The sequence below is a fragment of the Vicugna pacos genome, unplaced genomic scaffold, assembly GCF_048564905.1.
Source record: "Vicugna pacos unplaced genomic scaffold, VicPac4 scaffold_21, whole genome shotgun sequence".
Taxonomy (NCBI): Eukaryota; Metazoa; Chordata; class Mammalia; order Artiodactyla; family Camelidae; genus Vicugna; species Vicugna pacos.
The window spans coordinates 12,216,200-12,286,456 of record NW_027328742.1 but is presented as its reverse complement, the minus strand read 5'-3'; the positions used below and the strand labels follow the sequence as shown (position 1 = coordinate 12,286,456).

The 70,257-nt window shown below is 42.7% G+C and overlaps 1 protein-coding gene across 1 annotated transcript; it reads left to right on the top strand.

The window, feature by feature from the left end:
• Nucleotides 1-19,365: 19,365 nt before the first annotated feature.
• On the top strand, nt 19,366-68,282 carry LOC140694426 (RING finger protein 17-like). Its single transcript, XM_072957679.1, is given in 14 exon segments — nt 19,366-19,503; nt 21,847-21,941; nt 24,829-24,920; nt 27,832-27,943; nt 28,826-28,906; nt 30,226-30,326; nt 34,425-34,596; nt 35,808-35,884; nt 36,155-36,229; nt 39,527-39,834; nt 40,809-40,892; nt 42,092-42,250; nt 44,335-44,521; nt 68,041-68,282. Coding segments are annotated over 14 exon segments (1,791 nt in total). The 5' UTR covers nt 19,366-19,373; the 3' UTR covers nt 68,159-68,282.
• Nucleotides 68,283-70,257: the final 1,975 nt, after the last annotated feature.

Sequence of the window (70,257 nt, the reverse complement as noted above, 5' to 3'; positions counted from 1 at the left end):
GAGTGCTGGCCAAATTGTGTGAGCAAGGAATGATGTGATCTGGTAACAGTGCGGCAGGTATATTGTGGAGGGAGCATCTGGAGATGGCAGGGTGCATTCAGCTGCTACGAATAAAAGCCTGCATACAGTCTTCATTTTCTCTTTTCTGTATACTTTTTTTTTTGGAAATAGAAGTATTCTATGCAAAAGCTCACCCCTGATTAATATCCAAAATGTGCAAACAGCTCACACATTTCAATATTAAAAAACAAACCACCCTATCAAAAAATGGAAGAAGACCCGAACAGACATTTCTCCAAAGAAGATATACAGATGGCTGACAGACATATGAAAAGATGTCCAACATTGCTAATTATTAGAGAAATGCAAATCAAAACCACAATGAGGTATCACCTCCCACCAGTCAGAATGGCTATCATCAAAAAATCTACAAATAATAAATGCTGGAGAAGATATGGAGAAAAGGGAACCTCGTACACTGTTGATGGGAATGTAAATTGGTGCAGCCTCTATGGAAAACAGCAGGTAGTTTCCTTAAAAAACTACAAATGGTCTAAAACTACTATATGGTCCAGCAATTCATATATACCTGGAAAAAAATGAAAACTCTAGTTGGAAAAGATACATGTAGCCTGATGTTCATAGCAGTACTATTTACAATAGCTGAGACATGGAAGTAACTCGAAGTGCCCATAAACAGATGATTGGCTTAAGAAGATGTGGTACACATATACAATGGAATATTGCTCAGTCATAAAAAAGAATGAGATCTTGCCATTTGCAGCAACATGGATGGACCCAGGGAATATTACACTTAGTGAAATTAGTCAAAGAAATACAAATACTATATAATATCACATGTGGAATAAAAAAATACAAATGAATCTATATATGAAACAGAAACAGACTCACAGACAAAACAAATTTATGGCTACCAAGTGGGATGGGGTGGAAGGGGGGAGGGACAAATTAGGACTATGGGATTAACATATATGAACTACTATACATAAAATAGAAAAGCAACAAGGATTTATGGTACAACACAGGAAATTACGCCCAATAATCACCTATAATGGAATATAATTTGCAAAGAACAAAAACAAAAAGCAGAAGCTGAACCACTATGCTGTACACTTGAAACTAACACAATATTATAATTCAACTATAGTTCAATTTTAAAAAAGCTCACCCCTACTCAAAAATCTGTTTACTTTGTAGACCTCAGGAAAAAGTACTGATTCATTAATACATCTCCATGCTACCATCCAGTAGTTTCTACTACTAATCCATAATGGAATTCAGAGTACTAATCAAGCCAGTATTCCCATGTAACGTGCTAATATTTCTACAACATTTTTTTAGTGGTGTTGCCTGTTCCCCTCATCTGCAGTGCCCACTCCTTTCTCCATCAGTTCATGTTTTTTCCTCATCATTCATGGGTCAGCTTTAGAACCACCTGTGCCTCACAACCTTCAGATTTCTCCCTGCACTCAATACTGGAGCATGTAGCTGCAATCTCCTTTTCCATTAGGATATCTCTAATGTGATTTGAATAATGACAATCTTGTTGCATAGGGGTTCCTCTTGTGTCATAAGATGAACTGAATGTGGTTCAGTACAGAGGAGTCATGTCTGAATATCACCAGGCAGGCTGGAGAGAATTATGCCTTTGGTACAGTTGAATAAATCTTGGGTAAATCAGGGTCAGTGACAAATACAATGACATACATTTAGACCTCACATATTAGGTATTGGTACCTCCCAGATCTTTCCAACAGAGCAGATAGAATTACGTTTACATTTTAGATTGTTTAAATCCTTTGTGTGGAATTCTTTAATGGCTTCCCTTTGACTGTGACAAATCCTTAAAATGGCCTTCGATTTGGCCTCTTTGATTTGGTCTCTGCTGACCTCTGTAGCTTCATTTTGCCCCACTCCTCCTCACTGTGCTCCAGATACTCTGGCCTTTTTCAGTTCTGTAACTCGGTGAAGCTCTTTCCAACCTTAGGGCCTTTGCCTGGAGTTCTCTTCCCTGCATTATTAAAAAAAATCCAGTAGGCTATTTTAGCCCCACAATAAGGCATAAAGGATAAAATTATGAATGCCCATGTTCACTTCAACTGGCTTAAGAAATAATTTAATTTTATTTAAGTAATTCAGTTTTATAATGTCTGGCCAGTTACTCACATTTTAGCAAATTCTTTGTTCCTCCTGTGCTTCATACCTTCCTTCTAGGATCCTTTCCTTCAAGGACACCCTGAAGAAATGTCTTTAGTGAGAGTATCTTAATGGTGAATGCTCTCAGCTTTTATTTGAATGCAAATATTTTCATCTCATTTTCATACTTAAATGATTATTTAGTAACATACCATTCTAAATTGACAGTTTTTTTTCTCAGTGTTTGAAGATAACATCATATCGATTTCTGACTTTTACTGTTGCTATTGAGAAGTTTGCTATAAATCTGTCATTCTTTACAGGTAAGTTGTTTTTCTTTGGCATTCTATATATTCGTTGTAATGTCAAAGTGTAGCTATTTATTTTCCCTGCTTCAGACTGATTGTAGTTCCTCAGTCTGAGAAATTCATTCCTATCATACTGGTCTGGCAAATTCTCAGCCATTTGTCTTCTTTTAATATTACCTCTTCCTTATTATTTTCTTTTGGAACTCCCGTTAGACAGTAAATAGGACTTTTTTTATCCTTTATTTCTGTTAACCTCTCTTTCATATTTTCCATTCTTTATGTCTCTGTGCTGCGTTATGGGTGATTTTCTTCAGATGTATATCCCAATTAATCAGTTCTCTTTCCAGCTGGATCATTAGATCTGCTGTTTAATATGACCATTGAGTTTTAAATTTTCAATGACTGCTTAATCTAATTTTATATATTTTTTTAATTTCCAAATTTGCCTGACCTTTTGGATAATGCTGTATACCTTTCTCATGTCTTTGATTCCATTTTTTAAATTACTTTAATATGATACACTTACTTTATTATGCACCTGCAAATTCCTTTTTCTGCATTCTTGAGGGGTCTAATACTGCGATTTATTATTTTTATTGATTTTCATTCATGGTGATTTGTTTCCTCACGTGTTTTGTAATTTTGCATTTTAAACTCACATGGAAATGCTTATTTGTGGGAATCCTGTGAAGCCTGTAATAAGCATGCATTTCTCCAGATTATGTTTTTACTTCTCACAGGTGCCCCAAGAAACTATGAAACTTGGACTGCTTTAATTTAATTCCTTGGCTTGTGTTTTCCTAGATTACTCCAATAGCATATTCTGAATCTCAGGCCCACCGAGGGCAGGTGTGTATTCTAGATTACCTAGAGAGATACTTTCCCCACCCAAAGGTATACAAGATAGACAAATTTCTTTCCCTTTTAGCCAAATTGTTTACTCCCACCAGCAGTGTATGAACCTTCTATGCAAATGCTTGGATTAGCATTTGTTTTTTGTTTTTTTTTTTTTGACGTACTTTGCTGTACTCAGTGGCTGTACTTTGATATCTCCTTTTTGCTTTGATTTACATTTCTCTGAAGGCTAATAAGGCTGGCATCATTTCATATTTATTGGTCATTTAGGCTTTCATGTTTTGTTTAAGGGCAGGGGAGTTCTGTGTGTATTTCTTATTGATTTGCAGCAATTCTTTATTCTAGATTCCATTACAGATATCATTTTCCAGGCTGTGACTTATTTTTTCATTTTATGATATCTCTTGTTGTCCAAAAGTGTTTTATTTCACTATGATATTTTCATTGAGGTTTGCAATATTTGCCTATTGTTTAAGAAATCTCTCCCAAGCTAAACATTCATTTTATTCATTATCTTCCATAAGCTCTATTACCTTCCCTTACACTTTAAAATTCAGCTTTGTTGTTGTTGGTATTTGCGTTGGAGTGGGAAGAAGTGGGGTGCAATGGAAACATGGGAGCCCAGTGATTTGGATGGACAGGGTCATGAACCTTGATGTTCCGCTTTCATGTGTGCTTCTACATATCACATTGTTAGTGAAGTGCCATCTCAGAAGATAGATACAGAGATAGATTCCACAATGGCATTAAAAAAATCGGGGTGGGGGAGCTAATTAGGTTTATTTATTTATTCTAATTGTTTTTGATGGAGGTACTGGGAATTGAACCCAGGACTCATGCATGCTAAGCAGGTACTCTACCACTGAGCTATACCCTCCTGCCTCACAATGGCATTTTATTATGCTTTTCAAAAAAGGATCAAGTATATTTTAACTTCGATTCTGCTTTTGTTTCAATAAAACCTTGGGTTTACCATTTTTCCACTAGACTCACTAAAATTATCAGGTTGTCACTAAAATAATTTATTGTACAACATTCACAGAATGTGCACAGTGTGTACTCAGTAGAAGTATAGTCGTGAACATTCACTTGGTGTCAGAACATGAGAGTAAGGAGGGTACACCAACATGCCCCAGCCAGCACGACATGGTCTCCAAATGCACCAGATGGCGCCAGGCCCATGACAAACAGCATTTGCAGTTTGGTTCCTTTCTTACTTTTTGAAGGTAGTTTTCAGGTCCTCTGCTACTTTGCCTCGGACCTTTCTGTCCTAAATTACTGCTAGCAGAGGTGTGCAGTGAAGAGGTATAAACTGTCTTCCATATGTATTCCGGAGGAGGCGGAATACCCGACTCTTTCAGGAAGTGACTCTGGCTTTTTTCTTAGAGATTGATTACAGGGCAATGGGGCAGGAAGGACCTTTAGAAAGCACTGAACCCCACCTCCTCATTTAGGGTGGGGAAGCCAAAGCTCTGACCTCCATGGGTAGCATCCCAGTGTTTTGATTCCTGGACCGTGCTCCTGGATTTCACTACACCAATCTCCACATCCACTTCCAGAAAACTCTGCCTTGGGAATTACAAAAGAAATGGACTGCGTGGACATGAAATTTTATATGAATGGAGAGATGACCAGTGCTTCTTCAGGCCAGTTCTGGGGGACTTTCTGGGGATAAGCAAGCTTCAACCTTGCTGCTATGAAGAGTTAGGGGACAGGATGGGGGCTACAGGGTCCTTTCTTGAGAAAGAATCCCAAGGAGAGCTCCAGGGTCCTAAAAGTTGAGGAACGTACCCCTGTGAGCCTCCCTATAGGGCAGCAGCGTGTTAGTGTCCTGCACTGGGCCTCTCATGCTCTCGTCAGGGATTCCACTCATTAACTGCGGGCATCTCCATCTGTGTTTGTCACACTCAGGCCAAGTGACTGCCTTCCAGGCTGAGATGGGTGTGGGCCCTTGGTTGCAGAGCCCACGATACCTCTGGCTTGAACTTGGCCAGCAGAGGTTAACTCGTGGTTCCCAGACTTTGGTGTGCTTAAGAGTCCTTTGGAGAGGTTATGAGAGTACAGAAGCCCACGACCTAGAGGTTCTGACCCAGAAGGTCCGGGTGAAGCCCAGGCATGTGCCCTTTCATAGCCGTCCTGTGCTGGATGTCATTAGACTGGGTCCACGCTGAGAGCAGATTGCCTTACATTCTGGAGGTCTCTTCTGACTCCTCTGTGGTTCATGTACATTTCTCTAGTTCCTTCCATTCCAAGACATATATTCACTGCTATCAGATTTTCTTCTTTTGGAAACATAAAGCTGCAGACTCCAAGGGAGAAACAACACCCATGTTTTCATAGATTTTGTTTGTTTGCATTGAGGCAAGTTGTTATGACGAGGAACCGTCCAGGGGCAGAGTCAGGGCAAGACCAGGCCTGAGATCACTCTGAGGTGAGGCAGGCGATGGAAGTGCATTTGGGGTTGGCTCAACAGACAAATACAACCCACTGTTTCAGACGCTGATTTCAGTCCCTCGTTGTGTCTCAAACTTTGTTTCAGTCACTGACGATGTGGGCTACGCTGTGAGTGGCCCCTCATGAGACACCTGGCCAGATGAGGGACAGTCCTCCTTCTCTGGAAAAGCCATTTTGCCCTGTTCGCAGAAGCATCGGGCATTCCTCACCTCCAGCTAAACATGTGCGTCTTTGCGCCTTTGAACCAGTTCTAACAACTGCCTAGTTCCCGCATCTGGATACAAGCTAAATAAAATCATTAACACTTACTCATTGTTATATCTGGGTGAGAGCTGTGAGTTTACCTTTCCTTTGAAAATTGACATTTAACCCTGAAAAGAGAGGACAAAAGCCACCATCTACTCCCCTCGGGGGCACCTGGCCTCAGCTCAGCCAGCGCGGGCCTCCCCCGCCAGCACCTGGCCCCATCTTGCACTTTTACTTCACCGATGCTGTTCTTTCCGCTTCAGACCAGAACTCCAGGCGAGCTCCTTCTCCTCTGTCCCAGTCCTGGTTCTCAGCCCTCCCCTTCGACATACCAGAACCTAACTCAGGGGATTTTATCTTCTTGGTCCAGAGGTTCTAAGATAAAGTTTAATGTAGATTTAAGGCAAAAGCCTGATTCATTTTGAAGGATAGAAGCTCCCTTCTACAGAGTCGTTGTGAAGATAAATTGAGATATTGTGGAGAGAAGCATTTTGTAAGTGCATAGGTACTAGATTTATCAGTTGGTGGGGTTTTTCCCTACATTATGTGTTAACATTTGTATAACATGGGATTTCTTCCTCTTGGTTCCATTTTTCGACAAATTAAGCACTGCTAGGACACAGCAGGAACTAAATGATGGGAGAAGCGCTGAGACTGAGCAATGTGGTGCTGGCCTCAGAGGAGCAAGTGATACAACAGGAAAGACAGACTTTTAAATAAGCTGTCCAGCAAGGGCAGGATTGACAGAGGTGCAGAATGTCCTGGGTCTCCAGGGAAAACCCTGAGTGGGCCCAGCTCACATTTTAAGAGCTGAGATTTCGAAGGCAAAGATGAGAGAGAGTTTTGCAGGTACCAGGAAAAGAAGGGGAAAGGCCCAGGGATGTGTCCAGTGGGTCACGACGCGTCCTGGAAGCCAGCGCCCCCGGGGCAGACTGCGAGCTCCCTGGGCAAAGGGACAGGAGGGTGCAGACAGCTACTGGCCCTAAGGACCCCTATGAGCCTGGGTGCATTACAGCCCCTGTCATCCCGGGGGTACTACAATATCTGTGACCCCCTAAGAGACAGAAATGAGATTCCCTGTGGGAGTAAGACTAACTCACACATCCAGGTGAGATGATAGGATGCCCCGCAAACAAGGAGACTGATACTAAAGCATATTAGTCAGAAAGGCCTGAGGTGTCCACAGTGCCCTGCAGGCCCTCACAGGGCGACCCGTCCACGTGGCCTGCAAGTCCAGCTGGGGCCTTGTGAGGGCTGCTGCTCGGGAAGTGCCTTCTCCCAGATGTCTCAGGTCTGTGGACCAGCACCTTCTACCCTGACACCCCTCCCTTCCATGTTTTGCTTTTCTCCATGGCAAATCCCAGCCTCTGATGCACTGCACGTTTTACCTGCTCTGTTCCCTGAAGCATCAGCCCCAGGAGGGCAGGAACGGCTCAGAGAACAGCTCAGTAAGGGTGATGAAGGAATGGCTGGAGGAGCGAGAACAGATGGTCAACAAGGGGGTGAGCCTCGAACAGAGGCTCAGAAACAGGAACGTGGAGGGCCCCCACTCAGGAGGCAGGGGAAGGACTGTGACCAGCTGTTCACAGAGGAAAGTGTCTTGGGCCTTGGGGTCTGGTGGAGCTGTTTTGAATACTCTCTGCAGAGTATTCATGTTTCGAACCCGTTCCCCGCTGGCCGCAGAACAGGATGTCTGAGTCCCCTTTAGAATCTGAGAAAAGTGTTCACACTCAGCTGGGGATATCCTGATCTGGCTGTCACCTGCCAGGGCTGCTTCCTGACTTTCTCAGCTTGAGTGGATTGTCCTCCATTATCAGCAGAGAAGGCCAGTAAGGACAACTCTCTGTGCTTCAGATTCCTCAGATGCATTCACGGAAAACTCCTGTACCCACTCCACACTTCTCCAGTTCAGCCGTAACGTGTCAGTGACGACAGCTCTCTCCAGCTCAAAAGGGCGGCCTGGGGAGCAAAGAGGTGCCGCGTTCATCTGAGCTGAATCCCACCCAGTGTGAGACAACAAGCTTCTAAAGCTATTAAACATTTTCTACAGGGGTTCCGAGAACCCGGCCTCTTAATAAATTCCCCCCAAAAGATTTGTGTTCAGAACTAACAACCTCACCCTCCTCAGGTGCTGGGGTCAAATGCAGGCAGAGCTGCGGGGCTTTCTCGGGTGAAGGAGCCGCCCTCTGCAACCACGACTCTTCCAACAGCTCCCCTGGGCCCAGGCCACGAAGCTGCCCAGACCTTCAGATACTAAAGCCCCGTGTTCAGACTGTCTCCAGAACGGCTAGGTCTCCAAGCAGCAGTGATATTTACCACCTAACCGTGAAAGACTTGGGTCCACAAGGGCACGTTCGTACTGTCTTGTCCCGCTGCTTATCCAGATTCTTCAGAAGGAAGCAGCCATCCCACTTCTACAAAAACTCGGCCCTTTCTCAAGCAGTAGTCAGCCATTTCACACATTACATTATCAGAGAGGGGTGCTGCAGTCACTCTGCAGAAAGAGAAGACACCCCACCCCAAAGCTGGCTCAGACGTCAAGACGACCGAAGCCGTCCCCGTTCCACGTACCGGGGCACGGGAAGGCTTACTCCTCACATCATGAGATTTCCTAAGGCGAGCAGGGTGGTTCCCAAGCAAGTCCAAAAACAGCTTGAGAGATCAGAGAAAGGAAACTGGCTCAGACTTTGTATCACAGTGGGGGATGGGCTGAGGGCTCCGAAAGAGAGAACAGCCAGGCTTTCTTATTGTTGCCCAGACATGGGGCAGAAAGAAAGGGACAAGTGATGCTTAAAATCTATCAGCAGTCAAACACCAAAAAGATGGAGTCTGACTCCTTACTATGGGGGCATGTCTGATTTACGTCAGCTCAGCGGGACGAGGAGGGAGGCATAAAGAAACGGCGACACAGCTGATAGAGGACTGCGACTCAAAATATAAAAATTACTTTTAAAACTCAATAAGAAAAACCCAATCGAAAAATGAGTCAAAGACAGTAACAGACACCTCACCAAAGAAGTTATACTGATGGCGAATAAGCATCGGAAAAGACACTCCACATCACGTCATCAGGGAAATGCGGATTAATACATGACACTGCTACACATCTAATGAAATGGCTAAAACCCAGAATGCTGACAACACTAAGTGCTGACAAGGAAGTGGAGCAGCAGGAACTCTCATTCGCTGCTGGTGGGAGTGCAAAATGGTGCAGCCAGTGTGGAACCCACTCTCACCATTCGATCCAGAAGTCGTGCTCCTTGGTATTTACCCAAAGACGTTGAAAACTTATGTTCACACAAAAACATGCACATAGGTGTTTATAACAGCTTCATTCAGCATTGAGGACAACATGGTTCCAGAGGCCCTACACTGTGCCAAAAACTGTGCTGGGCGCTGACTGTAAGCCTTATTTAGTGCTTATTATTTGCCAGACACTGTTGTGAGCACTTTTGTATCTGTTAATTCATTTAATCTACCTCACAACAACCTTGAGAGGTAGATACTGTTTTATTATTTATTATTTATTTATTTTATTTATTATTTTATTATTTCTTTATTTATTATTACCCCCATTTTACAGATGGGAAAACTGAGGCAGAGCTACTCAATCTGTCAGACTCCAAAGTGTGAGCTCTCAGCCACTGCGTGATGCTGTCTCACATAAACGAGGCATCAGTCAACCCCTGTGAAATCCAAAGATATTTATTTCAGTCTCTTCTACTGGAAAAGCATGCATTCCAAAAATATTTTCCATAGTGATTTTTATGTATTAACATGAAAAATAAAACCTCAAAAGTATTTGAATGGTCCTACACAATTTTTAAAATTCCTTTTACTTTTATGGTGTCAGTGGGAAGGCAATGGCGGAAGCAGGCTTACCAGTACACTTCCATCTTGTAGGAAGGAAAACCAGGGCTCAGAGAAGTCAGGGCTCGATTACAAAACACTGTAGCCAGACATCTCTCCAGGACCAGCATTGCTTCAGCTGGGCCAACCTCTGAAAGGTAATTTCAGGTTCACCCAAAGAGCAGAGCTGATGAAACTGTGACTTGTTGGAGAATTCTTTTCCATCTCACTTATTACATGTCTGCTAATGCGATCTGGCCCCAGGATATTAGGAAACCAAGTCCAGTGATAAGGCTGTTGCAGCTTTCATTGCACAATTCAAGTGTATGCTCCAGAGTCTCTTCACTGAAGAGCATCTCCAGAGATGTGGGACACATCACCTGAAAACAGCAGTGATGTCTCTACCTGTTGACAGCGGACCATTCACAAAGCCCTCCACACTTGATCTTCATAACAAACCTGAGAAATGATCTGGGCACTTTACAGATGAGGAGATGGAATCTCAAAGACTCATTTGTCTAAAGTCACACAGGTAATCAGTGACAGAATTGGGTTTATTTGCCTCCTGGTACAGAGTATTTTTTATTTGTTTTGTTTTGTTTGAACCTTCTTGTACCTTCAACTACTTTCAACAATCATTTCCATTTTGCTGTGCTTTACTTAATTTATGGCCCCACTTTTTTTTTCCTTGCTGGAACATGACATCATCCCACATTACCCCTAAATTAGGGTTGCTAGACTTAGCCAATGGAAATACAGGTCATTCAGTTAAAACTGATAAAAATAAACAATTTTTAGTAAAAGCATGTCCTGTGCAACAGTGTATTTTATCTTGCAGCTCTACCCTAAATACTTCAGTTTGCAGTATTAAAAAGGCAGGTTTTACTACATAACGACTGACAACATCAACAATAATTCCCTGATAGCATCTAATATGTACAAATCCAAATTTCCGTAATTCTCTAAAAACACCTTTTTACTACAAGTTTGTTAAAATGGAGACATAGAGGGGGTCCATTATTATGTTTGGCTGTTACAGCTTTTAAAGTGACTTTTATTCTGAGACAGTCCCTTCCTCCTCTCCTGCCCCTTTTTTCTTTTTTTATGCTGTTTATTTGTTGAACTGGGTCGGCTGTCCTGTAGAGGGCTCCACACTCTGAATCTGGCTGATTGCTTCCTTTTGGTGTCATTGGCTTGTACCTCTAGCCCACGTAATTTCTGTAGACAATAAGTTTCCTTTAAAGGCTTCATTCAGGTTAAATCTTTTAGGCCAGAATAGAGGTGCTGTGATGCAGAGTATTTTTCATGATCCCAGTGACTATTTCATTCAAAGTTCTTTACAGGTGGAGAGGCTCAGTCAGAGTCTAAGCAGGTTGGGAGCCTTCCTCTTTGCTCGCCTGCACACTGGGCCCTCTGTGGCACACACCAGTGTTACCTCAGGACTATCATCCTGCCCACCCAGCAGGGGAGGGAGAGTCTCAGAAAGGTCACACAGGCAGTAAGTGTCCACAGAGCCTATGCCCTCCCACTGCCCACCTCTGTGGAGCACAGGCCCATCTCCTTCACCTCCTCGGAGAGCAACATGGGGTGGGGAGCCCCAGGCTGTGAGGGGTGTGTCTCCTGACTCTGGAGATGACAACAGTCGCACTGACAGCTCCTGAAGCTCTTCTGCCCAGTGCCACCACGTGCTCCCCGCAACATGAAGGAGCGAGAAGGACGCTGGATCCTGTCACTCCCCTGCCCCGTAAACTCCAAAGTCAGCACAGCCCACCGTGCTCAGCATGACCTGCCTTTGCCCACCACCCCACCTTCATTTTCTCCCACCGTCTTCCTCAGCCATCACTGACAGGAAAGGTGTCAACACTACATGGCAGGGGATCACGCGGTGGCCATTTTAGGAAAACGCAGTAGACTCAAAAAGCAAGACTCATCGTGGGAAACAGACAAATAAAGAAGAGAGTAATTGAATGCGAAATGGATGCACAACAAAGAGATCTGAAAGAGAGTGCCTGTTGCTGCTGGGACTCTACCACACGGGCTCAGCCCCGGTGGGAAGGTCTGTGCGTAAAAGGAAGCAGCTTTACGCACAAAAACAATGGTGAATATGACATTCACTACACTGTTTTCACTAAAATGAGAGGGACCAGTGCATATAGGGATGAGCGAGTTGGTTTCCAGGACAGTCCTGTCAATTCAGATGTGAGTTTTATTTGCCTTTAAGCTAAGAGGTGAAGAGGTGGGAAGGGGTAAGAGGAGACCCTCCTGGACGGAAAGGAAGGCTGAGAATTAATTTCCCTGCTGAGAAAAGGCCAGTAAACGTGATCATGCTGGACCTGGGCTGCCACCCCTCTAATTCTCCAACTCCCCTTTGCTACCGTGAGCTTGAACACGCCTTCCTACTTTCTTCATCTTCCATGAAGCCATCAGAAAAATCGATGCCATCCTGTTAGAATCACGACCAGGGTTTGAGAACCACATTTACGGGCACATCTGATGGAGTATGGGCAAAAGGACAGAGCCATAAATCCCACAACCAAACAATATCCCACCTGAGAAGTGACCGTGCTTCTAAGCTTTGCATGAAATGCCTTCATTCCTTTATGACTTCAGAGGAGGGATGGACAGCCTCCTGCCCATCAGAGTTTGCAAAGGTGGAGGGCAGAGGGCTGCCCACCCCTCTGGCCAGGTGTCTCATGAGGGGCCACTCACAGCGTAGCCCACATCGTCAGTGACTGAAACAAAGTTTGAGACACAACGAGGGACTGAAATCAGCGTCTGAAACAGTGGGTTGTATTTGTCTGTTGAGCCAACCCCAAATGCACTTCCATCGCCTGCCTCACCTCAGAGTGATCTCAGGCCTGGTCTTGCCCTGACTCTGCTCCTGGACGGTTCCTCGTCATAACAACTTGCCTCAATGCAAACAAACAAAATCTATGAAAACATGGGTGTTGTTTCTCCCTTGGAGTCTGCAGCTTTATGTTTCCAAAAGAAGAAAATCTGATAGCAGTGAATATATGTCTTGGAATGGAAGGAACTAGAGAAATGTACATGAACCACAGAGGAGTCAGAAGAGACCTCCAGAATGTAAGGCAATCTGCTCTCAGCGTGGACCCAGTCTAATGACATCCAGCACAGGACGGCTATGAAAGGGCACATGCCTGGGCTTCACCCGGACCTTCTGGGTCAGAACCTCTAGGTCGTGGGCTTCTGTACTCTCATAACCTCTCCAAAGGACTCTTAAGCACACCAAAGTCTGGGAACCACGAGTTAACCTCTGCTGGCCAAGTTCAAGCCAGAGGTATCGTGGGCTCTGCAACCAAGGGCCCACACCCATCTCAGCCTGGAAGGCAGTCACTTGGCCTGAGTGTGACAAACACAGATGGAGATGCCCGCAGTTAATGAGTGGAATCCCTGACGAGAGCATGAGAGGCCCAGTGCAGGACACTAACACGCTGCTGCCCTATAGGGAGGCTCACAGGGGTACGTTCCTCAACTTTTAGGACCCTGGAGCTCTCCTTGGGATTCTTTCTCAAGAAAGGACCCTGTAGCCCCCATCCTGTCCCCTAACTCTTCATAGCAGCAAGGTTGAAGCTTGCTTATCCCCAGAAAGTCCCCCAGAACTGGCCTGAAGCAGCACTGGTCATCTCTCCATTCATATAAAATTTCATGTCCACGCAGTCCATTTCTTTTGTAATTCCTAAGGCAGAGTTTTCTGGAAGTGGATGTGGAGATTGGTGTAGTGAAATCCAGGGGCACGGCCCAGGAATCAAAACACTGGGATGCTACCCATGGAGGTCAGAGCTTTGGCTTCCCCACCCTAAATGAGGAGGTGGGGTTCAGTGCTTTCTAAAGGTCCTTCCTGCCCCATTGCCCTGTAATCAATCTCTAAGAAAAAAGCCAGAGTCACTTCCTGAAAGAGTCGGGTATTCCGCCTCCTCCGGAATACATATGGAAGACAGTTTATACCTCTTCACTGCACACCTCTGCTAGCAGTAATTTAGGACAGAAAGGTCCGAGGCAAAGTAGCAGAGGACCTGAAAACTACCTTCAAAAAGTAAGAAAGGAACCAAACTGCAAATGCTGTTTGTCATGGGCCTGGCGCCATCTGGTGCATTTGGAGACCATGTCGTGCTGGCTGGGGCATGTTGGTGTACCCTCCTTACTCTCATGTTCTGACACCAAGTGAATGTTCACGACTATACTTCTACTGAGTACACACTGTGCACATTCTGTGAATGTTGTACAATAAATTATTTTAGTGACAACCTGATAATTTTAGTGAGTCTAGTGGAAAAATGGTAAACCCAAGGTTTTATTGAAACAAAAGCAGAATCGAAGTTAAAATATACTTGATCCTTTTTTGAAAAGCATAATAAAATGCCATTGTGAGGCAGGAGGGTATAGCTCAGTGGTAGAGTACCTGCTTAGCATGCATGAGTCCTGGGTTCAATTCCCAGTACCTCCATCAAAAACAATTAGAATAAATAAATAAACCTAATTAGCTCCCCCACCCCGATTTTTTTAATGCCATTGTGGAATCTATCTCTGTATCTATCTTCTGAGATGGCACTTCACTAACAATGTGATATGTAGAAGCACACATGAAAGCGGAACATCAAGGTTCATGACCCTGTCCATCCAAATCACTGGGCTCCCATGTTTCCATTGCACCCCACTTCTTCCCACTCCAACGCAAATACCAACAACAACAAAGCTGAATTTTAAAGTGTAAGGGAAGGTAATAGAGCTTATGGAAGATAATGAATAAAATGAATGTTTAGCTTGGGAGAGATTTCTTAAACAATAGGCAAATATTGCAAACCTCAATGAAAATATCATAGTGAAATAAAACACTTTTGGACAACAAGAGATATCATAAAATGAAAAAATAAGTCACAGCCTGGAAAATGATATCTGTAATGGAATCTAGAATAAAGAATTGCTGCAAATCAATAAGAAATACACACAGAACTCCCCTGCCCTTAAACAAAACATGAAAGCCTAAATGACCAATAAATATGAAATGATGCCAGCCTTATTAGCCTTCAGAGAAATGTAAATCAAAGCAAAAAGGAGATATCAAAGTACAGCCACTGAGTACAGCAAAGTACGTCAAAAAAAAAAAAACAAAAAACAAATGCTAATCCAAGCATTTGCATAGAAGGTTCATACACTGCTGGTGGGAGTAAACAATTTGGCTAAAAGGGAAAGAAATTTGTCTATCTTGTATACCTTTGGGTGGGGAAAGTATCTCTCTAGGTAATCTAGAATACACACCTGCCCTCGGTGGGCCTGAGATTCAGAATATGCTATTGGAGTAATCTAGGAAAACACAAGCCAAGGAATTAAATTAAAGCAGTCCAAGTTTCATAGTTTCTTGGGGCACCTGTGAGAAGTAAAAACATAATCTGGAGAAATGCATGCTTATTACAGGCTTCACAGGATTCCCACAAATAAGCATTTCCATGTGAGTTTAAAATGCAAAATTACAAAACACGTGAGGAAACAAATCACCATGAATGAAAATCAATAAAAATAATAAATCGCAGTATTAGACCCCTCAAGAATGCAGAAAAAGGAATTTGCAGGTGCATAATAAAGTAAGTGTATCATATTAAAGTAATTTAAAAAATGGAATCAAAGACATGAGAAAGGTATACAGCATTATCCAAAAGGTCAGGCAAATTTGGAAATTAAAAAAATATATAAAATTAGATTAAGCAGTCATTGAAAATTTAAAACTCAATGGTCATATTAAACAGCAGATCTAATGATCCAGCTGGAAAGAGAACTGATTAATTGGGATATACATCTGAAGAAAATCACCCATAACGCAGCACAGAGACATAAAGAATGGAAAATATGAAAGAGAGGTTAACAGAAATAAAGGATAAAAAAAGTCCTATTTACTGTCTAACGGGAGTTCCAAAAGAAAATAATAAGGAAGAGGTAATATTAAAAGAAGACAAATGGCTGAGAATTTGCCAGACCAGTATGATAGGAATGAATTTCTCAGACTGAGGAACTACAATCAGTCTGAAGCAGGGAAAATAAATAGCTACACTTTGACATTACAACGAATATATAGAATGCCAAAGAAAAACAACTTACCTGTAAAGAATGACAGATTTATAGCAAACTTCTCAATAGCAACAGTAAAAGTCAGAAATCGATATGATGTTATCTTCAAACACTGAGAAAAAAAACTGTCAATTTAGAATGGTATGTTACTAAATAATCATTTAAGTATGAAAATGAGATGAAAATATTTGCATTCAAATAAAAGCTGAGAGCATTCACCATTAAGATACTCTCACTAAAGACATTTCTTCAGGGTGTCCTTGAAGGAAAGGATCCTAGAAGGAAGGTATGAAGCACAGGAGGAACAAAGAATTTGCTAAAATGTGAGTAACTGGCCAGACATTATAAAACTGAATTACTTAAATAAAATTAAATTATTTCTTAAGCCAGTTGAAGTGAACATGGGCATTCATAATTTTATCCTTTATGCCTTATTGTGGGGCTAAAATAGCCTACTGGATTTTTTTTAATAATGCAGGGAAGAGAACTCCAGGCAAAGGCCCTAAGGTTGGAAAGAGCTTCACCGAGTTACAGAACTGAAAAAGGCCAGAGTATCTGGAGCACAGTGAGGAGGAGTGGGGCAAAATGAAGCTACAGAGGTCAGCAGAGACCAAATCAAAGAGGCCAAATCGAAGGCCATTTTAAGGATTTGTCACAGTCAAAGGGAAGCCATTAAAGAATTCCACACAAAGGATTTAAACAATCTAAAATGTAAACGTAATTCTATCTGCTCTGTTGGAAAGATCTGGGAGGTACCAATACCTAATATGTGAGGTCTAAATGTATGTCATTGTATTTGTCACTGACCCTGATTTACCCAAGATTTATTCAACTGTACCAAAGGCATAATTCTCTCCAGCCTGCCTGGTGATATTCAGACATGACTCCTCTGTACTGAACCACATTCAGTTCATCTTATGACACAAGAGGAACCCCTATGCAACAAGATTGTCATTATTCAAATCACATTAGAGATATCCTAATGGAAAAGGAGATTGCAGCTACATGCTCCAGTATTGAGTGCAGGGAGAAATCTGAAGGTTGTGAGGCACAGGTGGTTCTAAAGCTGACCCATGAATGATGAGGAAAAAACATGAACTGATGGAGAAAGGAGTGGGCACTGCAGATGAGGGGAACAGGCAACACCACTAAAAAAATGTTGTAGAAATATTAGCACGTTACATGGGAATACTGGCTTGATTAGTACTCTGAATTCCATTATGGATTAGTAGTAGAAACTACTGGATGGTAGCATGGAGATGTATTAATGAATCAGTACTTTTTCCTGAGGTCTACAAAGTAAACAGATTTTTGAGTAGGGGTGAGCTTTTTTAAAATTGAACTATAGTTGAATTATAATATTGTGTTAGTTTCAAGTGTACAGCATAGTGGTTCAGCTTCTGCTTTTTGTTTTTGTTCTTTGCAAATTATATTCCATTATAGGTGATTATTGGGCGTAATTTCCTGTGTTGTACCATAAATCCTTGTTGCTTTTCTATTTTATGTATAGTAGTTCATATATGTTAATCCCATAGTCCTAATTTGTCCCTCCCCCCTTCCACCCCATCCCACTTGGTAGCCATAAATTTGTTTTGTCTGTGAGTCTGTTTCTGTTTCATATATAGATTCATTTGTATTTTTTTATTCCACATGTGATATTATATAGTATTTGTATTTCTTTGACTAATTTCACTAAGTGTAATATTCCCTGGGTCCATCCATGTTGCTGCAAATGGCAAGATCTCATTCTTTTTTATGACTGAGCAATATTCCATTGTATATGTGTACCACATCTTCTTAAGCCAATCATCTGTTTATGGGCACTTCGAGTTACTTCCATGTCTCAGCTATTGTAAATAGTACTGCTATGAACATCAGGCTACATGTATCTTTTCCAACTAGAGTTTTCATTTTTTTCCAGGTATATATGAATTGCTGGACCATATAGTAGTTTTAGACCATTTGTAGTTTTTTAAGGAAACTACCTGCTGTTTTCCATAGAGGCTGCACCAATTTACATTCCCATCAACAGTGTACGAGGTTCCCTTTTCTCCATATCTTCTCCAGCATTTATTATTTGTAGATTTTTTGATGATAGCCATTCTGACTGGTGGGAGGTGATACCTCATTGTGGTTTTGATTTGCATTTCTCTAATAATTAGCAATGTTGGACATCTTTTCATATGTCTGTCAGCCATCTGTATATCTTCTTTGGAGAAATGTCTGTTCGGGTCTTCTTCCATTTTTTGATAGGGTGGTTTGTTTTTTAATATTGAAATGTGTGAGCTGTTTGCACATTTTGGATATTAATCAGGGGTGAGCTTTTGCATAGAATACTTCTATTTCCAAAAAAAAAAAGTATACAGAAAAGAGAAAATGAAGACTGTATGCAGGCTTTTATTCGTAGCAGCTGAATGCACCCTGCCATCTCCAGATGCTCCCTCCACAATATACCTGCCGCACTGTTACCAGATCACATCATTCCTTGCTCACACAATTTGGCCAGCACTCTACTGCTTAAATGGTGAAGTCCAAACTCCTTAGTCCGGCATTCATGACCCTGTAAGGCTCAACTACGATATACCTCTCCAAAAAGCTCACTGTAAGTTAAGTTAATACTCTGGCCAAATGATCTATAAGTTAAATTCTGAATAGACCACAGCATCTCCCACCTAGTTTCTCTTGCTTATGCTGTTCTTTCTCCCTGGAATGCCTCATTTACCCTGTTTACTTCCGCAAGACCCACCCAGGTATTAAGGTCTAGTGGAAACCCTCTATCCTCTAGGAAGGCTTTTCATACAACGCAGATAATTCTTTTCTCTCACTCTCCTCCGGCATTTAACACAAGCTACCGTACTAGAAGTTACCCTTTAGGTAGAGGCCTCCATACCTCTCAAGCGGGAACCTGTTAGTTTGTAAATTTTTAGCACCCTCAACTGTTCCCGACCCAGTGCCTTGTACACCGAGAGTTTGACAGCTGTTGGCAATCATGACCACCTTAGTCTGAAGTAGCTAACCCATCCCCCTACCGGTAGGCACCTGGGCCGGCTTCCTCACCGAAGCCCCTATGATGCACGAGGGAAGGGGGACGACTTCAACGCGAAGGATGGTTCACCCCCTGTGAGGTCAACAGCAGTGGAAGGAATGCTGTGTGAAGTCTGATTTAAATGCAGTAAGAGTGCCAAGGCGGTGACGCTCAGACTAAGATCGGACGGGGAAACGGTTTTTGATCACCTCGCGCACCGTTTCTCCGACGGCTGCAAAACAGAAACAGCCCGCGTGCCCCGCTGGCCGGGGGAGGGGGGCTTCAATTTCCTTGCCCCTGATTGGCTCTCTGGAGCCGCCGCCTCCGGTGATTGGCCACTGCCGCGAGGGACGTCGGCCCGCACGCGGCGGGCGCCCTCCGAGCCTGAGGAGGCGGCGATGGCGGCTGAGGCGTTGAGGGCTCGGCGCGGCCCGACTTCCTGCGGGCAGGTGGAGAGGCAAGCCCGAGCCCAGGCCACGAGGGAGGCCCTGTGCGCCCGGTGTGGAGGAAGGGCGCCCGGAGCTTCGGGTGAGGGCCTGAGGGTCAGCCCGCGGCCCGCGCGGGGGCGGGGCGGGGCGGGGTGGCCGCGGCGGCGAGGCGTGCGCGGGTCGAGGCCGGGCCCGCAGCCCGCGGGCCGCGAGGCGAGCGAGGCTGGGACGCGCTGAGACGGGCGAGGGCGGCTCTCCTCACCCCCAGCCTCCCCGTGCGCCGCCCCTTCCTCACCGGCCGGTTCGCAGGTCGGTGAGAGGGGAGCTGTGAGGCCCTAGCCGTCATCCTGTGGTGAAGCAACGGAACATGGCTTCCTTGGGTAGTTTTTGTTGTAGTAACGAATAGACCACTGTGAAATTTTTCTAAAATTACACAACGGACGTTGGGGATGGGCCGGGGCACGCGGCTCGGTTTGGCAGACAGCACCTCACTTCTGTGCGTCTTGCGTTCTGACCTTGTGCGGCAAGGGAACGAGCGCCCTTGATTCGCTCCCTCAAGACTCCCTTCAGGTGGAACAGGTTCAAGTTACTTAATGTAACCGGAAAGGCGGTACGGCGCTGTGTCTCTGCCAGGGGCGAGTTGTTGAATTTCAACTCCTGGAGCTGCTGAAAGCCTTATTACGCTGTGTACCTGTTAAATCTTTGCACTTTCGAAGGGAAAGTCAGTTTTCTCAGTCCCTCCAAGACGGACTCCATTTGGGAGACATGAGCGAGTGGGAAAAGTTGGTTAGCTGTGTTTTCGGTGGGGAGCCAAATTTCCCCTACCCCAAATTTCGATCACTGCTGTTGCATAGAAAATCGCCATTATTCGAATGAGATAGTATTACAAAGAAAAGTTTTAGAACATGGCATTTTAAAATCACTGCTTCTTCCATACATTTTTATTATAATGCTGAGAAGTTCTCAATTGGAAAGATAGTGCCTGTGCATACAAAGTTGTGAAACTGCTGTAAGCTGTAATGCAGCACAAGTTATTTTGCTTTGTACAATGCCAGAAACCTTATAAAAGAAAACAATTGAAATAGTTTTGATTTCTTTAGTAACATTATCTCTGGAATTTAAACGAGCTTTAAAATTTAGCTTGATTGTGAGCTAGCTTCAGATGTTTCAGTTGGCTTTAAAACTAAAGCTTTTTTTAATCAAAAGAATGCAATTATTATAACATAAATTAGCAAGAACACTAATTTTATAGTGAATGGTGACTAATTTTATCTAGTTTCTTTTTCCCTTTTTTTCTTGCAAAGTCTTTTAAAACGACAACCTGTGAAAGTGACATAGCTATAATGAATGCTTATTATGATAAACTCCAAATTCTACTTAGATTATTAACATCTTGATACTAGGTTTTTCAATCAAAATTACGGTATCATACAGAGGAGAGGCAAGACTCAAGACCACCTTGCTGGTGTGAACATGGCACAGGGGTTAGGGTTCTGGAATTGGCCGCAACATCATTTGCAACATCCTGATTGTGGCACGGGCAATAGAGCCATTGGCATTCCAGTTCTCAGTGTGGTCGGGGAGTCCCTCTCTGGTTTCTTTTTTATTGTGGTTTTAAAAAAAAATACCATTAAATGTACCATCTGAACCATTTTTAAAAGAACAGTTCAGTAGTGTTAAGTATATTCACATTGTTGTATAATAGATCTCTAGAACTTTTTCATCTTGCAAAACTGAAATGCTACCCATTAAACACTAATTCCCTCCCTACTCCAAAGATAAGATTATGGTATTTCCCTTCATAAATGCTAAGTTTGTGAAGATGATCTTTATATGAGTCATGTGTGTGTGACATTAGTGGCATCTGACTTCTGTCCTTGCCAGTGTCTTAGATCATGAAGAGAATGGTCTTGGCAGTGTCTCAAATTGGCCCTCTCTGTCCCATCACAGGTTGGGAAATACAAATTAGCAGAGGGCAGTATGATCAAGTAGAAAGAACATTAGACTTGGAAACAGAACTAGATTGGAGTCTAGATTATACCATTTACCCCAGATCACTAAAATGTTTACCCATCCCTAGGTTGAATAAAATATTCCCAGCCTTCTTAGCCATGCAATTTACAATGATCAAATGAAGTATGTGAGAGCACTTTATATGATTATAAGAGATGTCAAATTTGAAGAAGTATAGGTGCTAAATAACCATCTAAATGAATGCAAACAATATTACATAGCTCTGCCTGGTTTTTCTTCTCATTTTTCTCCCTCCTTCTGACCTGTTTTGTTTCTCCTGAATTTCGTTTAATAAGTCATCCATTTCCAACTAAACTACATATCTTTTCCTATACAAGAGAATCCCCTTTAACTTTCCGTCTGATTATACTGAACATTCAACATTAACAAATTGTGCAAAGTTTAATTCACAATAAAATTTCATCTGTAGGTCACCATCATGAACTTCAGTGTGGACATGCTTTTTGTGAACGGTGCTTGTTAGTAACTGAAGAATACAGCACAATTATATGCCCTGATTGTGAGGTAAGTTTTAGTCTTTCATATTGAATGCATTACAACCTAATGTTAAAGGTGAAAATATTGGAGAAATAAGACATACTTTTAGTTAGGAACTAAAAACTTGCATTTTTGCTCCTGAGTCTAAGGAACCTAGCAAAAGATAAGCTGTTCATATCCACTTTATGATTGTTCAAAGTGATCAAAGGGAATGCAAGGTTAAGTTTATACACTTAGCCTATATATTTTGACTTTTTTGGACATTTTTGTGGAATATTGCCTCTATTTATTTTTATCTTAATGAAGTAATATTCCTTTCAGATTTGTACCTGCATTTTCCACACCAATACCATGCAAGCAAATTTTGAACTTTGCCCTGCCCCTCAACCTTTGTGTGTCATCAAATTTACATTCGTAGAGATGCTAGAGTGAAAAAAAAAATGTTAGAAGTTAAGAATCTTTACACAGTTTTAACTGAAATATTTTAAATCAGTTGTATTTAATAATTTCTTAAATTTTCTGGAAGAAATGTCCTGTATCAAATCTGTTGATAGTAACATTAAGCTCTTACTATGAAATGCCAGGCCAAAAGGGCATAAATGAAGAGGCAGATAGAAATATAAGTTTTAGTCCTCAGTTCTGAGGGGACACTCTTAAAAATAACAATTGCTCCATTGTGATTTTCCTAAAGTAACACTTTTACCCTGATAACCTAATAATACATAACTATCTTTGGTACCTTATACTTAAAACCTTCCCAGAACATCCTCTTTCCCACCAGAGGTATATATTTAAATGAGAGACTATCGCATTTAGTAGTCTGCTTTATTTTTCTTAGCAGCATTAACCTATTCTCATGAGAGTCTCCTACATTACTTTTTTTTAATTGAAGTATAATCAGTTTACAATGTTGTGTCAATCTCTCCATAATAGTTCAGTCATACATATACATACATTTATTCATTTTCATACTTTTTCATTATAGGTTACTACAAGATATTGAATGTAGTTCCCTGTGCTATGCAGTAGAACCTTGTTGTTTATCTGTTTTGTATATAGTAGTTAGTATCTGCAAATTTCAAACTCCCAATTTATCCCTTCCCCCCACCCCCTTTCCCCTCTGGTAACAATAAGTTTGTTTTCTATGTCTGTGAGTCTGTTTCTGTTTTGTTATTAAGTTCATTTGTCTTTTTTTTAGTTTCCACATATAAGTGATATCATATGGTATTTTTCTTTCTCTTTCTGGCTTACTTCACTTAGAATGACAATCTCCAGGTCCATCCATGTTGCTGCAGTACTTTCAAAGACTATATAATAAACTATGGTACATAAGAGCTGTAATTCTTAACTAATCTCTTTATGATAAAACATTTAGGTGGTTTTCAAAATTTTTCACCATATCTTTGCACAATTCTTGAAACCCACTCCCACCAAAAAAATCTTATCTGCAGATTCTGTTAGTTTCCAGGTCTAAAAAATATCCGTGTTTGAGTTTGTCCATTTTTTTTAATGTTTGACCATTTAATGGACAAAAAGTGGGTATCTCCTTGTTTTAAATTGAAATTCCCTGACTACTAGTGAAATTGAGCAATTTTTCATATGTTGACTTCTTAGCTCCTCTTCTGGGAGGATTTTTAACGGATCCTTTTTGGTCCTTTCCATACTTTTCTTTTGAATTGTCTTTTTCTAGCTTGTCAGACTATTTCATGTGATAGAGATATTAACACTTTGTCCTGTGTATTTTAAATGTTTTCTCCCAATTTTTCACTTTTAATTTTGTTTATTACATTTTACCATTCAGAAATGTTTCCTTCTTGAATTGTTTTTCCTCCTCCTTAGTGGCTTCTAGGTTTTCTTTGATTAGGCAGATTTTCCATCTCAGAGTTACAGTACTTTTTTTTCAATACTTTTTTTTTTTAAAGTAAGTATTAAATCCCTTTATATTTTATATGATGTGAGTATGTGACTTTCTTCTTCAGAATAATTAGCTGACTTTCCCACATGATTTATTGAATAATCAATCTTTCCTCTATTTAATTGAAATGCCCCTTATAGTCTATATGAAGTTCCCATATATTTGTGGATCTGTTTCAGGGCTCTGTTCTATTCATTTACAGTTGTCCCTTGGTCAGTGCAGGTTTGAGCTGTGTAAGTCCGCTTATGTAGATAAATACTACAGTACTACATGGTTTGCTGTTGGTTGAATCCGTGGATGCAGAAGCACCGCACATGTAGAGGGCCAGCTGTAAATTACATGCACATTAAGCCCTGCGTTGTTCAAGGGTTGACTTGTATTGTGCCACTACCTTAGTGTTTTAATTACAGTAGCTTTATTTTCTGGTGGGATAAATCTCCACTGAATGTTATATTAAAAATTTTATATTCTTGCTCATTATGTTTTCATACGAACTTCAGAATTGTATTAATTTTATATCAGTTGTGTTTTAGGGTTTTAAATCTTTGTCTTCAAGACCCTAACCTAATTCTCCATTTATTCAGTTCTTGTTTATGACTGCCAATAAAGTTTTTTGTTTTCTTTTCTTAGAGCTTGTATTTTTCTTACTATAGTTATTCCCAAGTATTTTAGAGTTTTGTACGTACCTTAAAATAGCATTGTAAAAATTTTACAGTGAATTTTAAAAGTATTGTTCCAAGTATTTCCTTTAGAAATGTAGCAGAGTGAAGTATAGTTAATGTTCTGCTTAATTAATTGCCAATTAAATGATTTTTTTAAAAAAATAAAGTAGGATAAAAACATGTAAATGTTGCTTTTTCTTTGATTTAAAGAGGATTTCAGGATCTTTAGAGCTATTTTCAACTTTATCTATGGATGACACACTAGTTTTTTGAATTCTGGATAAACAGAATTTATTGAGTGACTTTCTGGTTTCTTACTTTCATCTTTTATCCTAAGGTTGCTACAACTATAAATACAAAACAAGGATACTGCCCAATAGATGGATATATTAAAGAAGAGTCTTTTATGGAAAAACTGCAGCCAAAAAAGTATGTTCTGTGTGCACTTATTTTAGTGTTTGAAGTTTAACATATTTCTCGAAGAGTTATTTTAGAATTATTGATAAAATGTCATTCTTAGATTAGTGTTTGTAACCCATTGTTTATACATTGCTCTTTAGGTTTGTAATTTATCTTAGCTGTAAATGAAATGGAGACTCCAACTCCTAAAGAAGCAGCATTAGTTTGTTCTTATTTAAAGTAGGGAAAGAAAAGAATGCAAGATTGCCACATCAGAGTAAGAGAAGCTGAGAATAGACTTCAGCAAAAACTAGTGTGCTGAGTGAGAAGATAATGGAGGAAAAAAATAAGAACGTACATTTCTATTGATTCCCAACAGTAGTATGAGTACAATACAATGCAGGATTTTGAAAAGAAGTGGTTTGAGAGGTGATTTATAGAAAGTGATAACTTTGAGATTATTTTATTCATTTTTCCATTCTTGTGTAAGATTTTACATGTATATGTATTAATAAATTCTCTTCTTGAAATAGTATGCAAAGTTTTTTTTTAACATATTCCAGCTGGAGATGAGCACCTGTGTTTTTTTTAATTGCACTTATTTATATTTGTCATCTTCTTCTAGTCTACAAGCCCCTTTAATGGCAAGGGCCATATTTTATTGTTTTCTACATCCCTGGTGCTGGACACAGAGTAAACATTTTATAAATGTTAGACGAAGAACCGTGATATTTTGACATTTGCTGTAGTTTTTCTGAAAATCATTTTTTGATCCTAGGCGAATGTACATTTAGGGTTGACTGTGGAATGAATCATGATTTAAAAAATGGTGAAGTTTGACTTTGCAACTTTTTAAGGGTCAAAGAATCTTCTTATTAATTTACCAAGACGCTACTCAGATGGTAATTATATTTTTGTATAACTTTTAACTTCTTAAATCATATTTAATATGGAAGTAAGTTATATGAGAAATAAAATAAATATAGGGTTCCCTCAAGGAACAGTCTCATTGGAAACTTTTCAATTTTGTTATTGGCCCAAACATCTATAGATCACCCAGTTCCTCATATCTCATCCATCTTACCTCCTGAAGATTCTATTTCCACAATATCACCCATATTTATAATTTATCTTCCATTTCTACACCCTGTTTGATTCTTTTAGTCTCTTTTGGCTACCTCCTTAGGACTTCAGACCCTTTCCTGCTCTATGGTTTTCATTACCTATCCAGGTAAAATCCAAAATCCTTTAGACTAACTGTCATGACTTTTCATGTTATTGCTGTAGCTTCTCTGTCCAGATTTATATGCATGCATAGAAACCAACAGAACAGTTTTTCCTTTGGGTAGCATAACCACTTAGCTAAAGTCCAGCAGTTGGTTATTGACAGAACCAGAGGTGAAACTCAGGCTCATGGAATACCAGTACTGCTCCCAACTGCTGTATTTGCATTCCACCGGTCACTTCCTCCATAGGCTCTGAGTGAATAGAGTAATCACTTCAGGAATCTTTTTGGCTTCCTGTGAGTCAGTGGCCATAACAAATTTGAACACCTACAGGAATCTAGCAGATGACTTACTGGGTGAGACAGACTGACATTAAATGAGCGTTAAGGATTGTAGCAGACAGAAGGTTTACCCACTCCAAAGGAGGTAGCCTGTACTCAGCTCCAGCCAATTACTGCTTTGTGTTAAGACCATCCCAGTGTTGCGAGATTATCCTTTTTTTTTCCCAAGAGAAAATATAAATGTGGGCTTCTGTATGAATCTTTCTTGTTATACATCGTCCAAATCAAATTTGATTGTACTTTTGTCTAGATCTATATAATATTGAATATGGTTGCAAAGTGAAATTTCATTTTCAGAAGTAGATGAATCTGTTTTAGGTACCCCAGTTTTTTTCTGAATTACCATTTTAAAATTAGTTCTCCATGTCAAATATACTTATGTTAGAAACTCCTCTATTTCCTAATTTCAGTAGAATTTGGTTTAAATGGTTATATATTTTAAAATAGAAGTATCTTTTGATACATGATGTGTTTCCTTCCTGATTTGTCTTTTAATATTTTGAAACAGGAATTGAATAATGGACTCCTTATGGCCAAAGCATTCACATATGTTTTTAAGAACATGAATGTTCACTTTTTAAGTAATAGAATGTTTAAAAATTATCTAGTCTATTATTTCTCTCTATGAGAGTAACATATTTAATAATAGTTTCTTCCATGAAGTGTCATAGGCTCCTGATTTACTTATTCAACAAACACTGAGTGCTTATTGTGTGCTAGCTAACATAGGGATATAAAGATAAAAATAGGCAAAAACTCTAGCATCTGTACTCAAGAAATGTAGCTTACTTTTTCTTTGAAACTAACTTATCTGGTAAATTCATTACCTTTATATACATTATCTAGGCCTATAAGTACATTTTTTAATAGCTGGCATTTGTGTATATAAATAATTGAGCTTGAGACAGTTAAAGGATTATCAACATGTCTACCAAAAAATATCAGAGAAGGAGAGATGGTTAGGAAATTCAAGCACAATTTATACTGTAAGCTATTATTTTTAGGAATTTGTTAAGAAATTGAATTCTTGCTTAAAATTAAGTTTTATATGAAAGCATATTTAGTCATGGTTTCCCTGTCTTTACTTACCATAGATAATTGAGAGCCCACTGTTAAGTGTTCTTAGAAGTCATGGTATGATTTATTTTTTTAGTTTTTTTGAGTGGGGAGGTAGTTAGGTTTATTTATTTATTTATGTTTAATGGAGGTACTGGGGATTGAACCCAGGATCTCGTACATGCTAAGCACACAGTCTACCACTGAGCTATAACCTCCCCCTGAATTATTTTTGAGAGAGAGTAAAAATCAGACTAGAGGATTGAAACCATTGTATTAATGTTGGTATTTAAAATAAATGTACTTGACATTTTCCAGAATAAAGAACTGTTCTCAGGACTTTAAAAAGACTGCTGACCGGCTAACTGTTGGTTTAGAACATTCAGCCTTCACACGTGGGACTGTTCTGAACCCATCAGCTGTAATGGAGGTATGAAGAATGTTATTCATCAAGTGACACGTGGCCAGACGTTTTTACTTTGTCTCTGGTAGCTTCACTTTCCTCTTCTCTCAAGGTTCCTATAACTGTAGATTCTTTTGAAAACATGAAGGTAACAGAGGTAAACCTATACTCCCTTGCTTGAATCTCTTGATTTGTTCTGAACTGTTTTCAGCAATTCTCTTTTCCTCCCAAGTTAGCCCATTCTGCCTTTGACCAGCTCTGTCAGTGCTCTTGATATTTACCTGCACGTAGCTTCCTCCTTTTGAACCTAGTTATTGAATTCACATTCTATGAGATTGTATAAAGTGCAAGTTTCTAAATTCTAAGGGTGATTTACCAGGTATTTTAACGGTGACTGAAAGGATGGTGTAATTGTTGTTGGAAGATTGAGTTTTACCTGTTACTACTCCATATCACTTTAAATAATGTATTCTTCTAATTTAAGGCTAGAAACAGGACAAACTCCAAAATACTGCTGAATGAAGTTAAGGGGATCATTAGTGGGCTGGGAGAGAAGACAGAGCGCTGTCTTCACCTTCATTGTTTAAATCTTAACATAGCCAAATTATAATCTTTTTGTCTTAAGAACTGTTACTTTTTATGTATATATATTTATTGCCATGATATATTTTTCAGGTAGTTTTAAGATGCAAAATGGTTGTAGGACATAATTCCATTTTTTCCAAAAAGGTACCTAAAAGAAATTTGGGATGCTATCACCAAAACTAAAATGTTAATTGTTGCTTCTTTTCTGATTTCTGTAGTGGGTCTGTAACCGCAATGGTAGCTTGATGCTTTTGCAGCTGCTATGTTGTATCTAAGCATCTATGTTTATACTTTGTGTTTGTATATTCCCCTTCCCTTTCTTAGGAGACTAAAACTGTGGAAGAAATTGATGAAGCATTGAAGATAGCAGGCCAGAATTTTGAAGAATTAAGTATTGCTGTAAAAGTAAGCATTTTGAATGATTAAATTCTATCATAAATTAAGGCATGTTCTCTTTAACTGTGTAATTTGGATGTAATATCACTGAAATTGGAGCTTAGCATTCAGTTATTAAGTATGATTATCAAATGATAAGAGAAATATACAAAAGAATGGACACCTCTCATGGCCTGCTAGCAGTAATCTCATAGCATTGTTGTGCTAGCAGCATGCTGAAATTGGAGCTCTGTTAAGGAGCTGTGATTTCCGCTTGCTGTGAGCTGAGTTTTGTCTTGGAAGCATTGCAGATCACCTTTCTAGCATTGCGTGTTACCTGGCTGTAGATCGTTACACAGAGTCTTATGCTCTTTTCTCCTTAACCCTGTCACCCGAGAGAGAGAGAGAGAGAGAGAGAGAGAGAGAGAGAGAGAGAGACAGACAGACAGACAGACAGACAGACAGAGAGACTTCTTTATTGAGAAGGAACAAATTCCTTACACCCAGCAGCAGCAAATTCACAGCCAAGGCACTCAAAGGGTTATAGCTGATACGGGAGTTAAGACTTCAACAGGTGAATCTGAAAGGGGAGTGGGGTACAGAATTCAACCCATAGCAGTCTGCCCTTTGGCCCTCCCAGATTCATATCCTTCTCACATGCAAAATACATTCATCCCATCTCACATACCCCAAATTCTTAACCTATTTCAGCGTCAACTCTAGCTCCAAAATCTCATCCAAGTATCTTCTAAATCAGGTATAGGTGAGACTCAGAGAATGACTCATGCTGGGGCAAAATTCCTCTCCAACTGTGAATGTGTGAAACTAATAAATTATCTCCTAAAATACACTGGTTGGATAGGCATAGGTAGATATTCCCATTCCAAAAAGAAATTGGAAGAAGAAAAGGTCACAGATACCAAGCAGTGATTCTTTGAAAATATGAAGAAGTATGTGAAATAGTTAACACTTTATTTCAAATATTTTTAATACTACATTTTAAGTTTTATAAATTTAAGGAATCCTACCAGAGAGAAATTCAGCTATCCAAAACGATTCATTTTCTGTACTGATTGAAATGATAAGAAGTTTAGAAAACTTAGTGGGTTTTCTAGGCCTTTTTGCCAGTTTATCAGTACAAAGTGCCAAAAAAGATGTGATCTTGCTAACAAGTACCAGGATTTAAAGTTTAACCTTGTGAATTAGTCCATTTTTATCATCTAATCTCCTCTTGTGTTATTATTTTGAAAAGTCCAAAAAGTATCTTTTACTTTCAAAATTATGTTAAAGAGTACAGTTCCTCCAAAATAGAAATACCAAATTATATCTTTGTATTATGTTCTTCCCAGATGCTCGAACCCATACACAGTCAAACAAAAGAGGAAACAGTCAGTCTTATAGAAGTTCTGGAGAAACAGTTTGATCAGCTTTTTACTTCTCTTGATTCCAGGTAATAAGTTAAAAATATAGACTCAATGAAACTGAAGCTTTTAACATTAACTTGTCATTTTATTCCTTTGCATAGATTAAAGTAATGAGTAACTTTTAAACTAGTTTGGAAGGTTATGGGTGGTCCCTATAGGCTGATGTTTACAGCTTCAAAATGAAGAGCAGCGTTTTTTTTGTTTTTGTTTTTTTTTGGCTATTTGCCTTCTGATCCAAAGCTGTTCAGATAATTTCTTTCTTAAACCAGTTAGCATAGATAAATGATTTCAAATTCTGAATCCCGTTGTAGAATTCAGCATACTCGGGAAAATGCAAACATACTCTTTCTGGTACGTAATCTCATCATTTTTTCTTGTGTTTATTTGCATCACAGAAAATAATAACATACTTTCTAATACTCATTTCTAAACAAATACCACCATACTGTTATATAGCCATCCTTTTTTAAAACTTTGATATATAAGAGCTTAAATAATCTTTAATCACATTTTTGTATTTCAAGAGGCAGGCTCATAAAAGTAAGAAATATATTTGGTAATGGTACTTGCCCCTTTGGATCTGGGTTCTTTTTATTTTTTTTTAGTCTAATTAGGATATCTAGAACATAGGCTCAATACACAATGAATGAATCATATTCTTTATTCCTCAATGTTGTTGGTATCTCATGTTTAATATTCAGTTATAAAATTTTAAGTGATAGGTCATGTGCATACATTTTTATTACATTTTTTAACAGTGGTATATATGCATAATGAAGTTTACTTTTGTAACCATTTAAAAATGTACAGTTTAGTGGCACAGGGTACTTTTATGTTTATCTTGTTAAGAACTACCAAACTGTTTTCTAAGTTGGCTACACAGGTTACATTCCCACTAGCAGTGCATAAGAGTTCCAGTTTCTCCACATCCTTACCAACACTTGTTAATTCTCTTTTTTAAAATACAGCCATTTTGAGGATGTGAAGTGGTATCTGATTTTGTATTTGACTTGCATTTCCATAATAGCTAGTGGTATTGTGGACCATATCCTTTCAGTTGACCATTTGCTTATTTTTTTCTGGAAAAATATCTATTCCAGTCCTCTGCCCATTTTTGAATTGGATTATTTGTTTTGTTGTTGCTGGGTTGTAGGAGTTCTGTATCCATTATGGATATTAATCCTTTATCAAATATATCATTTTCAGATAATTTCTCTTGTTCTGTGGCTTGTTTTTTTTTTGACTTTTTTAATTGAAGTGTATTTGATTTACAATGTTGTGTTAATTTCAGCCGTACAGCAAAATGATTCAGTTATATATATATTCTTTTTCAGATTATTACAAGTTAGTGAATATAGTTTCCTGTGCTTTACAGTTAGTCCTTGTTGTTTATACGTTTTATATATAGTAGTGTGTATCTGTTGATCTCAAACTCCTAATTTATCCCTCCACCTTTTCCCTTTTGGTAACCATAGTTTGTTTTCTGTGTCTGTGAGTCTGTTTCTGTTTTGTAACTAAGTTCATTTGTATCACTTTTTTAGATTGCACAGATAAGTGATATCATATGATATTTATCTTTGACTTACTTCACTTAGTATGATAATCTCTAGGTCCATCCATATTGCTGCAAAGGACATTATTTCATTCTTTTTTGTGGCTGAGTAATATCCATATATATATATATACGTGTATATATATATATATATATATACGTGTGTATATATATATATATATGTTTATGTATGTATGTGTGTCACATTGTCTTTATCCATTTATCTGTTGATGGACATTTAGGTGCTTCCATGTCTTAGATACTATAAATAGTGCTGCTATTAACATTGGGTGCATGTATATTTTCAAATTAGAGTTTTTGCCTTTTCCAGATATGTGCCCAGGAGTGGGATTGCTGGATCATGTGGTAACTCTATTTTTAGTTTTTTTAGGAATTGCCATGCTGTTTTCCATTGTGGCTGCATCAGTTTACATTCACACCAACAGTTGTAGAAGGGTTCCGTTTTCTCCACAGTCTCTCCAGCATTTATTATATTTGTATAATTACAGACTTTTAAAATATTTATTTATTTATTTATTTGGGGAGTAATTAGGTTTACCTATTTATGTTTCAAAGAGGTACTGGGAATTGAACCCAAGATCTTCTGCATGCTAAGCATGCACTTACCACTTGAGCTGTACCCTCCCCCTATTTGTAGACTTTTTGATGATGGCCATTCTCACTGGTGTGAAGTGATATACTTCATTGTGATTTTGATTTGCATTTCTCCAGTAATTTGTGATGTTGAGCACCTTTTCATGTGCCTGTTGGCCGTTTGTATGTCTTCTTTGGAGAAATGTATGTTTAGGTCTTCCACCCATTTTTCTATTGCATTGTTGGTTTGGGGTTTTGGGTTTTTTGATTTTTTTTGATGTTGAGCTGTAAGAGCTGTTTGTATATTTTGGAAATTAAACACCCTGTCAGTTCCACCATTTGCAAATATTTTCTCCCAGTCCATAGGTTGTCTTTTTGTTTTGTTTATAATTTCCTTTGCTGTGCGAAAGCTCGTATGTTTGATTAGGTCCCATCTGTTTATTTTTGCTTTTATTTCTTTTGCCTTGGCAGACTGACCTAAGAAAACATTGCTTCTGTGGCTTGCCTTTTCACTCTCTTGATAGCATTCTTTGATCTAAATAAGTTTTTAATTGATAAAGTCTGTTTTATCTATTTTTTCTTTGTTGCCATGTTTTGGTGTCATATCCAAGAAATCATTGCCAAATCTAATACTGAAGCTTCCTCTCTGTGTTTTCTTCTAACAGTCTTATGGTTTTAGCTCTAACATTTAGGTCTTTGAGTCATTTGGGGCTGATTTTTGTATATAGTGTAAGGAAAGGGCCTAACGTCATTCATTCCCAGTACCATTTGTTGAAAAGATGGTCTTTTCTCCATTGAATGGTCTTGGCACTTTTGTCGAAACTCAGTTGACCATATATGTGAAGATTTAATTCTGGGCTCTCTGTCTGTGTGTCTGTCCTTGTGGCAGCAGAGCAATGTTTTCATTACTGTGGCTTTGTAGCGAGTTTTGAAATCAGGATGTGTGAGCTCTCCGACTTTGTTGTTCTTTTTCAGGATTGTTTTGGAAGGTTGGGGTCCCTTGAGATTCCATGTCACTTTTAGGATGGGTTTTTCTGTTCTGATTTTGATAAGGATGGCTTTGAATTGTAGATTGCTCTGGGTAGTATTGACATCTTAACAGTGTTGTCTTCTAATTCATGAACATGAGAGATCTTTGCATTTAGTTTACCTTCTTTAATTTCAGCAGTGTTGGGTAGTGTACACGTCTGTTGCCTCCTTGGTTATGTTTATTCCTAAATACATTCTTTTTTTTTTTATTCTATTGTAAATGGTTTTCTTAATTTCCTTTTCAGACTGTTCAGTGTAGCCGAGTCTTTTTGGAGGCCAGATTTGATTTTGAGGAAATCATTTTACTCATTTGTTTGATGAATAAAATGAGCAATTAGACACTATAATTTTTGGTGCAAAATATCTTTATTTCCATAATAAAGTAATTGCAACATAGGCACAGAAAATTTCTTGAGTAAAATGAGGTAAGTAATGAAGGAGTAATACTATAAGCTTCCTGAGTGATTACTTTGAAGATAATAGTTAATTAAGTTCTGGTTTGGTGAAGTATTTATAAATATCATTTTAAGTTCATGTAATATGTATCTACTTATAGAAATATTTTAATGTACAGATAGATTCTTGTGAGAAATGAGCACAGAATGTGTTTGATGTAATGGCACAAATGACAGCAAGATGGCCAGGGTTCCTCCTACTTTTAAAAGTGGTGGTGGAATCATCCAGGGTTTATCTTACTATGCAGCTCTGACAGCTGTCTCTGTGACATGATAACTGTGTCCTCCTACAGAGGCTGATTTTTCTCTAGTTACATGCACACAGCTTCCACTCTAATACATTTTAGTTCAACTGAATGCCCCTTTTAATAATCTTACTTTATTTACGTTCACAAAATAGTGAAATTATCTTTTCAATACTGTTGAGTTACTGTAAACTTACTGTCATAAAAATGTTTATGAAATACTGAAAAATAACTTTATCGTAAATGAAGGAAAAAGAACCTGTGTGAAGAAGTAGTAAGAAATACAGGTGATTATTTATCAAATGTAATGATGGCTAAGAGCTACATTGAGGAGAAAAAAAATGATTTGGATGCAGCTATGAAGATAGCAAGAGAATTAAAATCGGCACCTTCTCTAAGGACATACTGTGACCTGAATCAGGTAGTTTTAATATTTCATGTGAATTATTTCTGTGGTAGCTTATTTTACCTACTTTGGAATATGATATTTAAAACCTAAGAAAAATTTGTTTTTCAGATTATCCTAACTTGTAATGGCATCAGTTTAGAATTCTTAGGTGTTTGAATTCTAAGACAAACATTAATAAATGTGTTTGGACTTTTGTTATATTATTTATCACTCAGGGAAATGATGTAACACGATTCAAGAACAAGTAGGGTGACCCTCAATCTAGAGTTGTTTCTAGGTCACTAGAATAGAAAATGAGGACAAGTAAGAGTAGCAAATTAAATAGGACTCGTATTTTCCTTTTATAAGCAGTTAGGTATGATTGTCAGCTCTTGGCTTAAAAACTTACCAAGATCCCATTCAGGTTTTTCTCTCAGCCTGCCACCCCAAGATGTGCAGGTCAAGAGACAGGATGCTTCACTCTATCCTGTCCTCTAGTGATGTGCCTGGAGTTGTGCAGAGAGAGAAATATGTTTCTTATGCGCTCGTTGGCAGGACAAGGTTAACCATCAGTCCTCTTTGCTAATTTCTGTCTTGCTCCCTTGGGGTATAGATCCTACTCTATTGTCTTTGAATCCTCAGGGCCTCATTACCCATAGATAATGAGATGTTTGGACTGAACTGAGGTACAAAATAGAAGCCATTGGTTTACCTGCCTCTAAAGTCTTGAACTGCAAATTAAAGGAGAAGAGTTTACCACCATCTCACTTGGCCAGGCCTCCCTCCAGCTATAGTTCTAAAAACAGTAATCGTCAATTCCTGTGTATTACATGTGAGGCATTAGGAAGTTAAAAAAGTAGTAAAATTTGGTCTTTATCCTAGTTAGTCTAGTTAAGAAGATGGGGGGAAAAAAGAAAAACATGAGGATAGCAATGCAGATGCAAAATAAATCTGATCAGAAATGCCTCTGGAACTGTGTAGCTATATTCCATTTATTAACTAGTGTCCTGTGTTGTTGCTGTCTGTTAATACGTATCTCCAAGAGATTTTAAATTTTGGAGTTGGGGGAGTCACAGACACTTACATGCATCCCTCATTTTACTTGCCTAAGATCAAACTGTAAGCATGTTACTTAGTGAAATACCTAAAGGGTATAGTTTTGCTTCTCAAATCTCATTCTGTTTCAACAGTATTTATAACAAAATAAAATGCACACATAAGTGATACTTCTCTTTTGATTCTAGATTATTCAGACTTTGAAGCTAACATTTGAGAGTGAATTGTCACAGGTTAGCTCTCTAAAAGTAAGGAACTCTCCCAAGTAAGTTATAATTCAGGAGAACATCATAATTAAGTATAAAGATGTATTAGAGCCTAAATTTATTAAAATAGCAAGCAATTATTGATTGATAATTCAGTTCAAAAATGTTTCCCAAGTTAGCAACTAAATTAAAATAAGTAATTTATGATAAATTACAAAGTTATTAAATGTTCTGTATTTTGGAGTTTTTAATGTCAGCAACTAATTTTTATTAGAGAAAGTAGTAAACTTATATTAGAACATTTTTTTATGTGAAGTATTTAATTGTAGGTTGAACATGAATTGCGGTGAGATCATCTGTATGTTCAACACTATGGGAAAGATTGAATTTGAAGACTCAACAAAGTAAGTATTTAAAAGAATAGCAACATGCCATTAGTGTCTGACATGGCCTAAGGGACAGAAATATTATCTAAGGGACAGAAAAATTGATGTTTAGTGTCGTACTTGTGAGTCAAAAGCTGAAAAACAATGTAAAGGGCAGCGTGGTTTCTATCATTTAAATTCTGTGTAAGATATTTAAGAATTAAAAGACGTAGAAGGAATCAGCACTCATTGATACGTGTCTGAATCATCTTTGAGAGCCGTTCATTCAGCCAGCATTGAACACTGATTTTATGCTAGGTACTGAGATTTATGCAGAGAAGTTGCACTATAGAGAATGAGCCTTGTAACGAAGTGCGTAATTGCTGTGAAAGTTGCACATGCAGAATCTAATGGAGCTGCAAAGGAAGGACATGAGCAGCTCTTGGGGCAGGGGGTAGGTAACAGGGGACTTGGAAAGAGGAGATTTTATGTTTCTTCGTCCATGAGAAATGAGTAGCAGTTGGAGAGGGAGGCAGGTATCTTAACAGGAAGATAACATACTACATTCAAGGAACTGCATGTATAATACCACATGGCAGAAGGTACATGGAGGCTAAATCCTAGACTTTGTATGCTGTGCGGGGGCGTCTGCACTTAGTTTCCTAGACCTGTGCTATCCAATATGGTGGCCACTAACCACACGTGGCCATTTAAATTTAAGCATAAATTAATTAAAACGGAATGAAATGAAGAGTTCAGTTCTTTGGTTGCACTAGCCCCATTTCAGGTGCTCAGCCATGTGTGGTTAGTGGCTGCTGTATTGGGTAGCACTGCACCATTTCATTATCGCAGAAGGCTCTGTTGGACAGCTCAGCTGTGAATAATAGAAAACCACTGAAAGATTTGCAGCATGAAAGCAAATAGAATTAGGTTACATTTCTTAAAGATAACTCTAGTGACCATTGAGAGGATTCTTTGGAAGAATATGAGGTTGGAAGCTGAAGGATGGTTTAGGCTGTTATATAGATAGTGTCAGCAAATGATGAGAAACCAAACATAGGTAGAGCACTGGAGAGGAATAGATAATGACAAATGTTAAGTTGGGAAAAGTGATGAAACTTAGTAGTTTGTTGGGTGTGAGGAATGAAGAAAAGGGAGGCGTCCTCGATGAGTTATAGGTCTGTCTTTGGTGACTAAGTTGGTGGACTGTGGTATTATCCACCAAGGCTGGGACACAGGAAAGAAAGAAGTTGGGAGGGGGAGATAGTGGGGTATGTGGTTGCTGTGGTTTACTGTGTCTCTAGGGCAAAATGTCCAGAGGGAAGTAGGCCGTATGTGCTGAAACTTAAGAAGAGGTTCTGGACTTGACTCTTTGCTCAGGAGTAGTCCAAATATAAATACTTTAGAAACCACCCCCTGCAGAAGAAAGTAAGTTCATCCAGCTGTAGGTGGTATGTCTCCTGGGGAAATCATCCCCTTAGAAGCACCACATTCATCACCTTGGGAAACTAATGAGGGTCCCACCCACAGCCTCATCAGCTCAGAAACAGGCATGAGCAGATCTAGTCTAAGCCAAGTAAACTCTTGTAAGAGTGCCAGTTTATTAAATTGAGTGCAGTTTATTAAATTAAGGGGCAAATAGAATTGCCACGGGAACTAGAACAGTCACGTTGGCATTCTCTTCCAACATCCAGACAGACACAAGAAGCCAAATCATCAGAGGTTGCTTTGTTTGCAGCGTTTTGGGAATACAGAGAGTAAGATTTATCAAATAACTGAACTGCATCAGTCCTAGACAGCATGCTGCAGCCCTTGCCCCACAGGGAGGATGTTACGAGAGGACTTTGTCTCAAGTCATCATCCCCCGTACATGGAGCCCTGGCCCCCGTTTTCCTCTGTGACTTGACGTTTTACACTTCCATGGATAATCATCCTTTCCAGTCATTACATGCATCTAGATATTTTCATGACTAGAATATGGTGACTGTCAGTTATTTTTAATCCTAGATGCTATTCTGTCTCTGTAAGAGTTTGTATTGATTCAAATTTAACTCTGAGTAATCTTAAAGTTCTTCCTAGTTTTTAGGGAAAGTATCATTGTGACCTGCCTCTACCGTTTACAGGTGGTAATAAAGGAATCGGTTTGCCCAGTGAGAGCAAATATTGAAGTAGATCAAGTACAGTGCCCTCGAAAAATAATAAATTTTAAATTAGGGACAGGGTAACCTGCAAAAAACAAAACAAAACTGAGAAGGAACAGGAGAGAGTGGTGTTCTAGAAGTCAGAGGAGAGGTTTATGAGACTGGAGTTGGTTGATGGTGTTAAATGTCTCAGAAAGTTCAGATGAGAGTTGGTTGTGAAAAGAAATGTTTCAGTTACAAAGTTGTGTACATATGTGTGTTGTCAGGAGGTGTTTGGACCTTTATTCAGTGTGTGTTAAGAGACAGATAAGATAGGTCAGTGCTGATTCCAGTTGGCTTTGTTAGTTCTTATTTCTGAAATCGCTCTTAAATGGTGATCTGTGAAGAAACTAAATCTATCATGAGTTAACTAAAACTTTTGCGACTCAACCTCATTTCTTTGATAGAATTTCTATACTTGAGAGCCCAAATCTGTGTGGATTTGTAAAGAAGACAGAAAAATAATGGAGCAAAGTGAATAATCAGCTGTAGGTTGGTGACTGTTGAACAGTCATTCCCAAAGTATTCAAACGAATGGTGACTTTTAGCCTAGGTGGAGGTTTCTAGTAATTTGCTTAGGATTGTACCCCTCACTGCTTCCTATACTTTATTTTTACTTCAGTGAATTAAAAGAAATAATCTTAACATAATTTAAAATTAAATACCTAAGCCAAATAAAAATTTGAAGCTGGTTTTTTTTAGAGTTCTTAACAGTTTTTTTTATTCAAGTACAGTCAGTTACAATGTGTCAGTTTTGAAAATGGATTGAAATTAAAAACTACATCCAGTGTTCTTTTAGGATCAAATCATTGTGATGTGACTATGTCAGGTTCTTTCTTCAGCTTCTCATTGATTTTTACCTCTTGACCTTTTAAAACCCTTGGGCTTGCTTGAGAATGGGCAAAAGTTTCTTTTAGGGTAATGGAAATATTCGAAATTAGATTGCAATGGTTACACAAGTAAATTTAGTAAAAATTACTGGATCTGATAGTGTGTAAATTATACATTAATAAAGCTGTTAAAAACCCGTGAGACACCTGTGTGACTAACTCTGCACATGTCACAGTATTAACTGTCAGGTGTAAAGGAAACGGTTTGAAGGTGGATATAAAAAATTTATCAAATGACTTAAAGTAGCCTTTATATTTTTAAACAGATGTGATCCTCAAGAAAATGAAATTGGACAGAATGTTCTAAAGAACAATAATCATAAAAAGGAATTTGCTTGTAGTCGTACACAACCATCACTAAAAAAGAAAAAGTTTGACATTTCTGTCCTAACTAATGAAGCCCCACCAACTACTTTGCGATGGGAAACCAATAATGTGCATTTAGAAGCAAAAAACTTCCAGCCACAGAAAGAGATTGTTGCAACAACATCCCCTAAAACCACTGCTGCTTTACCTCAGATGGGATCCAGCCCTGATGTGATCATTGAAGAAATTATTGAAGAAAACCTGGAAAGTGAGTAAAAATACAAAAGCAAAGAAATAATGTATCATGTCTGGAATTAGAGGCAAAATTAGTTCTTCTTTGTCCCTGTACTTAAACATGTTTTTGTTACTTACACCTCACTGTGAGTTAACACCTATTGATTCCATGCCTCTACTGTCACATTCCTAAAGTTCAGATTATTTTTATTTTTAATTCAAGAATATTAGCTAAACTCTGAGATGTAATTTTAAGATTAGAGTATTTGACTTTTTAGTGTTCCACCCATATAAAAGATGAGAATAGTGGGAAGGCTATAGCTCAAGCGGTAGAGTGCATGCTTACCCTGCACAAGGTCCTGGGTTCAACCCCCAGTACCTCCTCCTAAATAAACCCAATTACCTCCCCCTCATAAAACAAAACAAAACAAAAAAGGCCAAAAAAAAGATGAAAATATTATAAATAAATGAGAGATTGTAACTTTGTCCTTAAATTTAAGAAGACCATGTCTTAAATCTTTGTTCTGAGATAACTCCTGTTATAAAATGAACTATCATGAGTACAATAGCATCTGAGTGGTCACATTTTAAATGTATCACAGCTGTTTGATTGGGTTTCCAGTGGTGTCTCCCATCAGCACCAGAGTGAGATCACGCTGTGTGCAATTATCCCGTCAGTCTTCTTCAGGACCATTTTCAAGATCCACTTTGGTTTTTTCCTTCCCCCACCCCACCCTCCCCCAGTCTGTTTCATTGGTTGACTTTCCAGAATATTTTGGATACATAAAAAAGGACACGCTATTTTCTCTCATTTCCACTGGATGATTATTGTCACTGATTAACTCAGTGAGTTAAGAAAACTATCAGTATTTTGCCTACTGATACAGGGGGTCCTGCCACTCCAGTGTTTTACCAATTCAAGTACAGCTTTTTAAACAGTATGTTAAGTGTGCCATTGCCAACATAATAAAATTAATACAGTTGTCTTTCTTCCCTATTTTGATGAAGCATGCTGCACAGATTATCTTACGGAGACACCTAAATATCAAAAATAGCCTCTTCAGAAGAAATCTCCTTTTGGATCAAAAGCAGGTACTTTATGTATAGTAACTCTTAAGAAGAGTGAGGCCATGAGTAACATGAATTTTACTGATATGTAAAACGTCTTCCTTTTTAATGGTTAAAGTTCTGGCTGTTATTGGCAAAAATATTTCTGAAATTTATAGCACTTCTCTCAGCGATCTCCCCAGTTACACGTGCTTATCTCTTTACCTCATTCTCAGTATGCATATTTTTCTTTGCAGTCTGTTTTGGATAGGTAAAATGATCTGTTTGTTCTGTTTTTATCATCTATCCTTCAATTCCTTCAAGTCTTTGTTTTTTAAACATTTTTACTAGATTTACTAGAACATCTACATTGTTCAAAAATTAAATGTATACATATTAAAACACCCCATGAAACTTTTCCCCTAACCTGTTCTCTTTCCATCTAGTCTCCTCTTCCCTTCCAGAGTTTCTTTATGCATATTCGAACAAATACACAGATATTATTTTTCTAGTTCTCGTTTTTTGTTTTTGTGCACAAAACGTAGCATGCCATACACACTGTTCTGTTAATTCCTTTCTTAACATTGTACTCTGAGATCTTTTCATATCAGTAAAAACACTTGGCTTAATTATTACTATATACAAAATATTTCTCACTGTCTTATTCTACCCAACCCTTGCTTCCACCAAAACATGCACATCTTCCCCTCAATTGCTGCTCAATATGTTGGCTTTCCCAGGCATTTTTTTCATACCTCTCCAGCCTGACAAGATTTAGGAGTCAGAGTGGCTATGAGCTAATTATTGGTTCTTTTGATTTAGTACAGTTTAAAGGAGATTTGGAGCTATACTGGAAACCTAATCATTATCAAGGGGGTTCCAAGTTCCAATTATATTTATAAATAAACGTTGGTGTTTTGTTGTAAAACAGTAGAGTTATAGCACATACTCTGACTTTAGAACCTAACTACCACAGGAACTACAGCTCATTTATTTAACGCATTTTACAACTAAAATAAAATGTTCATGGTTCGGGTTGCAAAAGAAATCTGTGAAAGTGGGCTCTATTTGTTTTATCAGTCTAGTTACTGTTTTATCGTTTGGACTCTTGTGGGGCCTAGGTCTTCTAGAGTTTGCAGTGCTACAAGACACTTATTATTCTTTTAGAGGATATTGCATTCTGTTTTTAGTGAATTTTTTCCTAACTTTTGGTTTCTTAATATGGTTTAAATATTCTTATCCAGGTTCTCCAGAGCTAGTTTTTGTAAGCCATGTAATACATCCTTGCCACTTCTATATTCGGAAGTATTCACAAATAAAAGATGCAACAGTATTGGAAAAGAAGGTGAATCAGTTTTGCAATAAGAGTTTACACCTTGATCCTTCAGACATTTTGGAGCTAGGTAATGAAATATTACCCCAAGTTAAAATCTGAAGTTTATTTAAATATTGTAATACTTGGCCAACCCATATAGACTTTTTTTGTGATACAGATTTGTACAAGCGTAAAAGGCTTTGAAATTGTTTAACATAAGTTTAATTTTATTTAACTTATTTAGATAACTTAACTAAATATTAAAATTGACTGTCAAATGAGGTACACAAAAACTCCACTATGGAGTAAGGTGAGATATTTTTTAAATATCTTCCTGGGCCACACAGCATGGTAGGTAAACTTAATCAGCCCATTTTAATTCTAAGGCTGTATGTGATTTGCTGTAATTTAAACTTTCATTACAAATACTTCCCTTATAACATGGATTAAATATGGTGTATCTATAATAAGATGAGGCTATGATTTGACTTATTATAGCATTTTTCTCATTCTGCTAACATTGGTCAACACCTGCATATAACTGATACCAGAAAGTACTGTATGATCTGTTTAGCTTTATATAGTAGTTCTTTAAAAGTGTGATTAATTCCCAGCTTGTCTGTGTCTTTTTTCAGAATATCAGAAGACTAGAACCATCATATACTAACAAAAATGAATAATAATTTTAAAAGTTAAAAAACAGGGTTTAAATTATGAGCATCTAAAGCGGGAAGTGTAGTGTTAAACTTATTTTTTATGGCTGGAAATAATTCTTTAAATTTAATATATGCCCAAAAGCTCAGTTTAGTTTCAGAAAATATGCTAAGAAAGCCAGAAATTCATCCTTTGCTTTAAATTGTCAAGGATAATTACTATTTCAAGGCAAATATACATGATTTAAATACTCATTTATCTTTTGAGAAGTGGTTGGTAAGGGAAGAAATGTGATATGATGCTTTAGCAGAGTATCCCCTGTTCCCTTTTCCTACCTATGTTCTTCATTATAAGGACTAACAAGTAGCTCCAGTAGACTTGTATCTCACCTACTGCAAGAAAGAATGTTTTAATAGCATGTAGTTTAAAACTAAAAATATAGGTCATGTGGTATATAGCAACATAAGAAAAGGGTTGATGACAATCTCAAGGCCAAACTAATGTTTTGGTAGAAGTTAAAATTGCCTCTCAGCTATCCTGTGTTTATTAGCATATACAGAGGGGATTATAGAGCATCTTTGTATATAATCTGTGACCAGGTCATACCAAATTTCTCTCTAATGCTGAATTAGTTAAAAGGATGGCCTCCAACACCACCTGCTACCTCTCCTTAGTAGCTACGAGGCTCTGTCTGCCTACTTTCCTCACACATTTGGGTGGAAGACCACTTTCATGGGGTTGTTGTGGGGAGGAGGTGAACTCACACACAAAATATTGAGAATGTTGCTGAGCCCATTGTAAACGTAAAAATTCGGGCCTCTTTCTGGCTTGATCTTTTTTTTCCTGGTTATTTATTTGTAATTCATCTGATGCCTCCATGAGGCCCTCCTCTGCTGCTACGTCCTTGGTTCATCTTCCCCTTTTCTGAAGTCCACTGTGTGTACATTTCTTAATTTTGGCCTTTCCCACTCTGCCTTTCTTGGTTCCTTTACTCTCACTCCACTTTTAATTGAGGGAAGGTAATTGCTTCTTCCTTTATGCTTCCAAAGAAGTATGTTACAAATTTCAGCATGCATGTATCTGTGCACATGTGTGTGTACATGCAAAAGGCTAGAAGTTCTTTTTTCTTTTAATGTTTTGCATAGTGTATTATAGTAACTTAATTTGCCTGTCTCTTTTCCTTTCTTGAGCTTCTTGAGGCAGCATGGTCTCATTCATCTTTGTTACAGTTCATAAAACACAGGTCCTCAGTAAAGGACTGCTGACTTTGTATTCTTTGTTTTTACCTCCCTGTCTAGCTCATGAGTTTCTGTATTACAGAAACTGTCAGAATATACTAGCTTTATTTATCCCTCTCATAGCATTTGACAAGGGGCTGTGTATTCACTGTATGTCGTCAGTAAATACATGAATTAAGACTTCTTAGTGGTGAAACTAATGTACATGTTTGTAACTTAGAGGTTATTGGGTGTTTTTCTCCATAAACATTGATAATGATTCATCTCCCTCATTGTTTAGGTGCAAGAATATTTGTCAACAGTATTGAAAATGGAATGTGGTGTCGAGGAACTATTACTGAATTAATTCCAATAGGAAGTGAAAATATCAGAAGACGTAGTCCAACCAAATACTTAGTCCATGAAGTTGCACTGATACAAATATTCATGATAGATTTTGGAAATTCTGAAGTCCTGGTTGTCCCAGGGTATGTTATTTTATGATTATTATGTGTTCTTGGCCTGCTTAGACACACTCGTATGTGGAGGAGGGAGATACTAAAGAAAAAACTGGACAGGTAGGGAGGAGTCATTTATCCTTTTTCACTTCCAAGGTATAGACTTTTTATTTTGCTCTGTAATTTGTCTTATTAATTACTAAATTGGTAAAGTGGTATGATTTGTCTGTGTTATTAAGATGGGGAGCTTGCAAAAGGAACTTTCCAATATATCAAACTTAAATACTCTTCTCTGTTGCTTCAAAGCAGGGCATGAGGCACAAAAATAGTCCTACTAAAAAAGTGTTACAGTTAGTTACCAGATGATTGAGTACAGTTTTTAATGAGATTTCCAAAATTTAATTGACGTTAGAATTCAATCTATGTGTTCAAAAATGTTTCCTCAATCTCCTAGGAAAATAAACTGATATTGTTCTTGTGGTAAGGACTAGTATTAATTATAGCATGGTCACTTCATTTAATGGTCATAGCTTTATAAATAAATATATTTCTGTGTGGGACTGTCATTATGCCTTTCAAGTTTAAACTGAATGGGTATATGAAGGACAATCCAGATGAAGGCAGTTGAGATTTATTTCTATGGATAGAAATAATGTCTGTGTTTATAAAAGCTAGATTGAATCTATGTAGTGAGATAGCATCAATTAAAATACAACTTTCTAGAAGATTTAATTTAAGGAGAGTATTCTTAGAAAGGTATACCTTTTGTGAGGGAAGGCAAGTTTGGGTTAAAAGCATCCTTTTTTTTAAATTTTTTAAAATATGTGTTTTTATTGAAATACAGTCAGTTTACAATGTCATTGTCAATTTCTGGTGTACATCATAATGCTTCAGTCATACATGAACATACATATGTTTGTTTTCCTATTCTTTTCCACCATAAGTTACTATAAGGTATTGAATGTAGTCTCCTATTCTATAGAGTATGAACTTGCCATTTATGTATTTTATATATATTAGTATCTGCAGATCTTGAACTCCCAATTTATTCTTTTCTACTCCCTTCCCCCTCCCAGTCACCACAAGTTTGTTTTTTGTCTGCTTCTGTTTTGTAAGTAAGATCATTTGTCTTTTTTTTTTAAGATTCTGCATATAAGTGATATCATACAGTATTTTTCTTTCCTTTTTGACTTACTTCACTTAGAATGACAGCCTCCAAGTCCATCCATCTTGCTGCAAATGGCATTAATTTATTTATGATGGCTGAGTAGTTTTCCATTGTATAAATATGCCACAACTTCTTTATCCAGTCATCTGTGGATGGACATTTAGGTTGTTCCCATGTCTTGGCTACTGTAAATAGTGCTGCTATGAGCAGTGGGTGTCCTCGCGTGTCCCCCTCAGCCTGCTCTGGGGGCGGTCTCTGCTGCCCCAGGGTCCCTGGAGGCTTGTCCTCAGGTGATCCTGCTCCTGAGAGGTGGGCCTGGTGCAGTCAATGTGCAGGGGCGGGAGCAGCGACAGGGACAGAGACAGCGACAGCGACAGAGACAGCGGGCAATGGGAGCAAGTACCTGGCTAGTAGTATGGGTCAGCCCCAATCCTGCCATCTCCAGCTCTGCTGCTGCCACTGCCGCCGCCCCGCCCCCCTGGCCATAGCCGGCCTGCCTCCCAGGGGCAGGCTGACAGGGGGAAACTCCTTCCAGGAAGCTCTGGCAGCAGAGGCCAGGCGGCGGGGGAAGTGGGAGCAAGTGGACTTGCTCTCCCAGGACAGCCGCCCTGTCCCGCCTCCGCCGCCGGCGCCGCCACCCCCACTACCACTGCCACTGCCACTGCTGCCCGCTGTCCATCCCGGGGGCTGAGGGCCGGGCTAAGGCTGCACCCTCCCTCCCCGCACCAGCATCAAGCAGCCAAGGCCCACTGGCGAGCGGTGTGCAGCTCGGGACCACCTATCCCATGGGCTCTGAGGAGGCATTGGGCTTCGGGGTGGGATGGGGGCGTGGGGGTGGGGCTGGGAATTGGAATGGCCTCAAGCCCCGCCCACCCGGCCGCCGGGGCCGCGCCCCTGGGAGCCAGGACTGCATGCCTGCCATGGGCCTGGGGCATCCCTGTCTAGCGGCTGTCGCCGTGGTGATCGGAGCCCGGAGCGCCTGGCTCTCGCGAGGAGAGGGCTGAGGGGGTCATCTGGGGTAGGGGTGCACTCCGGGTGTGCGGCGATCTGGCGATGAGGGCGGACAGGGTGAGGGGGAGGGGTTGCTGGGAGCGGAAGTGACCCGGCTGAAGGGTGGGGGCTCATTCCTAGGTGAAGGGTTAGGTGAGTATCTCCAGACGGTTAGGGGAGTATCACCTGGGGTGAGGCCCTTGGGGTGAGCGCGGTTTACAGGGGCTGTAGCTTAGGACCGAGTGGGGCGCAGACCTGGGGCGGGATTTGGCTGTGAGGAGAAGCAGCTTTGTCTCAGGGGTGCAGTGGATCGGGGACCGGGCGTGGCAGGGGGTGGGGAGGCATTGACTGGGTGGGGGGTCGGCAAGCAGTGGTAGTGGGGCTGGTGGGGTGAGGCCTGGCCCTGGGCCCTTGGTGGTCCTACTTGGGGGCCGGGACCCTGGAGGAGGGCGTGGGGGGCCGCGTTGGTGTTGGGGACCCGGCCAGCCCTGGCCGCGGGCTGGGCTCGCCCCACCGCCCCACCGCCCCACGGACCGAAGCTCCACTGGCCCACCGCCCGGCCCCACTCGCAGCATCCCTACTGCTGGAGTCGCAGCCAAGCCTCCATGCTGCTGTCAGGCAGGCGGGAGGGGGAGGGGCGCTGAAAGCTGCTCGTGCGCGCGCGCGCACGGGCGCCGGGACGCCTGGTCGCTGGGGCGCGCCCAGAACGTGAGGAAGCTGGGCGGGAGCTGGGTGCTCCTGGACCAGCTCCCGGAGGAGGAAGGCTGCCTGGGGTCTCGGCCTCCCACCGCTTGCTGTCGCCTCTGCTGCCATCGCGAGCCAGGTAAGGGGGCGCTGGTGGGGGCGCGCAGGTCGGGGAGTCGGCGGGTGAGGCCTGGGCTGTGCAGTTGGGGAGGCGCCCGGGGGTGGGGGGAGGGGTGCGTCGGTGGGGTCCAGGCCGCGCGTCCAGGTTGGGACCGTGAGGCGGGTCCCGGGGCCCCCCCGGCCTGGTTGGGGTGCCTTCCTCCCCCTCCTTAGTACTGGCTGAACCGCGCGGCTTTCTTGGCCGCCGCTCCCAGGCGGCTTTGGCAAAGTGGGAGCAGCCCCGGGAGATGGGAGGGCGCTGGACGGCCCCGGGCCAGCCGAGACTGGCCCTCAGGCCTTGCGAGGCCTTCCCGCGCGGGTGGCCCTGCCCTGGGAGTGGAGGCCGCCCCGGACCCTGTGGGGCACAGGCGAGCTGGGGCAGAAGCAGGGGCGAGGCCGGGCCTTTGGGAGCTTGTTAGCCTCCCCCCGAGATCCAAAGCTTCTGACCAGTGTATTTTCCGTCTTTTGAGGACTCTCCCTCCTGTTTTGCACAGTGGCTGCAGCAAACGACATTCCCACCGACAGTGTAGGAGGGATCCCTTTTCTCCACAGCCTCTGTAGCCTTGATCCTGTGTGGGCTTTGGAATGGTGGCCACTCTAACTGGGGTGAGACGCCACCTCATTGTAGTTTTGCCTTGTATTCCTCGGATAATTAGCAACCTTGAGCCTGTTTTGTCATGTGCCTCTCATTGGTCGCTGGTGGGTCTTCGCTGGAGAACTGCTTCCTGAGGTCGTCCTCTGCCCATTTTTGGATTGGGTCGTCTTCTGTCCGTTGAGTCGGATGAGCTGTTTGGATATGGTGGAAATGAACCCCTAGTCAGTCTCATGTTTGGCAAAGATTGTCTCCTATTTCGTAGGTCGTGGTTTAGTTCTGCTTCTGGTTTCCTTTGGTGTGCCAAAGCTGATGAATTCAGTTTGCTCCCGTTTGTGTTTGTATTTTTGCTGAGTTTTCTGTTGCTTGGGGAGACTACCCTAGGAGAAAATGGGTGAGGTGTACGTGGGATACTGTTTGGCCTACGTTTCCTACCGAGAGGTGTGTGGTGTCTTGTCTTACGTTTAAGTGTCTAAGCCATTTTGAATGTATTTCTGCGTATGCTGGGGCTGTACGCCCAGGGGCCGGGATTGGGGTAGGGGGCGGGGCGGCTGCAGAGAGGGCAGCAGGGAAGGACGGGAGCTGCCCAGGCAAGCCTGTGGATTTCCTCCCGTGTCCCTCGCAGCCTGCTCTGAGGGCGCCCCATGCTGCCCCAGGTTCACTTGGTGCACATCTCCTTGTTGGCTGGCTCCCTGGACGTGGGCGCTATACGCTCAGGGGTCCTTCTACGGGGCAGGGGGCGGGGCGGCTAGAGAGAGTATGGCAGCGTGAGGCGGGGGCTGCGCAGGTAAGCTTTAGATTCCTCCGGTGTATCCCTCTGCCTGCTCTGTGGGCGCCCTCTTCTACCCCAGTTTGACTTGGTGTAATTCCCAGGGTTGGCCGGCTCCAAGGATGCTGGAGAGGTATGCCCAAGGGGCGGGGTCATGGGAGGCGGCAGGGTGGCTTCTGACAGGGCATCAGGGAAGTATGGCGGCAGCCCACGAAAGCCTGTGTATTTCTTCCCTTGTCCCCCTCAGCCTGCTCTGGCGGCGCCATCTGCTACCCTTCGTGCACGGGGTGCACTTCCCCGTGTTGGCCGGCTCGCGGGATGCTGGGGCGATATTCCCAGGGGGCGGGGTCGAGGAAAGGGGCGGGCGGCTGCGAGAGGGCAGCAGCGAAGGATGGGGCTGCTCACGGAAACCTGTGGATTTCATCGACTGTCCCCCTGAGCCTGCTCTGGGGGCGTCCTCTGCTACCCCATGGTCACTGGGTGCACTTCCCCGAGTTGGCTGGCTCCCAGGATGCTGTCGCAGGATGCCCAGGGGGCAGGATCTGGGAAGGGGGCGGGGCGGCTGCAGACAGGGCAGCAGCGAAGCATGGGGGCTGCCCAGGGAAGCCTGTGGATTTCGTCCACTGTCCCCCTCAGCCTGCTCTGGGGGCGGCCCTCTGCTTCCCCAGGTTCACTGGGTGCACTTCCCCGTGCTGGCTGGCTCCCAGGGTGCTGGCGCGGTATGCCCAGGGGGCAGGATCGGGAAAGGGGGTGGGGCGACAGCAGACACGGCAGCAGCGAAGGATGGGGGCTGCCCAGGCTAGGCTGTGTATTTCTTCCCTTGTCCACCTCAGCCTGCGCTGGGGCGCCCACTATTACCCCAGGTTCACTAGGTGCACTTCCCGATGTTGGCCGGCTCCTGAGATATTCTCGTGATATGCCTAGGGGCTGTGGGCGGGGAAGGGGTGTCGGGGCGGCTGCAGACAGGGCAGTAGCGAAGGTTGGCTGCTGTCCAGGCAAGCCTGTGTGTTTCCTCCCTTGTCCCTCTCAGCCTCCGCTGGGGGCGCCCTCTGCTCCCCCAGGTTCACTGGGTGCACATCTCCTTGTAGGCTGGCTTCCTGGAGGAGGCTTCGTCTGCGGTCATGGGGCGGTGAAAGGGGCTGGGGCGACGCGGCCACAAGGAGGGCGGCAGAGGGGGCTGGGGGCTGCCCAGGCAAGCCTGTGGATTTCCTCCCGTGTCCCCCTCAGCCTGTTCTGAGGGTGTCCTCTGCTGTCCCAGGTCCACTGGGTGTACATGTCCTTGTTGGTTGGCTCCCTGGACGCGGGTGTCGCTGCATTCAGGGGGCGGTGAAAGGAGTGGGGGCGGGGCGGCCACACGGAGGCCGGCAAAGGGGGACAGGGGCTGCCCAGGCAAGCCTGTGGGTTTCCTTCCGGGTCCCCTTCAGCCTGTTCTAGGGGCGCCCACTGCTGCATGGGCTTCACTGGGTGAACATCTCCTTGTTGGCTGGCTCCAAGGAGGCGGGCGCTGTGCGCTCAGGGGTCCTTCTAAGGGGTAAGGGGGGGAGGCTCCAGAAAGTGCGGCAGCGAGGGGCGGGGGCTGCGGAAGTAAGCTTTGGATTCCTCCCGTGTCCCCCTCAGCCTTCTCTGAGGGCGCCATCTGCTAACACAGCTTCACTGGGTGCACTTCCCCGTGTTTGTCGGCTCCAGGGATGCTGGCGCGCTATGCCCAGGGGGCGGGGCGGCTGCAGACAGGGCAGCAAGGAAGGACTGGGCCTCCCAGGAAAGCCTGCGGATTTCCTCCCGAGTCCCCCTCAGCCTGCTCTCTGGGGTCCTTCTACTGCCTCAGGGTGGCATTTGACATCCTTCCAGGTCAGTCGAGTCCTGGGAGGCTTCCTCCAATACACAGACACACACACATATCAATAGAGAGGCAGAAACACTAGTCTCTTCATTCGTTTATTAATAGATATACTAACCTCCTCCTCCTCCATTAGGTAGGTACACACATACATAGATACAAAGACAGACACACACACGCACGCACGCACACACACATACACACACACACACACACACACACACTACCCTCCTTCTCCTCCTCAATTAGGCAGACAGACAAGCACACTAGCCTCCTCTGCATCCTTCGTTGCACAGATAGTTTGGCAGAGATATAGGTAGGCAGAGAGATAGACCGACATACTAGCCTCCTCTGCTGCCCTCCTTGTGGCCGCGTCGCCCCAGCCCCTTTCACCGCCCCATGACCGCAGACGAAGCCTCCTCCAGGAAGCCAGCCTACAAGGAGATGTGCACCCAGTGAACCTGGGGGAGCAGAGGGCGCCCCCAGCGGAGGCTGAGAGGGACAAGGGAGGAAACACACAGGCTTGCCTGGACAGCAGCCAACCTTCGCTACTGCCCTGTCTGCAGCCGCCCCGACACCCCTTCCCCGCCCACAGCCCCTAGGCATATCACGAGAATATCTCAGGAGCCGGCCAACATCGGGAAGTGCACCTAGTGAACCTGGGGTAATAGTGGGCGCCCCAGCGCAGGCTGAGGTGGACAAGGGAAGAAATAAACAGCCTAGCCTGGGCAGCCCCATCCTTCGCTGCTGCCCTGTCTGCTGTCGCCCCACCCCCTTTCCCGATCCTGCCCCCTGAGCATACCGCGCCAGCACCCTGGGAGCCAGCCAGCACGGGGAAGTGCACCCAGTGAACCTGGGGAAGCAGAGGGCCGCCCCCAGAGCAGGCTGAGGGGGACAGTGGACGAAATCCACAGGCTTCCCTGGGCAGCCCCCATGCTTCGCTGCTGCCCTGTCTGCAGCCGCCCCGCCCCCTTCCCAGATCCTGCCCCCTGGGCATCCTGCGACAGCATCCTGGGAGCCAGCCAACTCGGGGAAGTGCACCCAGTGACCATGGGGTAGCAGAGGACGCCCCCAGAGCAGGCTCAGGGGGACAGTCGATGAAATCCACAGGTTTCCGTGAGCAGCCCCATCCTTCGCTGCTGCCCTCTCGCAGCCGCCCGCCCCTTTCCTCGACCCCGCCCCCTGGGAATATCACCCCAGCATCCCGCGAGCCGGCCAACACGGGGAAGTGCACCCCGTGCACGAAGGGTAGCAGATGGCGCCGCCAGAGCAGGCTGAGGGGGACAAGGGAAGAAATACACAGGCTTTCGTGGGCTGCCGCCATACTTCCCTGATGCCCTGTCAGAAGCCACCCTGCCGCCTCCCATGACCCCGCCCCTTGGGCATACCGCTCCAGCATCCTTGGAGCCGGCCAACCCTGGGAATTACACCAAGTCAAACTGGGGTAGAAGAGGGCGCCCACAGAGCAGGCAGAGGGATACACCGGAGGAATCTAAAGCTTACCTGCGCAGCCCCCGCCTCACGCTGCCATACTCTCTCTAGCCGCCCCGCCCCCTGCCCCGTAGAAGGACCCCTGAGCGTATAGCGCCCACGTCCAGGGAGCCAGCCAACAAGGAGATGTGCACCAAGTGAACCTGGGGCAGCATGGGGCGCCCTCAGAGCAGGCTGTGAGGGACACGGGAGGAAATCCACAGGCTTGCCTGGGCAGCCCCCGGCCCCCTCAGCCGCCCTCTGTGGCCTCCTCGCCCCCGCCCCTTTCACCGCCCCTTACCGCAGCCGCACCCTCCTCCTCCTCCGGGAATGCAGCCTAAAAGGAGACGTGCACCAAGTGAACCTGGGGGAGCAGAGGGCGCCCCCAGTGGAGGCTGAGGGGGACAAGGGAGGAAACACACAGGCTTGCCTGGGCAGCCCCCATCCTTCGCTGCTGCCCTGCCTGCAGCCGCCCTGCCCCCTCCCCCAATTACGCCCCCTGGGCATATCACGCCAGCATCTCGGGAGCCAGCCAACACGGGGAAGTGCACCCAGCCCAACTGCGGTAGCAGAGGGCGCCCCCACAGCAGGCTGAGGGGGACACGGGAGGAATCCAACTCTTACCTGCGCAGCCCCCGCCCCTCGCTGCCTCACTCTCCGCAGCCGCCCCGCCCCCGCCCCGCAGAGGGACCCCTGAGCGCACCGCGCCCGCCTCCAGGGAGCCAGCCAACAAGGGGATGTGCACCCAGTGAGCCTCAGGCAGCAGAGGGCGCCCTGAGAGCAGGCTGAAGGGGACACGGGAGGAAACCCACAGGCTTGCCTGGGTAGCCCCCGCACCCCGCTGCCGCCCTTTCTGCGGCCTCCCCGCCCTCGCCAGCGACCCTGCCCTTGAGGGCACAGCGCCCGCCTCCAGGGAACCAGCCAACAATTAGATGGGCAGCCAGTGAACCTGGGGTATCAGGCGCCAACCGCAGGTTAGGCCAAGGGGTACATGGGAGCAAATACTCAGCTTTGGTGGGGCAGCCCCGCCTTTTCACTGCAGCCCCTGACTGAAACTCGCCAGCCTCCCATGACCTGGCTGACAAGGAGACTTCAATCCCGCAAACCCGGAGTGGCAGAGGCTGTCCCCAGGCCAAGGAGAGGGGGAGATGGGAGGAAACTTACCAACTCGCCAGGGCAGCCCCCTTAGCCTCAGTGCTTCCACACCCTCCACCGCAATCCTCTTTCAATGAGCGCACCACGCCCGCTCCCAAGAGCAGGCTGATTAAATGGCTTGAGTCTGGCGAACTTGGGAGAGCGGTGGTCGCCCCCAGGCTAGGCCGTTGGGGACATGGGAGAAAATCCTCTAGCTCACCAGGGGCAACCCAGTCCCCGGACCCTGTTCCCATCACTGTCCCCTGACTGCACTCCGCCTGTAGTGAGTGTGTCTGTCCGTCTGCCTGCCTGCCTGCCTGCCTGCCTGCCTGGCTGTCTATCTATCTGTTGGAGGAGGGGAGAGGCTAGTCTATGTCTGTGTGTCTCTGTGTGTCTATGTAATGGAGGAAGAGGAGGCTAGTATGTCTCTCTCTCGGCCTATCTATCTCTCTGACAATCTATCTATGCAATGGAGGAGGCAGAGGAGGCTAGTGTGTTTGTCTATCTACCTAATTGAGGAGGAGAAGGAGTGTAGTGTGTGTGTGTGTGTGTGTGTGTGTGCAAGTGTGTGTGTGGGTCTGTCCATTTCTGTATTTGTCTAATGGAGGAGGAGGTGGAGGAAGCTAGCGTGACTTTCCATCTGTCTGTCTGCATACGCACCTAATGAAGTAGGAGGAGGCTACTGTGTTCGTCTAAGTGTCTTTCTATTGGAGGAGGTGAGTGTGTCTGTCTCTCAGTCTGTCTGTGGGTTTCTTTACCTACTAGAGGAGGAGGCTAGTGTGTCTATCTACTTACCTACCTGATTGAGGAGGAAGAGGAGGCTGCTGTGTGTGTGTATCTCTCTGACAATCTATTTCATGGAGGAGGAGATTGGTGTGTCCATCTACCTACCTAACTGAGGAGTAGGAGGAGGCTTCTGTTTGTGTGTGTGTGTCTGTGTGTGTGTGTGTGTTATGGTGTGTGCCTGTCTGTCTTTGTATGTATGTATCTGTGTACCTATGTAATGGAGGAGGAGGACGAGGTTAGTGTATCTATCTGTTAATAACAAAGAAAGAGACTAGCGTGTCTGCCTATTTATATGTCTGTCTCTCTGTGTATTGGAGGAAGCCTCCCGGGACTCCATTGACCTGGAGAGATGTCAAATGCCACCCTGAGGCAGAAGAAGGCGCCCAGAGAGCTGGCTGAGGGGGACTCGGGAGGAAATCCACAGGCTTGCCTGGGCAGCTCGCGTCCTTCGCTGCTGCCCTCTCTGCAGCCGCCCCGCCCCCTATCCCAATCCCGGCCCCTGGGCGTACAGCCCCAGCATACGCAGAAATAAATTCAAAATGGCTTAGACACTTAAACGCAAGACAAGACACCACACACCTCTCGGTAGGAAACGTAGGCCAAACAGTATCCCACGTACACCTCACCCATTTTCTCCTAGGGTAGTCTCCCCAAGCAACAGAAAACTCAGCAAAAATACAAACACAAACGGGAGCAAACTGAATTCATCAGCTTTGGCACACCAAAGGAAACCAGAAGCAGAACTAAACCACGGCCTACGAAATAGGAGACAATCTTTGCCAAACATGAGACTGACTAGGGGTTCATTTCCACCATATCCAAACAGCTCATCCGACTCAACGGACAGAAGACGACCCAATCCAAAAATGGGCAGAGGACGACCTCAGGAAGCAGTTCTCCAGCGAAGACCCACCAGCGACCAATGAGAGGCACATGACAAAACAGGCTCAAGGTTGCTAATTATCCGAGGAATACAAGGCAAAACTACAATGAGGTGGCGTCTCACCCCAGTTAGAGTGCCCACCATTCCAAAGCTCACACAGGATCAAGGCTACAGAGGCTGTGGAGAAAAGGGATCCCTCCTACACTGTCGGTGGGAATGTCGTTTGCTGCAGCCACTGTGCAAAACAGGAGGGAGAGTCCTCAAAAGACGGAAAATACACTGGTCAGAAGCTTTGGATCTCGGGGGGAGGCTAACAAGCTCCCAAAGGCCCGGCCTCGCCCCTGCTTCTGCCCCAGCTCGCCTGTGCCCCACAGGGTCCGGGGCGGCCTCCACTCCCAGGGCAGGGCCACCCGCGCGGGAAGGCCTCGCAAGGCCTGAGGGCCAGTCTCGGCTGGCCCGGGGCCGTCCAGCGCCCTCCCATCTCCCGCGGCTGCTCCCACTTCACCAAAGCCGCCTGTGAGCGGCGGCCAAGAAAGCCGCGCGGTTCAGCCAGTACTAAGGAGGGGGAGGAAGGCACCCCAACCAGGCCGGGGGAGCCCCGGGACCCGCCTCACGGTCCCAACCTGGACGCGCGGCCTGGACCCCACCGACGCACCCCTCCCCCCACCCCCGGGCGCCTCCCCAACTGCACAGCCCAGGCCTCACCCGCCGACTCCCCGACCTGCGCGCCCCCACCAGCGCCCCCTTACCTGGCTCGCGACGGCAGCAGAGGCGACAGCAAGCGGCGGGAGGCCGAGACCCCAGGCAGCCTTCCTCCTCCGGGAGCTGGTCCAGGAGCACCCAGCTCCCGCCCAGCTTCCTCACGTTCTGGGCGCGCCCCAGCGCCCTGGCGTCCTGGCGCCCCGGCGCGCGCGCGCACGAGCAGCTTTCAGCGCCCCTCCCCCTCCCGCCTGCCTGACAGCAGCATGGAGGCTTGGCTGTGACTCCAGCATTAGGGATGCTGAGAGTGGCAACCAGGGAGCAATTAATGGCCTTTTTTGAGGTAACAGCCACAGCTGAGAACTAGCTAACTTTTTTTTATGCAAGAATGTGGATCCATTTTTACCAGATCTGCAGATATTCCAAGAGAAGTCAGGACTCTACATTTTATGTAATATGTCCCATTTGTTTTCAAAGCACTGTGCAGACCAAACAAAGCAGTTTAAAAGCCGGATTCAGCCTGAAGACTTCCCATCTGCCACTCTGACACAGTTGGGTCCCTGTATTTTAAACAGAGTGGCCTGAAGACCAGAATGGAGAAGAGACTCTTCAAAGGCCACAGGGTTAGTCAACAGTGAAGACAGGAGCAGTGAACAGTGTAATCTGTACTTCAAACTACAAGGGTACTGGTGAGGTATTCCTCATGTGCTATCTTTTCTCTCTCACACATCTTGCTACATCTGGCATTTGGGAAAAGTCTCAACTACAATGACGCAAGCATAGAACTTCTCATATATGGTTGGCTCCTACGGTTTTCCGGATATCAAGTGGTAAGTTCAAGGGGAAAAAGAAACTAATAAAAAAAAAAACCCAGCATGATGGTTTGGGTAAGAAATGCAGCCCAGATGGACAGAAAGCACTTGGAGGAAAGAAGGATGTATTTAAGCTAAAGTATTCTTATTTTTTATGTTTCTACAAGTAGTTTACATCTGGAAAGAGTTATCCAGTTAATGTAAAGAGATTTGGGGCCATAATCATCTTTAACTAGGAGAAAGGAATTATGGAGGAGCTTAATTACAAACCTAAAATTCCTACTGGGATTCAGTTAAGTTTTTGTTATAGCCCCATTTTGAGATCTAACTAGCCAGTGACCTGGAAAAGTCACTTTACCTCTACAGCTCCCCTGGGGTAATTAATCTTCCTCACCCTCAATCCTAAATTTGATTTTTTTTCCTTCTTTTTTTTTAATGATTAAAACAAATAGGTAGCAGTCTGGCACCTACGACAGACCAGAAAAGCTCAATTCCACATTGGAGGGGTCTATGAAGGAGGTTACATTGGGTCTCTGGCCTTGATCTCGGGTACTGGAATCTCTCCTCACTGGCTCCAGGGCTGAAGTGGAGCCTGCAGTTACCGCTAGAGGGATGTTGTGAAGTGAAGGGGACAGGGTGACAAGGGAGGACAATGTCTAAAAACTTACCCCCAAATTCAAATACATTACTTAAAAAGTGGGCATCCTCTACATTTCCGGGTCCTAGGTCTCTGAATCTAGTTGATGGCTTCATTTACAAAAAGCCATTTCTCAGGAGCTACAAAGTGAAGTATGTTCCTCCAAAATTCATATACTGAAGCCCCAATGTGACTGTACTTGGAGACAGGGCTTCTAGAAGGTAAAGAAAGTTAAATTAGGTCCGGAGGATGGGGCTCTAATCCAATTAAAAAATGTGTAGCTTTCCAAGAAGAGAAAGAAAGGAATCTCTCTATATATCAACATGCATCCAAAGAAAAAAGGCCATGTAAGGACATAGGGAGACAGCAGCCAGCTCCTTGATCTTGGACTTACGGACCTTCCAGAGGTGTGAAAAATAAACATCTATTGCTTAAGCCATCCAGCCGGTGCTATTTTGTTATGGCAGCTGAGCTGACAAAGACATCAGGTCTCCATCTCATACACTGGGATGGTCCTTTTACTATTCTAAACCTGTTCACGTTTATTTTATGCTCTGATACAGAGTGGGCAATAGAAAAGCTGAGAATCCTTGACTCCCAGCTATGGAGACATACACAGAGATACCGAGAGACTTGCTCAAGCTGTGGAGATGGCAGGCGGCAGAGACACTGTAGGACCTTGGGGCCAGATCCACACCCAGCTCTTCTTCCCAGAAGCAGATGCTCCTGTGCTAGGGATCAGTCTCCTTTACTTGAGAGCATTCTCTCCTAACAAAGGGGCTTTGGTCACACTGTGCTAGCTTCACACTGGTCACCTTTCACCCTACAGCATGTTTCTAATTAGTACAAGGGGGAGGCGGGAGAAATGACACTTGGAAGCTGGGCAGAGGAAGGAGGAGTAAGAGAAGGATTAATCGCCTCCCAGCTGTCAGGACGGTAATTAAATTCAGGTTGTTGACTCCAGCCTTACTTTGATTATGTGAAATGAATCTCCAAATGCATTCACGTTTCCATTGCGTTTTGCTTCTGTGCAGAAGGCAGGGTGGCTAAACAACGTGCAAACAGAGAGAGCGGCTCATCCTCAGCCTACATCCAGCCAAAGCAACTTCCTGGCGCTGAGCAAGGTTATGGATCTCTCACTTTCAGGGCTGTTTATGAAACAAAACCACTCAACCTGGGTGTGCACACAGCCATCTTTGGAGGAAATGGACCTGAAGCATTAGGAAGTAGTTTTAGGAAAAGAGACCAGCATGCTATTCACAGGTTCAAGGAGTTTAAACCATTCCAAAGAGAAGCTAGAGTGTTTGATTACTGGTGTGGAACTGCAGGTCTGGAACCTCAGGTTCCTGGATCCTAGCTGAGGTTCTGACATTCAGTCTCTCTGACTTTGAGCACACTGTAGTTTACCTCTGGACCTCTGGTTAAATCCCTACCCTACCCTATTTCTTTCTGGAAGGATGAGAAGATTAGAAGAGAATGATTCCCTGCCAGTGTTAACAGTCCTTGACTCTTGACTGTCCCACTTTCCATGAAAACCTGTTCATGTCTAAATAGTCTAGGCTCTTTCTCTAATAAGGTGGTAGCAACTGAGTAGCCAGAATTCCCCCTTGACCTCCAGACACTTAAGAAAAAATGATACCAGTCAATGTAGGTAGAACATATTAGCTGCCCACATATTGCGAACTTTAACAATCTTAGACTCTACCTGTACCTGCTGCCTGATGCCTGGAATTCATTTTTGTGAGAAAAGTCCCAATGTCCTCAGAGTCAAACTAACTATTCAGACTCTCAGGAGAGGAGACTCAAAGCCCACCTTCCCAAGATGCAGACAACTGACGGCAGAGTCCTCAGAACTACCTCGTAATTATCTGACATCTAGGGATGAAGGGGCCATAAACAGGAGCAAGGGGACAAGAAATGGGTGAAGGATACACTATTTTGCCCAAGGTCAGCTTTGTCTAACAAACCTTGATACCAAGATAAAATTTCATTTCTTATCTGCAAGAGAAAGAGAACTAGCTTCTCTTTGGAAGACTCACAACAGTGATGATTCCTACGCAGAATTACAAAAACATCTAAGGAGATAAGGATGCAAAATACTTTCAACTGTGTTGTTTCAATGGAAAGATAACGGTGGGCATTTGTGGACTGAATTGAAAAATGAATAACAACCTTTATAGAGAACTGAATATGAGCCAAGGACTCTGGTAAGTGCTTTCAGTCCATCAGCTCACTTAGCCCTCATCAGCACTGTGATGTAAATACCACCCCTCCTCCCCGCCCTCAGCATTTTTCAGACTGAGGTTTAGACACATTAAGCCACTTTGTCAGGCAAAGCACTGCTGATAAGCTATGAATCCAGGATTCAAGTAAGCTTTTCTGATTTCAGAAACGTCATTCTTAATTAACTGAACCCTGTAATGTGAGAGTGTTCTCTGTCACTGGACAAGTCCAAGAGGCTGGAGAATCAGGCACCATGAACACTGAGTATGGCTGAGTATGTTTCTTTAATTGGAGCCAACCTATGTAGATTTCTCAGATCATTCTTAGAAAAGGCAGATTCTACAGACATAGCCATGCTGAACTTTACTTCCAGGGCATTTGTTAATACCTGAGGAGAAGAGCAATCAAAGGCGAGCTGAATTCAACAAGAAGACTGTCTTTCTCTTTATTATTATTATTATTTACTGTTTTTAACTGAAGTATAATTGGTTTACAATGTTGTGTTAATTCCTGGTATATAGCATGGTGATTCAATTATACACACACACACATATAATTCCTATAACAAAAAGGAATATATATGTTATGTATATATGTGTGTGTATGTGTGTGTGTGTGTATAGGCTATTACAAGGTACTGAATAGAATTCCCTGTGCTGTATTATATACAGTAGGACTTTGTTGTTTACTGATTTGGTATATAGTAGTTAATATCTGCAAATCCCCAACTCCTAATTTATCTCTCTGCTTCCCCACCTCCCCTTACCCTCCCTGGTAGCCATAATGTTGCTTTCTATGCCTGTGAGTCTGTTTTGTAAAGAAGTTCATTGGTCTCATTTTTTTAAGATTCCCCATATAAGTGATATAGGGTATTTTTCCTTCTCTTTCTGGCTTACTTCACTTGGTATGACAATCTCCAGGTCCATCTATGTTGCTGCAAATGGCATTATTTTATTCTTTTTTATGTCTAAATACTGCCTTTCTTCCGGCAAGAACTTATCTTCTATCTCCTTTGTTGGAAATTGCTTACACCCCTTGGGTTTTCAGAATAGGCGTTTGCTCGTCCTCATCCTATTGCTCATTGTCTAATCCTCTTTATTTGCTGTGCTTCACCAGGGCCTATGGAGCTCAATCCCCGTGCCCTCTCATTAACCCAATTTTCTCTCTCAAGATCTGCAACTAAACCATGACTAATATCACTTCCTTGGCTCTGTGTTATGGGCCCTGCATCCCTGCCACTGGTTAATGGGAACAAAAAGGTAATTAATCCACCCAGGTACCATTAGTTCTGTGAAAAAGGCTTTTGTTCATATTTTTAGAAGCTGTAAGATTAACCTGCATGGAATAGGAAACTTGTCTTTGAATAGAATGGTAACAGCCCCATCCCTCAGCTTCTGCTCATGGCCTGATTTTAATAAGTAGTCATTTACCCAATACCTACTACATGTGCAGGCCTGTGCTTAAAACAATAAACTTTAAAAATTACACAGAAGACTCATTTTTTCCTGATGTAGATGGGAAATAAACTATTATTCATAAGCGAATTTCACATAATTAAAATTTATCCCTTTGAGTCCCAAAATTAAAAAAAAATACACCTTTCTTGCCTATAAAATTTCCATGATGAACTAAACATTTCTTTATCTACTGGAACAGAGTATACATGTAATTAAATAACCCCGCCCTCTTGATAACTTAGCATCAGGCACATCAATTACTATGCAATCCCATGACACATGAATGTTCTGGGGGATCCAACAGACTTTTTGCCTTCATATTAAATGTCTCACAAAGTGCTGTGCTTTTAGAAATCTTAAGTCTTTTTTCTGTTTACGTGTCCTCTCCACTATCACCACCTACTTACACATACACACTCACACCAACACACATTAATTGGCCAAAATTTCTGCAACTGTTAGTCTCTACCTCTAGCCACACATTCTCAATTGCACTCCTTATCTTTTAAGTTCCGAGGAAAAAGTATGGATGTTGATCTGCAACTGTGCTTGCCTACAATTCCTCCCATCAATAGGCAGATCTATCTGAATCTGGGTCAGCCCTATGACTTGCTTTGATGAACAGAATTCTCCCATGATTTACCAGTTCGGACCCCAGGCTTGACAGTGTTACTTTCACTCTCAGAAGCCAGCCTCCAGGCTGTAAAAAGACTCAGAAGGAATGAGAGGCCAAGAGGAGAGAGAGACCCTGGAAGATGGGAGGTCCTCCTGGACACAGCCACATTCTAGATCCCAGTTGAATGTGCCCACTTATGTGACCTCTGTGGATAAGAAGCTGAGCCCAGTAAATCTGATTCATGAAAAATAATTATTGCTGAGTTAAGCTAAGTTTCGGGCAATAAAAAAATATTTTGAAATCATATATGAGAATGAAAAAGCTTTGAGTACATATTTGGGTCTCCTATAAATGTATCGTGTTCAGTAATAGACTCAGGTATCCATTTAGAATGGTAGAAAACTAATTTCTCATCTTTCTAGTTATGACTATACTCTATCAAGGTGATGTGAGATGAATGAGAAGCTATCAAGACGTAAAAGCAAGTATTTTCTTAAAAGGTGTCTAAGGAAAAGATGCAAAAGTGTGGCCAAACATGGTATGAGGCAAGATGGGAAGATAAGAATGGTTAATGAAATGCTAAAGTTCATGTTACAAACCAATAAAAAGGGTTAGAAGGGATGGGTAGGAAGATGGTGAGTAACAAAGGAGCTGAGGAGGATTTACAAAGTAGCTGAAAATGTTCTCTGTGACATGAATTTTTGAAACAATAGAATGTCAATTCTAACCATGAAGTAAATAACACAAGAATAGCCATTACACCCTCAGCTGGGACTAACTGGAAGTTTACAATTTGACCTAAAGTGTTTTATAAACTCTCAAAAAGCTGATAAGTAAGTTGGTGAAACTATGAAGTAGGCAATTTTCCATTAACATATTCAACCAACATTTATTGAGCACCTGTTCTAGATGACAGAGATATATCAGTGAAAGACACAACCACACCACCTCGTGTTCTTGAAAAGTGCATTCCATCTGGGGAAGAGAGATAATAAGCCTAGTAAGCAGGTGAATTATAGATAAGAGCTATGGAGTAAAACAAACAGAACAGTGACAGATCAGAAGAGCTGTGGGGAGGTGCTCATTTTTAATAGGGTGATCAAGGCAGGCCTCCTTGAGAAAGGGGCCTGTGAGCACAGACTTGAAGGAGAGGAAGGGGTGAACCATGTGGAAACTGGGCAGGAGAGTGCAGTGTGTCTAGCCAAGAAAACAGCCCTTGGAAAAAATCATGAAGTGGAAGCAGGTATGGCATGTGTGAGGAACAGAAGAGGACAGTGTGGCCTGAGTGAGATGGAGAGGAGGCCAACAGCAGGAAAAGAAAACCAGCACGGGAACAGAGGATAGATCCTGGAGGCCTCGAGACCATGTTAAGCACTTTGGTTTTTACTCAGTGAGGCAAGCAGCCTTTGGAGGCTTAAACAGAGGAGTGACATGACTACCTTTTTAAAACATCATTTCAGCTACTGTTGTGAGAAACAACCATAGGAGGACAAGGATTAAAGTAGTGCACTTGTTTAAGAGGTTATTTATTTGATCTAGTAGAGAATTAGTAGTGACTTTGGTTAGGGTGTGTATACACACACACATGACTGGAGTTTCAAAAGACTTTGGGGGAAGAACTGGTCATGGGATCATAAACATGAAGTTTCTAACCCTGAGGCTCCAGAACCTTGGACAGATACCTGCAAGGTAAGATTCAAGGGGACTTAATAATCACGTTCACCCCAACAGCCTAGTCGTTCTTAGGATGCTTCCTAAAACTTTACCACCAGACATAATTTTTTTAAGAATTCCAACTTAGATGTGAACTATCCCAAGAACCTGAACTCTACAAATGATTGTCACTTACTTATATCTTGAATGAAGAAGCTGAGAAAACAAAGGGTTGTGGATAAAGGAAACTGGACTTGTGCTCTACAATGTCCTAAGAGAAACACTTCCTTTTATGTGGAAATTAAAGAAAAATGGGTTACAAGAAAAAAATGTGATTGATAGTTACAACTGCCTTTGGTAGATGTTGGGCTTGTTATGGAGACGACTCTCCATTTCGGTCAACAATGATGCAAACGGGAGATGAAAGGCAGGACCTGTGAGAGGCAGCACACCCCGTTCTGCAGTGTGTTCCTTCCCCGTGGCTTCCCAGCCATCAGTAAAGGCACTAACATCACAAAACTCTTCCAGGGAAGGATGAGTGTCTGTGTGGTATGTGCCTGTGTGTACATAAAGGGATTGAGGTCTGTGTGCCGAGTCTGATGTGACCGAAAGCAGATGAGTAGGAATTAAATAGTGTAGGGTGCTATGGAGGCAAATAGCAGAGGCAGCTCAGCCAGACAGAGATGAGGAAGAGACTGCTAGAATGAGAGGCCTCTCACCTGAGGCCCACGAACGCGCAGACGTCTAACAGGAGGGAGTGGTGGTGGGAAGGAGGGGAACACTCCAAGTGCGGGGGATGCCATATGCTGAGGCCTTGAGGTGAAAAAGTGGAGAGCTGGCTATTTCAAAGAAATAAAAAAGATCACTATATCATGATGGGAAATGGGCCTCAGGATTGAGCAAGAAGAGTTGTGGAGGGAACCTTGCCCAAGAGTTAAAACGGAGGCAGAGGCAACAGGAGCCACTGAAAAGTGTTCTGCAGGGGACTGCCAAAACTAGACTTATATTCGACATGACTTTCTCTGTTGCTGTGAGCAGAGAACCCACTTTAGACAGTGGCCATTGGCACAAGAGAGAGATGACGGTGGCCTAGAAAGTGAAGATCCAAAAAGGTAAAGATATTTAGAAGTACTTAAGAAATGCAGTAAGTAGGAAGCACTCACTGCCTACATATGGCAGAGACGTGGGAGAGGGAAGCAGAGAGGATGGCCAAGTTTTTCTGTAGTACATGCACACCCTTTGTCAAATTCTACGCGATTCATATTTTAAAAATGACATTTCAGATTTTAAACATTAAGAAGTGTCCAGTGTGAAGAGCACAACACAGTCCGTCAGGACACCTGGATTCTACTCTAATTTCTGCCTTGGCCAGGTAACCTTTCCCTGCTAAAGCAGTCAAGAGACCTTGTTCCCCATGAGGTAGGAAATACACTGGTCTCTGAAAAAAGGAGGCTTCCACTTGGTGATGGGAGCCAGGCTGGTGCTGCAGACAGAGGAGCTATCTCTCCCCCTGACGTTCTGGCAGGAGGCCACGTAATACACTGATTCCATTTGGCAGCAGCAAAGTAGCTAATGAAAACTCCTCTTTCAAGATGTGACATGCTCCGCGTGAGCTGTCACAGGGAAAGTTTACATAATGAAGAGTACTGGCATGCATCAAAGCCATCTGGACTAGCCCAGTACCCCTTGGGGCATCTTGTGACTGTGGAGTCCTTCTGAGAGGGAAGCAGACATGAATTCTGGTTCCGTTAACAGCTAGCCAAGGGGATGAGCTCATGGTACTAAAAAGCTTGAGATCAGGGGTTTGATTTTCAGGGGATCAGGAAATGTAATGTTGCATACTGTGTGTACTTTCTGGGTACAGGACCACCCAGAATGCATTACTTCAATGAACAGTCCCTTATTTCAAGTTGTCCTCTCCTCCCCTCATTCCACAGTTCAGGTGACACAGGCACATGGGTGGTACTCTGTTGCTCAAGCCCCCATAAGCGGGGTGGGGGGAGGCATGTGAAACGCGTAAGTCCAAACAGAGAAAATCTCTTTTCTGGAAATTCTGTGGCCAAGGTACTCTCCCCGCCAAGCACCTTCCCTACCTACCCCCACACACACTTCACTCCAGATTTCCATCTGGAAAGATGTAATTTTAGGAGCCTACTTGCACCCCTTTGACTATTCCAACAGGCAACCTTAATGTAGCCAGTGGCAGGATTGACACTAGAATCCAGATTACCTGGCTGCCGCTCTTGTGCCCTTTCCACTGCATGCCACCTGATCTTTAAAATCCAAAATGCTCTTTTTAAATTATGAATTGAGTAAGTGAGGAGAGGGCTTATCCAACGGTGGAACCAATCCAGAGGACAAGGAGAGGAGTGACAGATCACCACTTCATTATCTGAGCCCTGAAGCCACCCTTGTCTCTGGACTTCTTGGATATAGAAGCCAGTAAACTCCATTGATATTCAGACCATGATGAGGTAGTTTGCTTGCTCATAATACAGAGTCCTAACTGATACACAGACTCTTCTTTCTCTAAATCCAAAGGCTTTTCTCAAATCTAGGGCATGATTTTACTAGCACAGGACACTGAGTGTTAAAGCAGAAGTAGAGAAGAATCTGTACTCTTCCTCTCCATCAACAAGAGGGACCGATGGAACAACGCACTGGATCCTGACTTAAGTACCACCCGCCTTCGTTCAAGCTCCCAGGGCACAACAGCAGGGACCTCAGGGTTCCTGTAAGTAAGGGACAGATAATGTCCCATGTCATACCTTCTCATGAGGCTACTGAGAGTATGAAATGACACCATGCTTGTGAAAGAATTCTGGCAAGCCTAAAGCCTGAGAGAACTATCTGGTATGATGATTAGCTCAAAAGATGTGCTCTTACTTATATGTTTTATTTAGTATCACAGTAAGTTATGAAAGACAACTTGCCAATATACAGTACCTATATACGTTCGGTTCTGGACTACGCAAGTTGAAAAGGTTACATGGTCATTCAAGTCAGTGTTGGGCATGACATTAATAATTAGCACATCTGTAAGGCATATTGCTATTCTAATAGTTCTATTTTTATGAAATAAAAAGTATAATGACATTTTACATTTTTTATTTATCAGTGAAAGGTGATTTCCTGGGCTCTAGAAACTGAACTAATGTACCATGATTCTACAGAGAAAAAATATGTATATAAACATTGTCCCCAGAGGAATTTCCATTCTAAAATGCAAATTCTTGACAATTTTTAAAATTAATGAAGCTGACAAAAGTGACAGCTGAAAAACACAGCTATTTTCCAGCACCTCCTACCGTGGGCACTTCATCTGCATAATGACTGCATCTTCCTGCATAAACCACTGATCTCTACAGTCTATCTATACATTCAGAGAAGAAAAGCCAAGCCAAAGATTGACAGCTTTGAAAATACTCAAGTTATTTTAAGTCGGTTTCCTATCCTCTTTCTTTACCTCCTGTATGCCTCCTCTCAAAACTTTTCAGGAAGTAAGTGTCCCCAGACTTCATAAGGTGAGCTTCCTTCTAGCAATATTTGGGGGAAAAAAAAGAACAGTTTTCATCCTATTACTCATTCAGACTGATTACTTTTATTAAGCATTTCTTAACTAGTATGTAGTTTATTAAATGTCTTCCAAGTATGAGCCTTGTCTAACTTAATTTTTTATTTCATGGGAGGCAATGGTATTTTCCTAGTCAGTCACACGCTAGAGTAGACAGATGCTCAAATGTGATGAGCGGATACTGTGAGGTGCTCCAGCAATTTGGTTCTATCAAAGACAATTCATTAGAAAGTGACCATTGGGCTGGAAAATAAGGACGCAGACAAGCCTCAGGAGAGAGTATGGTCCTCTTTATGGAAGAGACATACACACTGCCTGACTTCTACATGACATGGCTCTGGCCTCCCCTCCGGCTTCTCCTGAGCACACTACTTCTCACTCAGCAAGCTCCAGCCACTCTTCTTCAGTCCTTCCAACGTGCCAAACAACTCCTCTCTCTGTGGACTTTTTCTCCCCTCCGTTCCCCAAGAATCTTTCTATAACTGGCTCTTCCCATCTTTCAGGTCACAACTCAATTGGTGGTGACAAGATTTACGAGACCCCCTTTTAAACACATCCTCTCCCATGTTTTTCTTTAACCTCCGATCTCATGTATTTCTTTCAGAACACCTAAAATACTATGTAACTATCGATTTAAAATTTTCAGGGGTTTATTGTTTATCACTCCTCCTAGAATGATGCTGTGCAATTCAGTAGCCACATTTGTTCAAATGAATTAAAACCACCTAAAATTAAAAAGTCAGTTTCTTGGTCATGTTAGTCATGCTCCAATGCTCAGCAGCCAGAAGTAGCTGGTGGGTACCATGCTGAGCAGCAGATATAGGACAATGAAAAATCCTATTACATGACGCTGTTCCAGAATATAAGCTCTTTCAGGGCAGGTTCACCACCTGTGTTGTTTGCTGTTGTAGTCTTGTGTCTACTGCAATGCCTGGAACATAGTAGGCGCTCAAATATGCATTGAATCAATGTATAAATGAGTGAATTAAAAAATAAAAGGATCACTCGCTGACTACTAGTAAGGGAAATCTTTAAAACTAAGAACTAGAAGAGATAGTTGGGTAGATTATTTGGAAAGAATTAAAGCCCAGCCTGAGACAGAGGTTGCCACGAAACACGTGTCGTATGTAACCGCTGGTTGCCGGCTCACCCCCTCCCCTTGCTAGAATACAAGCTCCCTCAGGGCTGGGGCTAGCTCCTGATCACTGCTGTATTCTCAGCACCCAGAGCAGAGCCCATCTACGGTGAGAAAATCCAGACCAGCTTGTCCTTTTCCATGTACTCTTTTTCACCTAGGGAAATGAAACGACGAGTTTTTAGAGAAGATTACATCTATTCATGAACTACCCCACTGTTCCTCACAGTGCTTGCCCGATTTTGTCATTTCTCTTTTTTTTAATCCATAGGTCTCTCCATGCTCTGGGTAGCTATCTGACACCTCCCTGGAAGCAGGTGCAGGATTCCCTTCCCACCCCCCGCTGTCTTCCTCCACTCCTCAGTGTGACCTGCGTCTTCAGGCAGTGACTTGGGCTCAGCATCTCGTTTTTCCATCTGCATCCCTATTGAAGTGTCTACTTTTAATTCTGAAAAACAGCTGTCACCCTCCAGCTAAGTATCTAATGGCTGCAAAGAGGTCCAAGGGTTCCTTCTCCAAGGTGATGAGTCCTGAGAGGGATTTCCTGGAGTTGAATTAATTCTGAATCTTATCTCTCAAGGACTCAGCTTAAAATTCTTCTCCTTCATGAAAATTAAATGTGAACATGCTTTTGACTTTAGCCTAAGCACATCTGAAGTAAGTCATTTATTTACTTGTAGCCAAAAACTGCCCAAGCACAGCACTCCTCAGCCGCTCTACAACAAAGTCGTTTCTTAATCTTCTCACCTCTCGTAGCAATTTATCCATTCCTCACCGATGACACATGTTACTATCTATCCTGTATTGTAATGACTTATGTCCAGGTCTTATCGCTGTGAGACAGAAATTCATCTCTATCAATCATCCCGTCTTACACACAATAGGTATTCAGTAAGTGGTTTTCACATGAATGAGATGGAGTGTTGTGCTGGGCCCATGGTTTGGATTTCAAATTCTTACCTAATAATTTTTGTATGAAACTTTTGCAAGATACAGAGAAGAGAAAAACTCTTTCAGCCCTATGAATAGAAAATAACAAGAAATGAACTTTATATGGAACACACAAGTCTTAATATAGGATGATATCAAAATGATCAAAAACTGCACTCTAGTCTAACTTTTCACTCATACTGACTCATTTCATTCATTGTAAAGACCATAGCGAGGTAGGTAAGAGAGGCCATGTTCTAGAAAGTAGCACATTTTTTATGTTTTGATTAGATAATAGGTTAGAACGAAGATATTGTTAAGAATGTGACGAAGAGGCCATTCACAAAAACAAGCATGATACTCAAGAAAACAAGAGCACGGCGAGGCAGTCAGAAAAGCCAAAGGCAGACAGATGTTTTTAAACTAATGACTCCCTCCCCAAATGATGGCACAGACTTCGTCCTTGCCCCAGTGTTCCTTCTCCTCAGCGTTACAACCCACCTGTCTAACTCTGGTAACAGTACCTAAAATTCCAGCATGTGAGACACATACCTTTGAGTTAGAATTTATTTCTAAGAGACTCTCATAAGTTGTAAAAAGGGTTTACACAGCAAGGTTAGGACATGAACATAATCTCGTTTAAAAAAAGAAGCTGCTCACTAAGAAGCATCGTTACAGACCTAGCTCTGTCACATTTGTTAGGGCTAGGTCCTCAGTTGCCTTCTATGCAAACTGACCAATACATGCACACACAGGCACAAAGACGTGTGGACAGGCACACACATATTTTGTACAGAAGCATTTAATATAAAATGTGTGACAGGTACTGGAAAAGGCTCCAAAAGACTGTCCTTCTCATAGAAAATTAAAATGATCAGGCAAAACATAAGACCAACTGATTTATATTTTCTATTTTACATATGGGGAAATTATGACCCAAAATACTGATGTCATTTCCTAGAAAATGGTCGTTCTTTCCCTTTTTTTATGTAATTTTCTTAGGAGGAACACATCACTTTCACAATTCTAGATTTCGAGGTTTAAGAGAAATCACACCTGTCACAACTCTAAGAATGAGCCTGTAATTCAAGAACAAGGGGAATATGCACAGTATTTAACACCCGGAACAGCACAGAATAGCTGTCAGCCACAGACAACGGGAACAATTGCCCAGGCAAGTCCTGGTCAGTATCTTCACTGCCCAGAAGTAAGCAAATGAGCCTGTTCCAGTCCCACTGGCTATAGTGACTGGTGCCTGGTTCAGGATCGATCACAAGAGACAAGTCAAGCCAAAGACTGGAGCTAAGGCCTTGCGTGACTTACTGTGGAATGAAATTTTCTCCATCTTTGGAGGTTTGTTGAATGATCAGAGTGAACTAATTACAAAGTGACTGAGGGTCACCACACAGACTGAGAAGAGCACCAATACAGGGGAAGGAAGAGCTAAAGAGATGGAGAAATACAGGTGCTTATGCTATTGAATCCCTGATCGAGTCATACTTGAAGCCAGTAAGAATCATCCTTGCACATTTTAAGCATGTGAGCCACAAACTACGCC